Source organism: Bactrocera neohumeralis, chromosome 5, assembly GCF_024586455.1.
Source record: "Bactrocera neohumeralis isolate Rockhampton chromosome 5, APGP_CSIRO_Bneo_wtdbg2-racon-allhic-juicebox.fasta_v2, whole genome shotgun sequence".
NCBI classification, from domain to species: domain Eukaryota; kingdom Metazoa; phylum Arthropoda; class Insecta; order Diptera; family Tephritidae; genus Bactrocera; species Bactrocera neohumeralis.
This window is the reverse complement of record NC_065922.1, coordinates 15,755,115-15,827,203: the sequence shown is the minus strand read 5'-3', so window position 1 is coordinate 15,827,203 and position 72,089 is coordinate 15,755,115. Positions and strand designations below refer to the sequence as shown.

General features: G+C 36.3%; 2 protein-coding genes and 4 non-coding genes across 6 annotated transcripts; 3 read left to right on the top strand and 3 right to left on the bottom strand.

Annotated features, from left to right (window-relative positions):
- The first annotated feature begins 9,422 nt into the window (after window positions 1–9,422).
- On the top strand, window positions 9,423–9,494 carry Trnaa-ugc (transfer RNA alanine (anticodon UGC)). The gene has a single exon. It is a non-coding gene; the product is annotated as a tRNA-Ala (tRNA).
- Window positions 9,495–10,084: 590 nt separating this feature from the next.
- Trnaa-ugc (transfer RNA alanine (anticodon UGC)) lies at window positions 10,085–10,156 on the bottom strand. Its single transcript has one exon. It is a non-coding gene; the product is annotated as a tRNA-Ala (tRNA).
- A 7,206-nt stretch (window positions 10,157–17,362) lies between these two features.
- On the top strand, window positions 17,363–17,434 carry Trnaa-ugc (transfer RNA alanine (anticodon UGC)). Its single transcript has one exon. It is a non-coding gene; the product is annotated as a tRNA-Ala (tRNA).
- Window positions 17,435–20,041: 2,607 nt separating this feature from the next.
- LOC126760558 (tigger transposable element-derived protein 1-like) lies at window positions 20,042–22,320 on the bottom strand. Its single transcript, XM_050476270.1, has 2 exons — window positions 22,039–22,320; window positions 20,042–21,975 (listed from the first exon to the last, which is right to left on the bottom strand). The coding sequence occupies exon 2, from the start codon at window positions 21,723–21,725 to the stop codon at window positions 20,208–20,210; it is 1,518 nt and encodes a 505-aa protein (XP_050332227.1). The 5' UTR covers window positions 21,726–21,975; window positions 22,039–22,320; the 3' UTR covers window positions 20,042–20,207.
- Window positions 22,321–32,934: 10,614 nt separating this feature from the next.
- On the bottom strand, window positions 32,935–33,006 carry Trnaa-ugc (transfer RNA alanine (anticodon UGC)). Its single transcript has one exon. It is a non-coding gene; the product is annotated as a tRNA-Ala (tRNA).
- A 30,468-nt stretch (window positions 33,007–63,474) lies between these two features.
- Window positions 63,475–66,504, top strand: LOC126758262 (uncharacterized). The gene is made up of 2 exons (XM_050472425.1): window positions 63,475–63,741; window positions 65,697–66,504. The coding sequence occupies exons 1-2, from the start codon at window positions 63,475–63,477 to the stop codon at window positions 66,486–66,488; spliced, it is 1,059 nt and encodes a 352-aa protein (XP_050328382.1). The 3' UTR covers window positions 66,489–66,504.
- Window positions 66,505–72,089: the final 5,585 nt, after the last annotated feature.

Sequence of the window (72,089 nt, the reverse complement as noted above, 5' to 3'; positions counted from 1 at the left end):
GAGAGCCGCGCTATATTAACCGTCTCATCCGGCTGAAGGCTGGACGTTCGCATGAATAATGTTAAAAAGTCTCACCATCTTGTGCGCATGCTCTGCATGCCTCCGAATGCACTTTTCCCAATTTCTCAAGGTGGGAACTTAAGTGTAGATGACCTGTGATGGCCTACAATCTTACTTAGTTCCTTCTTTCCTGGAAATAGCAGAGTTTTGGTACGTCCACAATGAAACCGATCCAAAAGAAACTTTATGGTATGTCCTGTGTTGCGAGTGCTTCATGACCTGAGCTGTTCCTCTAAGATCCATTTCTTCAAACAACCCTTAAGGTAGCTGAATGGTCTGGGGCAGCTTAAGGAAATTGTTTACCAGTTGACTCCGAACGGGCTAGCCCGTAGTTAATTCAGCTAGCCAATGAGGTCATACACAACTACCGTCTCTTCCGTCGATATCAAGTGTTCGCAACTACATCAACCGAGTCATTCAAACGTTATGAACTATACTGGATATCTATGCACTCATGACCGCACGCAGTATCGCAAGCACATTGCAGTTGGCAGCAGTGTTAATGTGCCACGTATGCCACATTACCGTCAAGATCATTTACACGCTACGCTTAAGCCGAAAATGTCAGATCACACAAACTAAGCGCAGCGATCTACAAGTATTTCGTAAGCGACGAGAATGGCTTAGCAAATGTGGCATGCCGAAATGCCACTAATCTTGCACGCTGCCGCTACTTCCTGCTTGATAACACATAAACGAGCGCAAGCCACAGCAAAACGACGTACGATATGTCGATCGTGTTATAAACGCTTTTGGCCCTTACGCAGACGCAATGGCAAAGGCCAACATTCGCGCTTCAGCCATCATATCAAATGTAACAGCGCGCAGCATCGCTGCTGACGATTCGTTGCAGTCGCAATTATGATTGATCGGCGCGCCGAGTTCAGAGGTCAATTGCTGCAGAGCATGCGGCACCAACTGCCGGCGATCGCTATGCACACGGCATGTATGTGTATGTGCTTGCAACAAGGTATTTTAACTAGAATTTCAGCGGAGCCGCTGCTCGTGTTCTCATGCGCTCATGACTGCTTCATATCAGTACCTTCGTGCAACACATCCGTTGCGCTGCAATTATTGCAATCGATACGTAAAGGCAATAAATTTTGCTCATATTACGTCGAGTGCAGGTTCTCTCTCTGCTAAATGCCTGTTGCATGCTGCCGGCTGCCGGCTGCTTCAGCGCTTATTGGCAACTTTACACTTTCAAGCTGGCGAAATTATATTTGAGTTTTGCGGCCATCCAGCAGCCCAGTGGGGCATTGGTAGCGGCCAAGCGCTGGTTGTTGCACGTTGCAGGCCTTTCAGCCGCTCGCCGCAATCAATCGAGATCGCAATCGACGACTTTTAATACTTTGATTCCCATTGCTCATTTTCTTGCTTGTTTTTATTGCTTTTATTGTTGTTTTTCTTAACGTTATTTTAAGCCAACATTGCGTTGCACCAGTAGCCGCGGCGGTGGCAGTGTCAGTGGCTGGCAACAGGCGGCAGCAACGGCTACCAAATTGGTATAGCACCGTTTGCTGGGCTTTTGTTTTTGTATGGGCTCAGTTCGTCCTCATCCAGGGGGCACATCAAGATGTTAACTTGCGAAAAAACTGCCGAGCAACAGTTGTTGTGATTGCTTTTGTTGTTGCCGTTGTTGCCACTGCTGCCACGCTCATTCAATCGTGATCGATTACCGATCCAGTGTTGTTTTTATTGCTTTTGTTTGTGCTTTTATTGCTGCTCCTGAAATTCTGTTGTGTTTTGCTCGCTTTTCATTTTTGGGCTCGCGATTTGGATTCGATATGCGGCGACAGATTCGTTACAGCGCAATCGTGTTGCCAACTGCCTGAAAGGACAACAAAAATCAAATGTTAATTGTTGTTGTATTTATGCTATATGGTAGGCGGTGCAGAATTTGATTTGGGTTCACAAGAACTTTATGAAGTACCGTTATTTTTAACCGGTGTGTGTGATTCCCCCGCAGTTGACAGGTGCGGACGCGAAGACACAAGTCCAATAGCTTTGATCGATGGTGTCTTTTAAGACAAATGTTTCATAAATTTGCTTTCCTGGTAGCGACCTTTTTCTGAAGTCACAAATGAAGCTAGAAGCTATACGTATGACTACAAATAAGCGCGTCATTTGCCCCAAATATCTTCAACTCGCAGTATTACGGAGCTCTACGTGGATGTAAAAAGAAACCATAAACTTTGATTGATCGATGTATATTTTCTAACTGAGCGGAGCTCTGCCGGTGGAAAGTCAATTCAATATCCTGGTTAAAATCTGAACTGAGTCACATGTAACTTCGTTATATGACCGACAAACTTTAAGCCCATCTGGAATCAAATTTATGATGCCTAAACCTTCAGAATGTTGAAAAAGGCTTTCGGTGATAATTATTGTCTTAAGCAAGTGTTTTTGATTGGTACAAATTATTCAAAGATGGTCGAAAACGCGTTGACGATGAACTACGTCCAGCCATCAACATCAACTGGTGATCAACACGTCAATTAAATAAAGGAATTGGTGCTGGAGAATCGACGATTAACAGTCAGAGATCTTAGTGGCATCGATGCAATATCGGAAGGATCAGTGAAACCCATTTTGAAATATTATTTGTGCCTAAGAAAGATGAAAGCACGATTGGTGGCATCGATGGAATATCAGAAGGATCAGTGAAAACCATTTTGAAAAATTATTTGTGCCTATGAAAAGTGAAGCACGATTGGTTCCAAAATCCCGGAAACAGACGAGCGGCCGAATATTGTGGCAAAGCTGACCCGAAGCCGAAAAGACCACATCAAAGCAGGTCAAAAATCAAGGTTATGTTGACAGTTTTCTTCGATTATCGCGTTGTGGTGCACTCCGAATTCCTTCCGATCGGCCGCAACCACCGTATTCATCTGATTTAGCTCTGTGTGACTTCTGAATACTCAGCAAACTCGGCAAACTCAAACGACCGTTCCAGGGAAACTCTTTTGAGTCAATTGAAGACATCAAAGGTGCATCGCTTCGAAGGTTATTCCGGAAATTGACTTTAATAACTGTTTAGGGTCTCCCGGAGCTCCAGGAACATACTTCACTATTATTCTTTATCCAATTTAAGGTTAGATACTATAAATTGAACACTTTAAGCCTTCGACAAGTCCAGATTCCTTTTCCTCTATCAGTCGAAAAGATCGACAATTGAACGACTATCAATCGTTCCACCAAATGGAGTCACCGAGCCGTTTAGATCTTTTCTAGTGAGGGAAGCACCGAAGGTCGGAACGTTAATCTGTTAAATCTAATATGCTGCCAACTCATGTAAATGTCTCCCACCGGAACCATCGGAATAAGTATTACTTCTTGAGAAAGAACAAGACATTTAAGCTCCTCTATGGTACGGATTAACTGAGGTTCCTAATCTGTGGACAGTTGTCTATTTATCAACCATCAAGACCGACCCACATATGCTGCCAAAGTTTCCACCGTACAACTAACACCGAATGTAGATTTTAACTTATCCCTTTTGTAAGAACTTTGGAGCTTGGATAAAGAAACTCGTGAATATCCTTAAATAAGAACTGAATCATCTAATTTAATAGGTATCGGAACACTAAACCTCTGTTCAACGGAGTATAGATGCAAATTTTAACTGCGGACTAAAAGCTGGCCTTCGAAAGATCTTGCTATTCCAAAATTTCTATCCAGAATGCGGCATTTTGGCTGACCTGCTCCTTCTTATAAAAGAAAAGATGCTTAACTGTCCTTACGCCTCATGTTGACCAAAGCGCGTTGACTTCGCTCATCTCACGCTCTGAGGCATTTTCATTACCGAAACGGCGAAAATCGTTCGATTACTGCGAAGCCGAGTAAAATCAAAATAAAAAAACAACAAAGCTACAACTTGCAACAGCCACGTACATACACACTTCATACACCATAACCATTGTTGTTGTTGCTGCTGCTTCTGTTGATCTTGCTGCCGCTGTCATCTGCTGCACCGCCGCTGTTTACACGGAATTTGTACTGATTGCTGCTAGTCATGCCTGATTTGTTGATTCACCATTTTCGATTAGACTTTGCGGACCCAAACAGACACCAATACATACTCAGCGACGCTCAGGTGTTTGCATGTGGTGTGGTTTGCATGTGGTTGTTGTTTGCTTGTGTAGGTCTGTGTGTGAATTCGCTTGCAACCATCTTTCCTTTGAAATGAAATGCATTTTTCTAAATTGGCGTTTAATTGGTGTCGAGCTTTTCTTCAAAGAATTATTCGTGTCGCTTTGCTGTAGCTTCTGGTGGTCGATCACTTGATCATTGGTTTGACAGTTGCTGCTGCGTTGAATTTGAATTTGTCGCTTCGCTTCAGAAGCTCACCGAATTGCTTTATTTTTCATTTTCTACTCAGCACAACGCTCCATCTGCGATTGATCTCGCATCTGCGAAATAGAAAGTCATTGAACTTCAAGTGATTGCAGTGTGTAGACATTTTTTAGTACTTTAGGATAAGTTCAAGATCTTTTTGGCCCATAAAGAACGAAAGATGACAAGAGTTGATTAAATGGCTTCTGTTGCTGATGACTTCGAGAAACAAATGCGCGCTGATCTCTCTATATATAACGATTTGTTTCCTTTTCTATATCCGACAAATGGAAAATCCTTTAAATTCATATGATATCGCTTTCCTAAAAGCGTCTCAACCGCAGAGACTTGAATATTGCACCTATTTATGCGAAACCGATCTAAGCTTTCATCCTCAACATAATTTCTACAACCTCAAGATCATCTCAGGACAGATGATATATCAAAGAGCAGTGTTCATGGCAAAGATAGCACGAGGTTAATACTTCATCACCTACCCAAGGGTAAATCAAATTCTAACCGAATTCAGGTCTTTATTGACACTATAAACAAAGATTAGCCGATATTTAGGTTAGGTTAGCTTAATCTGGTAGGCCAACAAACCACGCATAGACCAGTTTTGGTCTTGTGCGATACCAAATGCGATCCCATAGGAGTAGTCATCCTTTAGGATGCCTGCGCGTGAGGCGAATTTTAACAGTCTCTTCGACCTCAATCCATACGATACCTCTTAGATACTTACAGCGTAGCCTTGCCAATGCGAAACAAGTGCACAATAGATGCTCCATTGGTTCCCTGGTGCCCAGCTCTAGACATTTCCTGCAGTCTTCTCGATCTGTCAACCTCGTCCTGCGGGCGTGCGTCGCCACCAGACAGTGACGAGTGATGATTTATGGTCGTCATAATCGTCCTCTCAGATCAACAATTGAGCATCTAGTGGAAAAATTTTAATTCACAAGCACAGTACAAAATGTTCCAATGTCAGGGAGATAAAGAAGTGCCTCTAGTGTCGACAATATTGCATCAATTAAGGAAGACTCACATCAGTCTCTCGCAGGTCGTTCTCAAGCGTTGGGCATCTGTGACGTCGTTGTGGCGAAATTTGCGAAAAGATCTTGGCCTACATCCTTACAAGATCAAATTGACGCCTGACCCCGTTTGACCACCAGAATCGTCGTATGTTCGTGAATTGAGCTGAGCAACAACTGGAAAATGATTCGGATTTTCATCGAGAAATCATCTTCAGCGATGAAGCTCATTTCTGGCTGAATGGCTTCGTCAGGCAGCAATCCACACGTACTCTATGAGTCACCATTGCATCTCGAAAAAATTACGGTTCGGTGCGGTTTATGGGACGGCGGCGTCCTTAGGCCGTACTTCTTTCTTGATGATCAAAACCGGCATGTTACTGTGTTAGTAAATTTTGTTTTTGGACTTTGATTCAGCGAACAGGCGTCCGCGCCGCGTTTATTTGTCACGCACTAGGCTGAAACTTACATACATACTTAATACCAAATCGCTTCGCATTGGCCATTTAACCTGAGCAGCAAACGTGCGCGGGTGTCTCGAACGCCGCACCAACCGAAAGCTGCGCCGTAAATCGCTCACGATCGCGCACTACGCCAGCAGTCTTGATACCTTAAATCAGCCACATATACGCTGATATGTACGTGTGTGTGTATGTGTACTTAGCTAACAGCAGCTGCAGCTTTGGCTTGCGGCTGTCAGCAAGTAGATAATAATCGCGCACATGTGAGCGCTGATGGGCCGCGGCCGTAGCTGGCAGGCGCGTATGATTGCGATAGGCGGCGATGTGTATGAAACGAACAAGCTTAGGTTGGGAGTGTAATCGCGCGGTGCAACTATCGACATGAAATTGATCGCAGTTGTCGAGGGAACACTTATGGCTATGGCACATGCGGCACGTATGTGGGTGCTGTGGAGGCGCTTGGCGCGCTGGCGCAACTTAACGAGATAGCAGCGCGCGTCTTTCGTTGTCTGAACAGCTGAGCGCCCGCGCTGACTTAATCTTATCTGCGTGAGTTGCTTTCTTTCGCGCTGGCCAGCGCTGACGGACGCGCGCCTAAACAACAAAATTATCGCGCTGATAGCATGTTGCAAGCGAGTGCGCGCGCAAAATTTTTTTTTTTTTGTTTTTTTGTTTCATTTAAGCTGCTTAGCAAATATATTAAAACGGCAGTCAATAGGCAAGTTGGCGCAGCGGTTGTTGTTGTTTTTGTTATTATTTTTTTTTTGTACTTTTTCTGTTACTGACTCCCAGCCAACGTGGTTCGAGGCAAGCAATCATGTCAAAACTTTACCCATTTGTGGGAATTATTTGCCGCTGTTGTTTTTATTGTTGCCTAAGCGGCGCGCTGCATGACTACTGGCGTACTATGCATTATTGTTGTTATTGTTGCGTCATGAACACAGCAGCGTGTTGACGTGTTAAGTGCCCTAAAATGCCCAGCTCCACACACCAGCCCAGCCAGATATGAGAAAAATAATGAAAGAAAATACCAAAACACGAAAAAAAAACAAATTCTAACAATCAACAACAGCAACAATTTACGTGGCGTTGCAGTGCACCTCGTAATTTTGGTATTTTATTAAAACGTTTTTAAACTAGAAAATTGCGCGCGCCATCCGAAAAGGTGGCATAAATTGTCATGCACCGCAGCCGCGCTCTTCCGCCGCCGCTCCACGGCAGGCACGCGAAGTGCGAAGGTGTTGAAAGGTTGTTGCCACAAATGTACACACCCACACACAGGCGCGCACACTTTGACCGACCGACGGGTGTTTGGAGCTTGGTATATGCGACCAGCCAGTGGACACTATGATTTCTGGCAGTCGTGAGGCACGAAAAACGAATTGAACGCCTCAACTAGGCATACACTCGCCACAAAGGAAATCGGCATACTTTCGTGCTTACACTTACACTTATGTACTTACCTGCTCGCATAAATCGCGCCTGATAATTTGTAATTTTCAGCTGATTTTGCATTTTTCACAAATTTCCCCAAGCGCCCATCGGCTGTGCTGCAAATATGCCTGCTTTGTGGCAATCTGTTGGGTTGCGGCTCTGAGGTAGTCCAAAAATTTGAATGGCTAATTGAATTGTATGATTTAGGTTTGTGTCTTCGTCGTATTCTCGCCTCCATTGAAGCTTGCAGTTATCTTGCTAGAAATGAATAGATCACCGATTAGAAGAGGATTGACTATGACAGTGTAAGGTTGGTGAAAAGACTTTAGTGCTCGCTGTTCGGTTTTCAGTAGGCCTTCTAAGTTTAAGTTAAATATTACTGATGTCAGTGGCACACATATTTTCCAACCCTCAACTGAATGGGCTCCGAGAAATGTCTAAATTTTATACGCCATTTCAATTAGTCTTATGGAAGGTAATTTTTAAGGATTATCCAGTCGCCAGGATACGAAAGACTCCAAGCTGCCCAGAATATGCGATGAAACTTCTTCTTCTTTACTGGTTATTTGCTCAATTTCAGACCTTTTAATCCTCTAACTGTCGAGCTGAAGTTGAAGATGACTAGCTCGCACAAACTTACCGCTGCACTATAGCTCTTTCAGCTGTCTCAACAGTTCAAAAGTTTTTAATGTATAGTATATAGCCCAACTCTATATATCTTCTTCTTCTTTACTGACGTAGATACTGCTTACGCAATTAAAGCCGAGTTTATAACAGTCGTTTATTCTTTTCGCTATTTGGCGTCATTTCGGAATAGCCAGGTCCTTCTCCACCTTATCTCTCCAACAGAGTAGAGGTATTCCTCTTGCTCTGCTTCCACTTACGGGTACTGAATCAAAAACCTTCAAAGCTGGAGTGGTCTTTTCCATCCGGACAATATGAACCAGCCAACGCAGCCGCTGTCTCTCGATTCGGACTCCGCACCATATAGCATTTGGCTTCTCTCCATTTCGCCAAAGCCGCATTAAATCAAAACTTGACTAAGCCGGATTTCCCCTAATTCGTTCGTTAGTTAATCAGATTAACACCTTACTTGTAATAGTTGAGTTAATGTATGGCAGTCTACTCTTCAACTTGTTTTCTTTGGCTATAACACTGCATTTGACAGCATACAATGCGAAAGTATTTGGGAAGCGCATACATCTAGAGGAAATCCTGAGAAGCTTATAGCTTTAGTCTAACATAGAAGATCTACTGAACTACTTGCGCTTAGCAAAGTTCATCTTGCCGCAATCGTAGCGGACACACGACACTCCAATACACATTTAAGCGGTAAGGCTAAAAACTTGACGGACGGAAATTCTCAAAGCTGAGGTGGAAACAAAAATCAATCTATTTATGTCCTACCTTGTCTGTGGACAGCTTTACGAATGTGAAACCTGTCTTGTAACCGACCACTTAACTGATAAGATTCAGAGCTTTGTTTACAGATTGCTAAGGTCTATCCTCAATGTGTGGTGACCTAACGTTATCAGCAATGACATATGTATATAAAAATGTTAATTTGGAACCCAAGACTTACTATATCAAATTGAGAAAATAGAGATGGATGGGTCACACACTGAAAAAATGTGCTACAGAAGTTTGCCGAGAAGCTATGAATTTGAATGCCCGAGTCGTAAGAGAGACCGTCCTAAGGCCACGTGGAAGTGATCATTACAAAAAAAAATTTATGATATGCGAAAAATCATGAAACGAACTATGGATACTACTACAAAAAAACTGAACTTGACAATGGCTTGGGTTTGCGTAACGGTATTGTTCTTTACATAGCACATAATTTTGTTCATCTATATATTTTTTGTCAGTGTAAAATAATTGCTTTAACCAATAAATTTGTTTATTACTTCGGAAACCAAAGTCAAAACAAAAATTTGTCGAGAAAATAAAAAAATAAGAAAGTTTGGTATGCTCTTAAGTAAATAAATAAAACTATTAAAACTCAAAAACAATAAATATTTTAGTGCAAAAATATTGCTACACTTTCTAAAGAGACTTTCTACGAGTGTGAAAGGGTGTTTATTTGGAGCGGGCTCGGTGTGAAGGGGATGTAGCTCAGTGGTAGAGCGTTCGCTTTGCATGTGAAAGGCCCCGGGTTCAATCCCCGGCATCTCCAAGCTGTTACTTTTTGTTATTTATTTTCTTTTTATTACCTGGTGTTAGTTTTGCTTTTAGTGTCTTTATTTGCACTGTTTCGCCTTTCCAATTATAAATGAGGGCAACACTTGTTTGTTTGCAACTCTGTACATATTTTTATATTTATTTATATTTATGTATATTTGCATATTTTACACAAAATAGCCAGATAAGCACAAAATAAGTAATGAATATATTATTTACAGTTTTATTTCATTATTTGATGTATTATAGAGTTCATTATAAACAACCACGAATTTTTATATATTATATACATACATACACATACATATGTATGTATGTATATACCTATATACCAGTGGTGCGCACGCCTCAATACTACTACATTTTACGTTTGCGCTGCACAAACATTGCTATAGATTTTCGTACGTACCTAGCGTACGTGTATATATTTTTCGCAGTAGCAGAATTATCAGTCAAACACGCGTGTTTGGATTTTTATTGCGTTGAGCGCCACTGCTATATACACCAGTATATGTATATTATTATTTAGTTATTAGTTGTATAAGAACTAAGAAAATTTTTTCTAAAATATTGGAAGCTTACTTCTGGAGATGCCGGGGATTGAACCCGGGGCCTTTCACATGCAAAGCGAACGCTCTACCACTGAGCTACATCCCCTCCACAAATAGTAAATATCTACTAGGGACTGATTTACCTTCACACCTGTACCCAAAGCCCTTCCAACTACCTACTAAGCTTAGTTCTGTCGAACTATATCTTCTCTGACTTGACTTACCTACTTCAACACCATTTAGTACTGAAGCAACAAGTCTAAAACTTAGTACTTATGTACGAGTATTTAAGTATATACATACATATATCTTATATAACGGGTGATCCAAGTAGAGGTACTTTTTTCAATAGCCGTTTTTTGACAGATCACGCGTGATTCGTGTCAAGCTGTCATGTCATTTTTGACCAGTATGGTTTAGCATTTCATCGTGGAAAGACTTACGCGTTTACAAATCATTCAACTTTATTCGAAAATTTACGTTCTGTAAAGAATGTGTTTCGAGCACTTCGCTCAACTTATGGACTACATAATCGGCCGACCTAGCGTACTATTCGCAACACCATCACCTATCTGGAGACCCAGCATTCATTATTGGATAATTTTCAACCGAATAGACCACGTCCAGCACGCAGTGAAGAAAATATAGCAGCCTTAGCTGGAACTGTAGGCAAAACCGTGGAGAGTCGACTCGGCGCCGTTCGCAGCAATTTGCACTGTCATATGGAACGCATTTATAGCCGAGATCATAAATTGAAAGCGAACAAAATGCGGCTTGTACAAGAACTGAAGCCGCTCGACCTTCCCAAGCGACATCGCTTCGCTCTATGGGTTCTTCAAAAGTTACAAGAAGATTCGACGTTTTCGAGCCTAATTGTGTTCATCGATGAGGTCTATTTCTAGCTCAATGGATATATGTATAAATGAGCAAAATTGCCGCATTTTGGATGAAGAACAAAGTTAAGATATTCGAAAAAAGCCATTTCATCAAAAAAAAAAAGGTTTGGTATGGTTTGTAGGCCGGTGGAATCATCGGTCCATATTCTTCAGAAATGATGCCGGTGAGATCGTAACCGTCGATGGCGATCGATAACGGTCATTGGAACCATTGGAGCCGACTATTTGATGCCTGAAATTGAAGCTCGTGATCTCAGCGATATTTGGTTTCAACACGACGGCGCCACTTCCCACACATCGCATCAATCAATGGATTTATTGAGGGAACACTTCAGTGAGCTGATAATTTTGGGCCAGTCGATTGGTCGCCAAGATCGTGTGATATAGCACCATTGACCTTTTTCCACCATTGAACTGTGGGGATATGTAAAGTCTGAAATCTATGCGGACAATCCCGCTTTGATTCAGGCCTTGGAGCAAAACATCACTCGTAGCATTCGCAAATTACCAGCCGAAACGCTGGAACACGTCATCGAAAATCTAACTCAAGGCATAGTCAAGGATTTGGGACGTAGCCGCGGTCCACGGATGAAGGAGATAATTTTCCAAAAATAAATAGCAAAGAATATTATTTCGAATGATAATAAACATTCCCCATTAAATTTAAAGTTTCTGTGTTTTTTCTTTAAAAAAATAGTGAACCTCGAAATGGATCACCCTTTATATACATATATACATCTAATATACATAGATATGCAAGGATGTGGTTGTATAAATATATTTAACGCCAGCAAACAACTTTATTAAAACAATCACTAAACCAGCGATTTGTACGCTTGTCAAGCACTAAATACCTTCAAGCACTTTAAGCGCCTTCTTCGCAGCTTATTGCCATTGTTTTTGTTACTTTTGTTTTGGTGTTTTTTTTTGTAAATTTTTGCAATACTACATGTCAATGAATGCACGGCTGCCGGCAAGAAGATCGTGACTCTTCCCACTCCTCAATGGACTCGCAGACGACATTGTGTGCTGCGCAGGCGCGCAAGTGACTTTACTAGATACTGCAAATATATTCATATTTCTAAAATTTTTTGTGTAAAAAAACATTAAGATAATGGGTGGTACGAAAGATGACCTTTTTTACTGCTCCTTTATACTTATATCTTTTTGTTATATCACGAATAGGGTATATTAAGTTTGCCACGAAGCTTAGAAGATCCCGAAGCAAACGTCAGAGATCATATAAATTTTGCACATGTTCTTTTCTCATCAAGAAGCTGCTAATTTGTTGGAACTGTTGTTGTCAGACGCCAAAGTGGTACAAACTGAACGATCCAACTTAAGTCCTTGTAAGGAAAACTTTTTTATTTGACAAGGTATCTTCACGAAATTTGCTACATATTATTTTCTAGGGTAACGGTATAACCTACGAAGACATTGTGCTGACCGGGCTACTATAGCATATAGTTGCCATACAAACTGACCTATCAAATTTAAGTCCTGGTATGGAAAACTTTTTTATTTGACGAAGTATCTTCACGAAATTTAACACAGATTATTTTCTAGAGCAATGGTATAATCTACGAAGAAACTGTGCTGATCGAACTAATATAGCATATAGCTGTCATACAAACTAAACGATAAAAGTCAAGTTCTAGTATAGAAAACTTTTTCATTTGACAAGTTATCTTGGCGAAATTTGGTACAGATTATTTTCTAAAGTAAATGTAAAATCTGCGAAGAATTTGCGTAGATCGGACTAATATAGCATATAGCTGCCATACAAGCTGACCGATCCAACTTAAGTCCTTGTAGGGAAAATTTTTTTATTTGGCATGGTATCTTCACGAACAGGTTATTGTCCAAGGCAACGGTACAACTAATTGAGCAAAATCAAGATCTTAAGTGAATGGTTTTTCTTATTTTTTAACTTTTAGCGCTTTGGTGTCACCCTGTGCACGTACATTTGCACTTCGAGGTGGATTTCAGCGCGCGCATATTTAACATTCGCATAAATTTTAAACGATTCTCAAACAGCGGCACACAACTGTGCATTGTGTAGCGCTTATCAGTTGTGTTGTTGCATGGAAAAAGCAAAAACAAAAATAAATAAATAAGACTAAGAATTACTTCGTCTACAAATTTGTATAGAAGCGCTCTTCTTGCAAATAAATTGTTTAATATTTTTCTCTTTTCAGCGGCGACTACATATTAACATATCATTTAAAATTCATATAAGAACACATGTTAAGCGAGCCGCGCCAAGCCGACCCACAAGCTCGTGGCGCATGCGTACGCGCCGTGTGTAGACACAAGTGCTTGGCGTTGCGTTTTGTGGCAGCTGGAGGCGCATGCGCCACAGAACAAGAGGCGGATTGTTGCATATGATGATGATGATATTGCAACAACAAGCCAAACATATGAATGTATATATATATGTACATATGTGTACATAGATATAATCATCGATAGCTCTTGGTGCTTTATGGAAATCTGTGGAACACACCTTTTGTTTCGCCAAGAAACAAAAAGGTGGCATGTATGTATGAATGTACCATATGTATGTATGTTTGTATGTATGTGCAACCTAAACCGCGCGCCACCGCAGCAGTTGATAATCAGCAGTCGCGCTTGCACTGTGCCACAAGTGACAGTAGTTGCAGCCACCACAACCTTCAACAAGCTACTTTGCATATGTGCAGCACCTTTTAGTTGCGATTATTGTTGTTTTTATTATTGTTGTTGTCGCCAGCTTAGTGTCAACCAAAGTAGCCAACACTCAATATTGTTGTTGTTGTTGCCACATGTTGCTTGCATTATTGACACAATGAAGATGTTAGCTGGCTGCTCCACCAATGACAACAAAGCGTTTACAATGCCAACAATGAACTCAAAAACAACAACAACAATAGCATTTGCACAGCAGCGGCACATCAGCAGCGCAGAGTTGCAATAAATTTGTAAACAAAAGTGTTTAATTTATGGCAACGATTTGTTTTTGTTGGCGAATAATCAGCGGTGTGTTTACGGCTACGTCTGTGTATGTTTAAGTGTACTTATGTGCAAGCTTATGTAACTCATTGTGTTGTTGCTTCTTACACAATTATTTGTGTTGTTGTCCAGTTTATGGTGTCATATTGTTGTTGCCATCAAAAATATATGAAATAGAAGGGTGTTGCATATTAGTGAACATCTTTTGCCAAATGTGGCAAAATGATCGACTGATGATGTAATTGTCTGGGAGGTTTTAATCTTAACAGAAAACAACAAAAAACGTTAAATTTGGCTCCACCGAAGCTAGGAAAATAAAAGTTTCCTTTCAAGTACTTAATTCAGATCGTTCAGTTTGTATAGCAGCGATATGCTATAGTAAGCCGATCTCAATAATTTCTTTGGAGATTGTACACAGTTGAATTGGAAAATATTCTGTATCAAATTTCGTAAAGATATCTCGTCAAATAAAATAGTTTTCCCTACAAGGACTTTAGTTTGATCGGCCAGTTTGTATAGCAGCTATATGCTATAGTGGTCCAATATCGGTGGTTCAGACAATTGAGCAGCTTCTGTGTGAGAAAGGGATTAGTGCAAATTTTCAAATAGATCTCAAAAACTTAGAGACTACTTCGCGTATTTACAAACAGTATCGTCTAAATAGTCTTAGCTGGACTTAGCTCGTCACGTTGATCATTTATGTATTGGTTGTCAAAAAAGTCTTGCGGTATTTTCGCTAGTTGGCGCTGAAAGCGTGTAGTTCTAGTTTTATTCGTCGCCTCGGGTCATGCTATACTTTTTTGGAAAGCTCATTTCACGCGCTAACACCTGTTTGATTGATTGTCGTTTCTTTTAAGTCGTTCGTGAGTTATAGCGCCGCAAACATGGAGCAAAATAAAGAGCAATTCAGCATATTTTACAGTACTACTACGAAAAGGGCAAAAAAGCATCTCAAGCCGCCAATAAAACTTGTACAGTTTATGGACCCGATACAGTTTCCATTTCCACCGCACAACGATGGTTTCACCGTTTTCGTTCTGGTGTAGAGGAGGTCGAAGATGCGCCACGCTCCGGAAGGCCTGTCGTCGAAAATTGCGTAAACCGTGCCAGATATGTAGGACTAGTCAATAGGTCAAATATGTCAAAATCCGAACTGCCTTTGAAACACCTTATCTCTTATTGATACCGTTCATGCTTTTCTAACATACCATACCATTTTTTATGGACGACATCAAAGTAATTTTTAATACAATTGTGCCGACGTCTTTTCCAATCCCCAACACAGTTGTTAAAGTAAATTTCCGGAATAGCCTTCAATGCGCTGAGCAATTCACGTTTTATGGCTTTAATTGACTCAAACCGGTTTCTCCGCAGCGATGGTTTACATTTTCTGAACAACCAGAAGTCACATGGAGCTAAATCAGGCGAATACAGTGGTTGTGACAAGATACTGGTTGAAAATTTGGCGAAAAACTCACGAAAAATCAATGCAGTATGCGACGGTGCATTCACCCGGTACAAAAATCAAGAGTTGTCGGCCCATAATTCCGGTCTCTTTTTACGAATAGCTTCGCGCAAACGACGCATAACACTCAAATAGTATTCCTTGTTGACAGTTTGGCCGGTCGGAAGGAATCAGAGTGCACTAGACCTCGATAAACGAGTAAAACTGTCAACACAACCTTGATATTTGACCAGCTTTGACGTGGTGTTTTCGGCTTCGACTCACCGTTGCCACGGTATTCGGACGATTAATCGTCTGTTTCCATGTATTAAGCATCCAAAAGTCATCGCAAGTAATAAGACTTTTCATGTCGTCCTTACAGTCGGAAAGTATTGTTTCACAGACGTTAACGCGACGGTCTTTTTTCGAAAAAAATTAGTGATTTGGGCACCAATCGTGTCTCAATTTTCTTAGGGCCAAATAATCTTTCAAAATGGTTTTCACTGATCCTTTCGATATTTCAACGATGCCAGTAAGATCTATGATTCTTAATCGTCGATTCTCAAGAACCGACTCCGTTATTTTATTAACGTGTTGATCATCAGTTGATGTTGATAACCATCTTGGACGTGGTTCATCGTCAATTTGTTCTCGACGCTCTTTGAAAAATTTGTACTAATCAAAAACACTTGCTCGCTACAAGCAATTTGCAGAGAAGGCTTTTTTCAATATTCTGAATATTCTGGCATTAGAAATTAAATTCCGTATACAAAATTTAATGGAAGTTCTTTGTTGCATAATTTCACTCATCGTAAAAATCGCCGAATGCACTTTATTGTCAGCATCTCTTGGGAATTTTCGCTGGATTAAACAACATTACTTTTCTTTGTTGTAGTGTGAAACATCAAAATCTTTTGGTAGCCTCTGTATTAGTTCTGGTTTGAAGAGAGATTTCTAATATATTATTTTTCATCGAGAGAAATACTATACACCGCCATTCTGCTCAGTTTAAAGCAACATTCGATGGCCTTCGGCGTTCTGTAATTGATTTCAAGACAAATTGTGTTTTCTTTTTCCTTACTGATTACAAAATGTTATGAATACTTGGACTGCTTCCTGATTTCGATAACTTGTTATATTCCATACTATCCTTATTCAACGCCAAACTAAATTTCATTGCTTCTTTACGTAATCAACAGAAGTCTAGCTGTCCATCTGGCAACTATCCATTGGCTAGGCTTAAAGTTTTGCTAAGATTCATTAAAAACTACATATTTTGCTTTTAAAATGGGGTATTTGCGAATATATAAGGTCAGATTAGCCAGGGTATTGAAACAGTGGCTTATTAGTAGAATAAAAACTTCCACAAAACGGTATCCTCGTTCTCTTCTGAAATGCTTTTGTGCTATTAAACTTTGAGTAAACCTACAAGATTTGTCAAGCGACCTGATACATTGGGTTATTTGTTCTCAAATACACCACAATAGCGGGAATGAGAATAGGAAAAACTAAATAGCTTACATCGATTAAAATTGTTGACCACGTGATTTTATAGATCGCAGACAGAAACTGCCTCATGTTAAGTAGTAATATTATTCTTGTATATTCTCCGAGCGAGTCTGCACTTAAATTTTTCTGGATGGAACTTGATGGAGTCGCGACGCTTGATCTTGTACCTAAGTCACACAAACAATCTGTTTGAGTGTTGCTAACTGGATCCATAGCCAAAGTCATACAAGATAGAGCTAACAGTTCCACATTCAACTCACAGCTTATCATAAACTGACATTAAATTTAAAGTAGTCTAGTGCTTACACACTAATATGAACTTCAACAAAAATAGCTGAAATATTGTAAAAACACTTAAATCAATAGAAGAGGCAAATAAAAACAATTACAACTAATTTCACGTCCATAGTTGATCCAAATATTTATTCGCCGAATGTTAGCCGTTACTTTTTTGGCTAACTGTAAATATGGTGGGGATGTAGCTCAGTGGTAGAGCGTTCGCTTTGCATGTGAAAGGCCCCGGGTTCAATCCCCGGCATCTCCAGTCGGTTGAAAAACAGGCAGATTTTTTATTAAAGTGGAAAAAAAACAGCTAATATATACATACATACATATGTATTATTGATCAAATAAAATTCGATTATTGGATGATAAAAGTATTTACGTCAATATCTACTTCGAAATAGTTTAAAATTACATATTTTTTCATTTTCGTCACAATAATCTATCAAAATAATTAATAGAGTTCGTTGTTGTAAAATTGGCAACTAGAAATCACGCTGTTAGCTTACATAACCGTATGGAAACATGTTTTTAGTTAACAGCATGACAAGTGGCTATATATATGTATGTTTGTGTGCGTGTGTGCCGACACATGGCAATCACATCTTTGATGTTGCGTTATAACAGCAAAGTGGCAGCACTAAATACGCGCCTGAAAGTATGCTATCATAGTCTGCAGAATAAATACAACGATGAAATAACAGTACAGGGTGTTGCTGATAATAGAAAATACTTAAAACTAAATAATATATCAAATTTTTATTCTATTAACACAAATATTTATTGTGAAGATATACATCAGAAGGAAACGTGGAGGATGGAGCCATGTGTAGAAGTTCGCGCACGTGATGGAAGTTCTCTAAGCAACTCACGATTTCCGGTCTTAGACAGGTATTCTCTGGGTAGCCAAATCTGTTTGAAGGCGAGCTAATGTGAGAAGACAAAACTTCCTTCCCCACAGTTGTGCGACAAAAACGCCCCCAATGAAAAGCAAACAACAGCCTCGTATGACATTTCCTACAGTGGTTATGTAAGGGAGCGCAAATTCGGTGTGGGAGAGAGACTCCGTCGCCGGGTCCTGCCATTCACCCCGGTGGATGAACGTCTAGCCACAACCCGAATCAAAGCGAACTTCTTCAATATATCGTTGAATTACACCCACGCCCCGACGGAAGAAAAGGACGATGTGGCAAAGGATGCCTTCTATGAGCGCTTGGAGCGCACCTATGCGAACTGCCCCCGCCACGAAGTCAAAATCGTGCTTGGCGATTTTGACGCCAGGGTGGGCAAAGTAGGTATCTTTGGCACAACGGTCGGTAAATTCAGTCTCCTCGATGAAACATTCCCAAATGGGTTCAGGCCGATCGAATATGGCGGGAGCCGAAATATGGTTATCTGTAGTAGTAGATTCCAGCATATGAAAGTTTATCAAGCTACTTGGCTGTCTCCGGATCGATCATGTTGTGATACTTGGAAGACACGTCACAAACATAAGGAACTCGGAATACGGGACTGTGAGACGGCAAACGATTGGTTTTCGGATAAGGCAAGACAACAGCTGGTACGATGAAGAGTGCCGTGTCGCAATGGAGAGAATTCAGATTGCCAACCTCGCAACGTTGCAAGCGACCACAACGCTTTCGGGATAGGATAGATGGCGAGAGTTGAAGAGGAAATTGAGGCGATGCAAAAAAAGCAAAAACGTGGGTACGAAAAGCTTAACAAGCTGGCCGATAGAAAAAATTATCGAAAAATCTACGAAAAAATGCGTCAATTAATAGAAGGTTTCAAGACGAGCATACTCTTGTAGAACCCCCAGAGGTGTCCTAGGGACTGATGCCCAGAGCATCCTGAAATTATCCTGAAAACATAACACCAGTAGATGTCGAACCTGATTCCCCAATCGATGACGATAGAGCAGACGTTCCATTGCCCGACCATGAAAAAGTTCAAATAGCATTTATCCGTCTGAAGAACAACAAAGGGGATATTTTCAATATATTTTCGTAGAGATGTCTAAGAACATATTTTTCAGAGTACTTAGCGAACAGAGTAGTTTTGTTTTGAAGCACCCTAAACATGTTTAGATGATTAAGGTCATTATTATCACTTTTGTTAATGATTTCATCAAAATCTGACCCAAGAACTGACACTGGTCTAATTTGATGAGTCCAAAAGCTTAGTTATAACTTCAAAAGCCAAACATTTCCACTGTAAGAATATTAGAAAAGAACCGATTGAACTTTGACTGAAATTCTAAATCATTCATATTTTTCTTAAAAGACTAAAGCTTCACGCATGTCAGCTATATTTCTGTGATAATATCCTAAAATTTTTAATTTTGAGCATAATCAGTTCTAGACATCTTAGTATGAAGTACGTAAAGCAATTCAACAGATCTCAGAAAACACCGAAATAGACTTAAAATCACTCAGCCAAAATTCAATTTAGACAAATTGCAGACAAAAGTATTTCTTCCTGGCAACACAGCTCTGTACGAATATATAGCTTCTTCGAAAATTCATATAATGGTCTACATTTGTTATTAATAAATTGTAGATTGTAAGGAAAAAAAAATAGTTGAAGATAGTTTTGGTGTGAACTTTCTTGTATAACTCATCATCTCATTTTCCTTCAACCGAGAAGTCTTGTTAGAATATCAATAATTATGGAATCAACTTGATCTTGGGATAGCTTTTTATAAAATTTACATTCTGTTTTTACACGATAGAATGGTTCCCGAGAAATTCGTGTAAAAAAAAATCGTGTAAAAAAAGATACTGGCCAAGTACAAAAATAATAGATTGGTTCTAGACCTCAAAAAATAAGTTAAAATTAGACTAAATAATATAAAAAAAATATTGTTGTAGTTATTTTAAGAATTTATTTTCGTTTTAATTTATTAAATAAACTAAATTATAATAAAATAAATTAAAATTTAGATTTCATAAAAAAAATAATATCAGAAATTCATTGCCAAAAAACTTAAATAACATAAAGTACAACCATAAGAAAAATTTAAACATTAAACAATTTTATTTATTGTCACTGTCTGATAATAAACGTAAACGTTTGCGAAAGACTACAATATCACTGCCATCACTGGAATGATTTTGTTGATCATTATCATTTCTAGCCGACTGTGTTGGGACATCAGTAGATTTTTGAACGAAATCAGTTATCTTAGATTGAGTTTTATTTCGCGTTAACCCATTATAAACTTCCCTGTAAGATGCCATTAATGATTTCAGTTCACGTTGAAATTTGGCAGCTCGTTCCTCGTCATGATCATGTTGTTCAAAATGACTACCTAATTTTGTAGCGAGATCAAGACCTTCTTTAATTAGAGATGCTTTCAAAATTGGACGATCTCTTTCGTCACTGTCACTATGTTCTTTATCATAACGAGTCTCAAGGGTGAATTCGATAATTTCATTTTCGCTCAAGCTTTCATCTACCAACAATTCTTCTACATCTGCTAACGATAGGTCATCGAATCCATCCCCACCGATTGCATTGGCCATTGTTATTATATCAGCAAGTTCAGCGTTATTATCGATAACAGGATCTTTGCATTTTACGCATTCTGGCCAAATATTTTTCCAACACGAGTTCAAAGTTGATGGCTTTAATAAATCTAACGCGATCTTGACTTGATTAATGCAGTCCATTATAGAAAATTTTTTCCATTCATCTATGACTGATGATTCCTCATAATTATCAAGTTTTTCTACAACATAATGAAATGAACTTCTTATGTAATACGTTTTAAACGTAGCAATTATCCCCTGGTCTAGTGGCTGTATAAGGGAAGTGGTATTAGGCGGCAAAAAACAAAATTGTACGTTTGGGTGCTCCAAAACTGGATGGCCTGGTGCATTGTCTAGAATCAAAAGAACTTTAAATTCGAGACATTTTTCTTTCATGTAGCGCCTAACTTCTGGGATGAAGTGCTTCTGAAACCACTCTGTGAAAATTGCACTGGTTACCCAAGCCTTTTTGTTCGCCATCCAGTGTACAGGCAATTTATTGAAATCTACACTTTTCATGGAACGTGGTCTTAAGGCACGATGTACTAGGAGTGGCTTAAGAATACGTTCTCCTGAAGCATTGGAACAAAACAACAACGTAATACGGTCCTTTGCTACTTTAAAACCACCGGCTGTTTTCTGCGATTTTGCTACATAAGTTCTTCTAGGCATTCTCTTCCAAAAAAGGCCGCTTTCATCTAAATTCCAAACTTGGTCTGGAGTATATTCTCCATCTTCAATAATTTTTTTTAGTTTTTCGGGAAATTCTTTAGCAGCCAATTCATCAGCGGATGCAGTTTCTCCCTTAATTTTTATATTGTGGAGAGCGTGTCTTTTTAAAAAACCAGTCATCCAACCAGTACTTGCGGAAAATGCATGTTGTTTTGACTGAGATGATGTATCTGGATCAATTTCCTGGATACGTTTATAGATTCTTAATGCTGTCTGCTTGATAGCAAGTCCGTCTACTGGTATTCTCTTTTGGGATTTGTCTTCTATCCAGATTACCAAAGCTTTTTCCATTTTCTCTTTAACAACATCCCTTACATACGATGATGACTTTGCACTTAATTTTGTTCCAGAACATACTGATGCTCTAATTGCCGTTTCATTTTTTTAATTGTTCTTACAGTAGCTTCATGGATTCCGAAATTATTTCCCACAACCGTTGCGCCTTGTCCCGTTGCAAGTTGATCTAAAATTTTGATTTTGGTATCTAAGCTGATCGCTTTCCTCATTTTTAATGCAGGAGAATTATGTAACATGGGTATGGCTACCAAAATATATTTTATTAATCAAAAATGCAAAAATCTAAAATTAAATATTTGAAACTAACCTGTTATTGGTCTACCAAAATTATATGAGCTTCTACTTTATTTTACTTAGCACTTGTTAAAAATCAGCAAAAACTAACGATCTTTCAATTATAATTGTCAAATAGGAACTAAATTGTGTGTACAATACATTATGTACGTTTTTACTTTTTCAATAATTCGGGGAATCCCGCATTTCCAGAAATTACACAGAAATTAAACAGAAATTACGCATACATAGACATAACTCAGAATACACACCAGAATTATTTTAAGTAGAAAAAAATTCATTGAAAAAAAACGTGTTAAATCCAATAATTCATGTAAAAAAAATTTTGTAATTTTGTTGTTTTTTTATTCGTGTTATTTCAAATTCGTGTCGTGTAAAAATAGAAATATTTTTTTTTTCGTATTTACTCGTGTTATTTCAAATTCGTGTAAAAATAAATTGAGATAAAATATTTATACGTTGTTTGAAAACTCATTGAAGGAAAAATTTTTGAAAATATCCAACCATTTTTTGGTTTACTTTATACCTTTTAAAATAAGAGACTCTATATGATTCTTACCCTTTTTAAAAATTGCAAATAATCTAAACCAAGCTGTTCAGCTGTTGTCAGTTTGAGTTCCAGTATGAATAAGCGCACTGATATTAATAATTTCCAATAATTAGACTATAACGCTCCTAAAACCTTACTAAAGCATTTTAAATAAGAGAGATCTACAGCCAGAGATGGAGAGCTGCTTAACTCATCTCTCATTAAAAGTAAGAGAGCAACTGCTAATCGTCAAAACCACCTGAACTTTGACAGTTGACAGAGTTCAGGAAGTTTTGACGTTTGGTAATTGGAAAGTGATGGCAAGATTGAAATCCCTACAAAAAATATGTAAATGAAGGGATTTGTTGTCTTGTTGGAAACAATAAAAACGACATCAGATGACCATTCCTTAACTTACTCAATCCAGTAAATTCCTTCTAAAACTTTTCTGTTTTATCCAACTACCCTAGCATACACTTAAGTGCTTTTTAAGTATTTCTAGGTGTCTTCTTGAGCAACTAACGCCTTGAACCTGTTGTTCTCAAGTACAGTTGTGCTGTTTGTGACAAAAGCGGTAGCCATAATTAGCCGATTCTGCGAGCAAGTTCCTATCAAATGTGACGAATCGCTGAATAAGCAAGTAATTACTTGGACAAAATAAATGCAGCTTAAGCACATCGTGTTACCAGATCGCAAACACGTACGTACATATGTATGTTAATATGCTAACTTTGCGCAGTAGCGAAAAAAGGAATTAAGAAGTGAATTTTTGCCATTTTTTGCTCCTTTAGTTTACTAACCATAACCAATGTTTTGATATGGCATAACCGTTAATATATAACCTGACACTTACACTTTTTGCTAGCTCCTGCTCTTTTGTCTGATCGTTATTGCATAATGTACAGTGGGACTGTTTAGTATTGTAATTGCATCGAAAGTTGAAAGTTATTGTAAGACTTCGATTTTTTCGAAATTTCCTTTAAAATCTTAATTTCTTTAAGAAGATGTTGAAATCTTTGTTTTTAAAATTCTGGAGATTGGATTCCTCATTATAAAATCTTCATTTGAAAACTTCGATAACATATTAAAGTTATTCTCCTACTATTAATAATTTATAACTGAAATAATTTTCGTAAGTTTTTTTCTGCATTTTTCTGTTTTCTTAACACAACAGTTTAATTTCTCGAGATGTATATTTAAAAAAAAAATCATCTAAACTCCAACAACTACTCCTTCACCAAACAAGTTTTTTAAGACACTCTCACTTGCGAAAATTTGAGCCAAAATTTATGCTGCCTCTTGCCAAATGCTGGCAGATTTTATTTATTTTTCTGTCATACCAAAAATATGTTGGGTCTGCATAAGAGTCGCGATAAAGTCGCTTAATTATTCTGCATAATTTTTTAACGAGCTTGAAAAAAAAAATATTTAAAAAATGCTGCGTTGCTATCATAAATTTGGATTTTTTTTCAAGAAAATTTGCACGCGATGCGAAATGAAATGAAAGTGAAACTAGAAAATGATAAAAAATACTGTCAAAACACTTGAACTATTTTTATTGCATAAAATTAAGACTAACCAAAAACAAAAACAAAAGGCAGAATCTTGTTATGTAAATGGAACTGCCTCCGAATTTTATACTATTTTCAGCTGTATTGCATTTAAATATCGTTTTATGGCATTTTTTGATAGGAGCACCATAACTTTGAGAAGTCAAAAGATAGGGATCTAGACTATTTACTATTCTCTAGAGATTTTCAACTTCAAATAATAATTTGTTAAAAATAAGTTGACAGTTTCTAAATTATTAAGTAAATTGATTATTTTAATTAACATAAGTATGTGGACCTTTGAAGAACGATATATTTTGTAGATAGTCAAACTTCCACAATTCCGAGTGACCATTTAATAGGAGCGCAACATGCTTATTTCAAAGGCAAGTCAGTGGATACTGCCCTGCACTCCATCGTGTCATGGCTTGAGAAAGCCATTAGGGTTAAGGAATTCGCTGATGGAGATATAGAGGGAGCTTTCATCAACGTCCTTCCGGAAGCAGTAGTAACTGCTCTGGATGGTCTTGTAGTTGAATCAAACCTCAAACACTTTATTTTCAGTCCTCTCTTCGACAGAATGTTTGAAAGGGGCGAAATGTGAGTAGGGGAATACCACAAGGTGGAGTTCCGTTTCCTCTTCAATGGATCCTGGTGGTTGACAACCTGCTTAAAAAACTTGAAGATCGTGGTGGTAAACGATCTCGTCATCAACCCAAATAAGACTGAAATAGTTTTATTTACTAAAAGCTACAAGATCCCGGTGGCACCGCTGCCGCAAATGGAAGCGCTCATTTTGGATAGGAAGCTTTCATGGGAGACAAATATTGAAGAGAGAGCAAAAAAGGCATCGATTGCCTTATACTGCTGTAGAGGAGCCATTGGGGAAAGGTGGGGTCTCTCACCGAGACTGGTCTTATGGCTCTACGACACCATAGTCGACAAATATTGCCCGTAAACATCGTCGGAAGGTGTATGCCTGAGATAGTTGCCATCGGACTCACAGAGTCTAGGTTCCTAAAAGCACACGTGTCTAAATTCTCACTTTGACTTCCTACCGGATCACTGGATCATGGAGTCGCCAAACCGAACTCACTCAGGAGCTCTCTATCAAATCCAGCTTTAGACTTCCTGACTATTGCAGTCTCTTCCAGGCCGAGGTTGCAGCCATTAAGGTAGTAGTAGATTTACTGCTCCGGAGTGCAGCCTCCTTCAGAGAAGTGACCATCTACTCAGATAACAGAGTGACGCTACTAGCCTTGAACTCTTTAAGTGCGTTCAACGCTGGTCAAAAAGCGCTATCAATAGCAACGTGTGTCTTTGTGTTAAGACTGGTATGGCCGCAGGTCACAACCCAAAAATAGGTTTGTCAAACTCACTCCCTAAAGAGTAACGGCAAGTAAGCAAGCTCCATTTCAACCATTCTTAGCCATTGATGCGGTTTGAAAGCTAATTTAACAGATGTCAGCTAATTATCAGAATTGTCATTGACATTTATATAAAAATAAAATAATTTATAATTAAATTAACTTAAGTGAGTTACCTAAAGTAATATCAAAAATAATTACGCAGATGTGCCGTTAAGTTCGTCTTTGGTAATTGCAAAAATTAAAGGCAAAAATAATAAAAATAATAATTGCTCAGATAAACTTGACCTTCAGCAAAAACATGTGGTCACATACATACATATAACTATGTGTACATATGTACATAAACATATGTATAATCACTATGTAAATGCCCGTACTTAGCAATGCGTCGACTGCGTTGGCTGCGTTAATGGCATCATGCGCTTGAAGTGTGCGTAGAAGCGTAAAAGTAAATAAACTAATAAAAAAGACAAATGAAATGCGAAAAATGTCATAGAAAAACGGAAAGGTAAAAAAAGTAAATAACTTCCAAAAATCACACAGTGTGAAAACACAAATAAAAACGCATAATAAATAATAATAATAAAATAATAACAACAAAAAAGCAAATAGTTCAAATTAGACTTAAAAAACGAAAATAAAATTCAAATTCAAGTGCAAACTAAAGAAGTAAACAAAATAATTATAAATAAAGTAGTTTTGTGTGAATGTAAATATGTTTGCTATATGCTCATAATAATGATGTTAATTAGGTTAGGTTGAATAGCTGCAAAGTTGGTGTTATTAAGTCTTGACATACTACTAACAAGTAAGAAAAGCAAATAGGTGAAGAAGGAAGGAAGTCAAATAATATTTTTTTTTTATTTTAATTATATCTATTGGAAGTCAAATGAAATATTTCTTAAGGTAGTAGTCTGGTAACTTGGGTTCAAACAATCGAAATTTTTTTTGCTTAATTTGAAAGTACAATGTCTTGAGAATATACTGTGAAAATTTCAGACAGAAATTCGAAATATTTCGGGAGTTATAACGAGTTTCCTAGAGCCCTCAGAGTCCTCTCTCTCGGAGTTCTTGAACTTTAAACGCGTTTTTTTCAAAACATTGTTTTTCTGGTTGGCTCGGGCCCTAACGCTTTTTTCACTGAACCGATTGCTTTCAAATTTTAACAGGCTGTTCTACACACTTATCGTCACTCGTACACTCGCCGGTACTAACGAGAATTTTTTTCATTCTTAACTTTTTATATTACAACCCTTTCTTTGCTAAAATAAAAGGACTTTTTTCAAAGTCCGCCATTTTGTTATTTAGTTTAGTAGTTCCGACCAGAACGACATGTCTATAGATTAAGAATGGGGGGTGGGGGCCACCCACGTGCATTTTTTTTTGAGGTGCCAACTTCGAGTGACAATAATAATAGTAATAAAGTATTAAATTTTTGTAAATGTAAATAAAAACACTCTAAATATTCAAGATAATTCATTTTTATTTTCCTATAAAAAACCACCCTCCAAAGAAGTCATAAAAATAGGCATAAGTTACCAGACTATTACCTTAACAAATCGACTTGAAACCCTTGGAATTGGTCTATGTCTTAGATAAGAGAAAGTTCCCTCCTTAAAGAAATATTTTAAAACTGGAGAACCTTTTGCCGTGACATTACCAGTGTTGCTTGTAAATTCTGTAAATTTACAAATCAGCGATCCAAAGATTAAAGATCCAAAATTTTTAACCGAAAATTTCCCTCGATAATGATATCGAGTAGTTTTCAGAGAATGTAAATAAAAATGTCTTTCTTTCGACAGATTTCAGTAATTTTGAAAATGTTTCACATTTTGTGACTATTAGATGAAATATAGACTACACAGGTCTACAGCGATACTTGTAAAGCCCAATCATTTTGATGACGGTAGATTCGGTAGAGCCCTTTTACTAAGTTCTAATTACAGACAAGTTTTCATACGTCCTTTTTATGTATACAAGTGTTTTTGTGTGAAGGTTTAGGACTTTTATAGATTAATGTTTTTATTATTAGAACTGTTTTCAACTAGAACTCAATCTTTTTTTATTTATGGGCAAGTTTAGTAAAGCCTGGTATATGGTATATCCAACAATTTCTCAGTAAAAAGGATAATGTTGAAATAAGAGTACCTTCTGCATACGATACGATCAATTCGCGAAAAGCTGTTTTTATTTTTTTGCAATTAAGACATGTTCAGGTGCGAACACTGTATAAGAAACGTTTTGAAGCAGCCGTTCTAACAAAGCAACCTAAGAGAAAATTATTTTCAAACGAGTTGTAAATTTGAGAAGAGGTGTTATGAGCATTATGGACAAACTAGAAATGTTGATAACAAGCCAGGAAGAGGAAGGAATCACGTGACATATAAAAGTGTGAACACAGCTATTATTAAGTTTTTTTAAGAAACCAATGCTCAGTCTGAGAGAAGCTAAACAAATTTCGTTTAAAAAGAGATTAGACTAAATACAATAAGGGACAGATTCCAGAGATGTGTCATCAAATGTAGCAGTACTATCATGAAATCCCTATTTTCAAAAACTTACCTTGAAAAATCAAGCAAACTCAAACCGCTTTGAAAAAGATTGCTTTGGATGTAGAAGAACATTAACCGTGATGGGAACAATGTAGTATTTACAGTTCAGTCAACTTTTGTATTGTTCAACCGCTTGAGGCGTGTTTGGTCAAAAAGAGGAAAATGAGGAAATGAGTGTTAAGCACTCCTGGAGGCCGCTTCCTGTGGAATATCGATCAAGTATTAAATAAATGCCAGCTTTAACCAAATGATGTATTTTTTGTAATTAAAACATTTTCTCAATACACACTTTGGAAAACGACAAGGTTATTTTTCGAACGCATTTTACTCGAACAAGTCCCTCAGTTTTTGAGATATTGATCTAAAAGTCCTTTTCTCCTTACAATGCTGCTCATTTGTCGCCACCGCTGATATCTGTCTGGCATATAATGGGTTTTTCAATAAGAGCGCTATAAATTTTTATATAAAACAGAAACGGGTTGAGATATTAATAAAATTCTTTATTCCTGTGAAATTACAATCGATACAATTTTGTATGGAACTCAACTTCTTTTGCATGGCCACCACAGACACGCTTGCAGAAGTCCAAACGCTGCACCCAATTTTCGACGCTTTTTAAGAATAAATCGGCCGATACTGTTGCAATTTCACGTTCGATATTCGTACGAAATTCATCAATCATCGCCGGCTTGTTGGCATAGACCATAGACTTGACGTAGCCCCACAGGAAATAATCTAACGGCGACAAATCGCACGACCGAGCCGGCCAATTGACTGGGCCATTTCGTGAGATAATACGATCACCAAATTTGGTTTTCAATAAATCGATTCTGACGTTCGTTGTGTGGCTTGCGGCGCCGTCCTGTTGGGGCCACATATTGTCCAAGTACATATCATCCAATTCGGCCGAAAAATATTCGGTTATCTTTGAAAGGTAGCGATTCCTATTCACAGTAACGCGCCGGTCTTGATCATCACGGAAGAAGTACGGCCTAATGGCACCGCCGGCCCATAATCCGCACCAAACCATAATTTTTTCGGGATGCAACGGTGACTCTTGGAATAGGTGGGGATTGCTGCATGACAAATAACGCATATTTTGCTTATTGACGAAGCCATTCAGCCAGAAATGAGCCTCATCGCTGAAGATGATTTTTCGATGAAAATCCAGATCATTTTCAAGTTGTTGCTCGGCCGAATTCACGAACATACGACGACTCTGGTAGTCAAGCGGCTTCAGTTCTTGCGTCAATTTGATCTTGTGAAGATGTAGGCTAAGATCTTTTCGCAAAATCCGCCACAACGATGTCACAGAGATGCCCAACGCTTGAGAACGACGTGTGAGAGACTGATTTGGTGCTTCCTCAATTGATGCGCCAGCGGCAGCAATATTCTCGACACTATGGGCACTTCTTTGTCTCACTGTCACAGGAATATTTTGTACTGTGCCTGTGGATTCACATTTTCCACTAGAGGCTCAGTTGTTGATCTGACTCGGAATTTTAGTATAAAATCTTAATGATTTGGACTCGTTTTTGGATCGTTGAAAAACGTCAAAAGAGCGGGGAAACATTTGGCGTCGTTTAGTGTACCTATCGGTCTACTTCGACACAACAAAAATTTGAAGTTTTTTTTAACGGCTAGCAGGTATATTAAAAAATTAAAACCGAAGCTCCACAAACCATTTATGAATCGAAAGTGACATCAGGCACGTACCGGAAAAGAGCTAGCAGTGTTTTGTCTTTTAGTTTTACCGCTTCAGAAAATATATGAAAAGGTTGTTGAATATTAAGAATAATCATAAAACATTTTTTAATAGAAAACGTAATCCCTGACGAAACACGTGACGCGGCGACGCAGCCAAAAATGAAAAGTTTTATTATTTAAAAATTTGCAAAAAAAAAACAAACAAAAGACAGCAAACATGAAATCTAACAGCTGCTGAAATAAACTAAAAGTCAACAATGCATTACCGTTAAGTAGATAGCAGCATATGCACCAACATACCTAGCATATACCTGTACATACATTCATATATTAATCTGTATGCCAGTGGGCCAGTGGAGCTGCCCAAAGCTGCTTAAAGTCGTCAACGACTTCTCGATGGACCCAAAGTTGGCAGCTAAACAACTTATTCAATGATCACACACATAAATAAATATGCGAATATATTTACACATGTGTTTGTGTGTGTATAGGTGCAGGTGCATGTGTGCTTTTAAGCTGTCATAACGCAATGCAAACACTCGGCGATGATCATTTTACGCTCATTTGTTGACTTTTCATATGCGCTTGCGATACACACACACACACACACACACACACACACACATACACAATTTTTGCGCATAAATAATTTCGAATAGTTTTGTTAAGCATATTTATTGCATTTAAAACTACCGTCTCTAAAATAAACAATACATTCAAAAGCATAAAATTCGCAATATCTTTTCTTCTTCTTCTTCCTATACATTTTTATCTGAACACTGTCAATTGTTTGTTGAAAAAATGGCACAAAATTTGGCATTGCATTTGAAAATGAAATGAAGTTGGGTGCGTTTTCAATAGGTAACGGCATACCAATACATACAGACATACACATATACACGGATTTTTCTACAGTTTTTCTGCAAATCATCTGGCAGGGCCGAGTTACGGCTTGAATATGACATTTCCGCATAGCAAAAACACTTATTTTTCTTACACATATTTGGCTACATAATTATCTGGGTGTTAGTTGGATAATAAAACACGGTTTTTGTGAGGTTTTCATTTAGCATAGTGGGCTTAATGGTTCGATAGCGTTCAAAATTTTAGCAAATAAAAGAAAAAAATATTATTTTCGAAATCATGTATTTCTTATTTCTTCTCATCACCATAGAGACGAATTTTAAATAACTTCATTGCTTTGAAAAAAATATAATCTTAAATAGAGTCTAAAGCAGACTCATTGGTAAACAGGAAAAATTTTAAATTAAGATTTCAGACTCCTTCTCGGAGAACTGTGGGAAGCCATTGATTTCCGGAAAAGGCAAAAGAACAGCTGGTACGATGAGGAGTGTCGTGTCGCAGTGATGAGAAAACAGACTGTGCACGTTACAATCGACCAAAACACGTGCGGAATGGTATAGATACCCTGAGTTGAAGAGGCAAGCGAGACGCATTTGCAGGCAAAAAAAGAGAGAGGCCGAAATACGAGAGTACGAAGAGCTTGACAAGTTGGCCTACAGGCATAATGCTTGCGAGTTCCACGAAAAAGTACGGCAACTAACAGAAGGTTTCAAAACCGGAGAACCCACTGCTCTAGTGACTGATCATACTGAATCAAAATATGTCACCGGGAGACGACTCCCCAATTGATGACGATGGAGCAGACTTTCCATTGCCCGCCCATGAAGAAGTACGAATAGCAATTACCCGTCTGAGGAACAACACAGCGACGGGGGCCGATGGATTGTCAGCCGACCTTTTCAAATATTGTCGGCCTAATCCATAAAAAAGGAAACCTCACAATCTGCGCCAACTCCCGTGGGATAAGACTCCTCAATATCGCATTTAAGGTTCTATCGAGCGCAAAAGATGATCGACACACACCAACTTTCGTCGTTCTCAAAGCTGCTTTTGACAGCACGAAAAAAAAGCTGATCGCTATGTCTGAATTTGGTATCCCAAACTGAACTAATACGGCTGTGTAAACTGACTTTGAGAAATACCAAAAGCTCTCTCTGAGCCGTTCGATACCAAACGAGGTTTCGAACAAAGCGACTCCCTATTGTACGGCCTCTTCAATCTACTGTTGGAGAAAATAATTCGAGCTGCAGATCTGAACAGAGAAGATGCAATCTTCTATAAGACACTACTGGCGTATGCTGATGATATTGATATCATTGGCCTTAACAACCGCGCTGTTAGTTCAGCTTTCTTCAAACTGTATAAGGAAGCGAAGCAAATGGGTCAAACAAACAGTCGTTGCATTCACGACTTGGCTCCCACGTTACTCTTTATAGTCATAACTTCGAAGTCATAGATAATTTCGTTTATGTTGGATCCAGCGTTAATACCAACAACAACACTAGCCTCGACATCTAACGCAGAATAACTTTTGCCAGCACGTGCTACTTCGGACTGAGTAGGCTGTAGATAGAAGTAAAATCCTCTCTCGACGAACAAAGACCAAACTCTACAAGTCACTCATCATCCCCATCCTGCTATATGATGCAGAGCCATAGACGATGACAACATGCGATGAGACGACTTTACGAGTTTTCGAGAGAAAGGTTCTGCGAAAGATTTATGGTCATTTAGAAAGATGAAGTGGAGAAAACCTTGCCTTTGAATTGGTGTTTGGTCGTGAAAAGAGGAAACAGCTGACGCGTAAATGAGAACTCTGTCAAAACACTTATATATCTTATACACTTTAGTTGCTTTAAAGTTTAAAATAAATTGTAATATTAATCAAGCGATCAAGCTTCAGTAGATAACTTCAAATCATCTCTATTTACTTATCTTTAGAATTAAAATGTAAATAATAAAAAATTTAGACATGTTTCTTTCTCTTATGGCAGAGAAGTTTTAGTCCGACACTTTGATGCCGAAATGGTAGTGGTTCCGGGCATGAGATATATTGCAGTCGTAGTGTCCACAATGATGTTCAGAAAAGACTCCAAGTGTGCAAGAAATCGCTCTCCCTCTCCACCTCTTTCTCTTCTTCATTTACTACTTATGTAGGAAATTAAAAAACACTTCATCCGCAGCGCTCTCTACTAAAAAGAAGAAGATACTTTTATAATTTTGGAAGATGATTACTATAATATTTGAAATAATAAAATTTTGCTACTCTAACCTCAAGTTTGTAAATCGAAAGAGTTCTGTAAACTAATAAAACGCTGAGACAAAAATAAATTCGACTGGAGATGCCGGGGATTGAACCCGGGGCCTTTCACATGCAAAGCGAACGCTCTACCACTGAGCTACATCCCCTCACAACTATACATCGCCGAGTAACTGTACCGACATGCTGTCAGATAAGCCCTTATCAAATTGCCAATGTTAAGCAAGTAAACTCAAAAAGGCAGTAGATTATGTAATGCAATGTTTGCAATGTGAACGAACTGTATTGAAATTCACGACTCGTTTTCCCACCCATTTAGCACATTTTACGTTTTTTGCATTTAAAGCACAATTAATTGATTCGAATGCGAAGACAAATTGTCACCAATATTCTCTGACAGTCGCCATTATTGCTTGTAGTGTCATTACGTTTTCAACACACTAACGGTTTTACTTTCGACGTGTTTTAAATGCGAAAAATATTTTGAAAATCAAATGCATTAAATTAAATTATCTCATTAATAAGGCAGATGAAAGACAATGCGGGATAGCCATGAAAGTATGTGAATGAAATTTTAATATAAATACATACAAACATACAAACATATGTGTGGGAGTACATAGTGCAGAGTGAGTAATGGTGCAATTCTTCCACCAATAAGATTTAACATAATAAATTGCTGATAAAAACGTTTACGAAATTACCGGTTACGTCTCATGGAAATCTGATGAAATTAATTAAATTACAATTAAGATAATGAAATTTTGAAAAATTGGATTCCGAAAAATAAATGACTTTATCATAACTTAAACAGTTGTGAATCGAACGAAAAATTGGCATAAGTCTCATAAACAATATGCAGAATTCCTTGACTGTTTGGATATGCTAGTGAATGTGTTATATACCAGTTATCTGTTAGATCGTTTACCAAAATTTGACTGGTACTTTTGCTGATTGTCAAATCGCAAAGGAACAGAAATCTTCTGCAAAACCTTTCTCTCGAAAACTCGTAATGCCGACACATCAGATGTTGTCATCTCTGTACCATATAGCAGAACAAGAATAATGAGTGACTTATAGAGTTTTATTTTTGTTCGTCGAGAGAGGACTTTACTTCTCAATCGCCTACTCAACTTGAAGTGGCACCTGTTGGCAAAAGTTATTCTGCGTTGGATTTCGAGGCTGACGTTGCTGTTAATACTGATTCCAAGATAGACGAAATTATCTACGACTTCGACGTTAAGACTGTCAACATTGACAACAGGCGATATTTAGTTTTACCTTCGTTAACGACCAGACCCATTTGCTTCGCAGAACTAACAACACGGTTGTTATGGCAAATGATATCGATGTCATCGGCGAACGCTGGTAGTTGTACACTCCGCTAAACGATTGTACTTTCTCTATTCATTTCGGTAAATCCAATTATTTTGTCCTACATGTCCTGCAGCAGATTGAAGAATTCGCACGATAGTTAGTCATCTTGTCGAAACATTGCTTGATATCGAACGGCTTGGAGAGGTCCTTTCCAAACCTGACGGAGCTTTTGGTATTGCTCAACGCCAGTTTACAAAGCCGTATTAGTTTTGCGGAGATACGAAATTCAAATATAGCGCCATAGAGCCAGCTCCTTTTCTTGCTGTCAAAAGTAGCTTTAAAATCAACGAAGAAGTGTCGTGTGTCGATCCTCTTTCCACGGATCTTGAGGGGCGCATTGTGAATATCTGGTCAGTTGTAGATTTTCCAGGCATAAAGCCACACTGACAGGGTCTAATTAGTTTGTTGACGGTCGACTTTAATTTTTCACACAATACGCTATCTATCAAGCAAGGATCTGCGGATCATGCGATGTTGAGGAGGCTTATCTTACGGTAGTTGGCGCAGATTAAGAAGTCTTCACTTTTGTGGATTGGGCAGAGCACACTTAAATTCTAATCATCGGGAATGCTTTGGTCCGACCATATTCTACAAAGAAGCCGTATTTGAATAGCTCCTCTGCCAATTCATCTCTCCGCCGCTTTGTTCTTTAATCGGGTAATTGCTTCTTCATGGTCGGGCAATGGAACGTCTGCTTCATCGTCATCGATTGGAGAATCGTGTTCAACATCTCTGGTATTAAGCTTTCACTGCCATTCAGTGGACTGGAGAAGTATTCCCTCCATAATTTCAGTATGATCTGGGCATAAGTCATTAGATCATCTCCGGGTTTCTACAAGAGCATGCTCCGATCTTGAAAGGTTCTGTTAGTCGCCGCATCTTTTCGTAGAATTTTAGAGTATTACCTCTGTCGGCCAGCTTCTCAAGCTCTTTGTACTCACGCATTTCGGCCTCTCTCTTTTTTTTCTGCAAATGCGTCTCGCTTCCCTCTTCAACTCTCGGTATATATCCAATCCCGCTCGTGTTGTGGTCAATCGACCTCCAATAGATGATTTTGTAATCTGTATTCGTCGTAATATAAGTGAGATCAGGCACACCAAGTTCCATTATAAAAGTAAAACTCCTTACTAATTCAAAAATTCTCAAACAGTTTTGTAATTTCTTGGTGCAGTATTGTGAAAGTGAAAAAACGACGAATTTTATAATTTTCCTTTCATAATATTTGGTCTATTCCGTTCCGGTAATTTTGATGTCATAGACTACCCTGATTTGGAAGGTCAATTGTCTAAAATATCGTTAAAATAAGGGAAATCATAGAGAGCTATGGTTGACGTAGTAATGTTCTAACATTGAACATAAAATCATTTGTAATCATTAAAATAATATTGAGTATAAAAAGAAGCTCGATATATGGGTGTAACAAAAGGTGAATGGCAAAAAAATCGATCCATTTCTGAAGCGGGTTCTTACTGGTGAGTAAACGTGGGACACTTTCGACAACGTCAAGTGAAAAAGGTCGTTATCAAATTACGGTTAGCCAGCGCTAACGTTACCCAAGCCAGAGTTGAAGGCCAGAAAGCTTTTGCTTCATATTAGGTTAACGGACAATAACTTACTATAAGCTGCTCTCATAAGGCCAAACCCTTAATGCCGTCAGGAGAAAAAAATCTCCCAAAAGCGGCCAGCTTAGTCCAATATGAAGAGAATTCGGTTTCGGGAGTTTGGTTGAGAGGTTCTTATCCCTTATTATTCTCTCTTCTCCCTTACAGTTTAGACAACTAAGTTTTTATAATCAGTTCCTGCGTATTATGGATTGTTGGTGAAAAACTCCCCTCGAGAGAAGCTTTTGAAAGTTGATTCTCCTATCATTTGCGAATAGGGACGAGGGTTGCTATGGGAGTGACAATATGAAATTATCTTCAAAATAGTAACAATTTATCGAACAAAATGGTGCATAAATCGGATCATTCTGATTATGCGAAAGAAAAACGTTCATTGACAAATAGCAGGAGTTTCTCGTTTCTATTTGAGGCAAACCATATAATGGGAAGCGGATCCGTCTTGTCCTACTTCGTGTTATACGGCTTTATCTCGGACATAAGGAAGAAACAACTTTTATTATAATCAAGACTTTTAAACAATCAAAATATTTACTTTTTTTATTTGAGTAACTAAAGTAAATTATTTCTTGTAATGCCAACAAGATTTGCTCAATTAATACTACGTTTCTTTACTGTCTTTGTTTCGCACAAAATTCTCCGAACGCAAACGCTCGTGTTGTTTGACTTTTACTATAACGAAGAGCTAAAAAAATTAATAAAATAAATGTAATCGCATCAAATAAACTAAAATTTATGTGCAATAAAAACAATAACAGCAACCAACTAACAAGCCAACTTGCTCGAGTTAATCTTATCTGCGTGTCTATGAGACGCTTGAGAAGCGAATTGCGTAAAGCTCTTGAATCCCTGCAAGACGGAGGTAACAGATTGCACAAACACATTGAAACATTTTCAGCTGTTCACTAACACTGTTACATTTTCTGGAATTTCCAATTGAATGGGAGATTACGTAAGTAAGATAGAGCAGAACTATCGACATTCTAAACATATTGTAATGTTAACTTGCTAGAAAAGGAAAGACGAATACCCAATTTTTCAAGAAGAAGAAAAAGAAAAGCGCAGTTTATTTTGGATTTTAAAGAGGTAAGTTTGTTACATGATAATTTAATATTTTATAATTAATTTCTATTATATATATATATATATATATTTTTTAATTTCTTTTTTTTGTAGAGAAATCGAAAAAGCTTCACAAGGAGAAAAAGGTAAGCATTGTGAATTGAATGTTGTGTGTCTAAATAAACATTTTAATATTACTGGAATCATTTGAAGAATTCAAATATATTGCGTACAACAAACAAATAAGGGAGTAAGTTTTAAATTATTAAAATTAAATAGTGCATATTTATTTCAAATATATATCTACATACATATATATGTATATACATACATACAAAAATTGAAATGAATTTACAATTATAATTGTGTCGACTTTAGAATACCGTCCCAGGATTTCGGGAATAAAATGGGTATGGTCGGATAGAGGAGGTTCTTCAGATCAATATTGCATCCTTTAGTTGATGTGAAATAAATATAATTCAACAATAAGTTTAATATTAAGAAAATGTACACGAATTAGTGAAGTGCTAGTGAACATAAAAAGCGAAATATAAGTGCAAAATTAATTTTAAATCGAAAAATACGTTCTTCAAATAGTCGTAATTTTCAGTTTTAAACGCAAATATCTCGAATATTCCCGCGAGTATAACTATATATATTCTTGAACTGGATAACCTCCTCTATAACTAAAAATGTTCATTTTTTCGTCCAAGATATTTGTTCGTATGCAGAATATCTAAAATTGCTTAAAATAAAATAGTATTTGCTTTATAAAAATACATTTATGTTTTTCAGATATAATCCAGAAGTTGGATGCCATTCTGATCTCACTGCAATTGAAAAGTCCCTAACAGACAAAGTAAAAACGTTTACATTGACAAATTAACACAGAAGCTTTTTTATATTTTAATTTTCTAGATTTGAAGGAGGTGCAAACCAAAGTTTAAATGCCGCGTCATAGCGGCAAAGACGCACCATTTTTCACCGGTGATTTGGAGGACGAGTTACGTACTTTATCTCCCATATCATCGGAAGAGCAAGAAGCAAGATTTTTAGTTAAATTATTAGTTCTAAGTTGTAAACATTAGTTTTACAAATATTAGTTTTAAGTTGTATAAATTAGTTTTAAGTTGCATATATTAGTTTTAAGTTGTATATATTAGTTCTAAGTTGAAGTTTCTTATTTTACTTTAACAAGAATTTTTAGCAAATAATTTTTATACTGAAATCTTTTATTATTTTTCTGCCGAAAGCAAATAATAGGCATATTACTTATATTTATTATATTTAACTAAATATCTGAAACGAGATTAAAAAAAAAAACTGAAATTTAAAATAATTGAAATTGCTAGTGTTGATCTTGTTACCTTTTCTATAACGAAGAGTTAAAAAATTAATAAAATAAATTAATCACATTAAGCTATGCGCTAACAAAAGAATTTGTTACCCGTAAATAAAGAACTAACAAATGCATGTATTCTGTTAACCAAGCCAATATTTGCCATTGGTTAGAGCGAGTTAACCTTGATCTAGCTATGTGTCTTTTTTTCCCACTCTCTGAACAACAGTAACAAATATTTTAACGAATGCAAAAGTGAACAATAACAAGTCACTTACACGTTTGCTAACAGCTCCCGTTGAATGACACGTTCACGCATACACACAAACATTTTTCAAATAGGCCGCACTAAGCCAAGCCTACCGCTGTACTGCTTACCACACCGTTAATAAGTAGTTGTTGTTGTTGCTTGGTTGATTAATGCACTGCCGAGCCTGGGTGTGAATTTGTTTGTTGACTGCTCAAATGTGGCTACAACAAAAGCAAAATTATGAGAAAAGAAAATACAACAAAAAAGTAGTGGAAAAGAAAAACAAAAACAACAACAAAAAATAAGAGAAAATATACTACAACAGCAGTAGCAATAAAAAGTATGAAAAACATAATACAACAAGAACAACAAAACCCATAGAAATATACAACAACATAAAAACAACAACAAAAAATAAAAAAACTATGTATCTAAAAATAAAAAATTAAAGAAATATACAACATCAAGAAATACAAAAGCAACAACATAAGAAACATAATACAACAACAACAACAATACGAAAGGCAAAATACAAACACAACAACAATTGGGCTGCGAAAATAAAAACGAAAGAAATATACAACAACAACATGAGGAACATAATACAACAAAAACAACAATTTGAGACAACTAAATACAACAAAAACAACAATTTGAGACAACTAAATATAACAACAAAAACAGTTGCAGTGCGAATCAAAAAAATACAACAACAACAAATGACAAGCAACACAAATATGTATGTACCTATAAATCCAAAAAAATATACAACATCAAAAAACAACAACAACTACTGCTGTAAATGCAAATCAAGAGAATTCACTGCAACAACCAAAGCTAAAACACCTAAGATCACTAACAACAACAATGAAACCACAGCTGAAAAATCCAAAAATATACAACAACAACAAAAAATTGTGTTCAACCCAAAAACAATGCTTTAAAAGCTTGCTGAATGTACACAAACATTAGAAAAACAGCTAATTTGTCAGCTTGTCGTTCGCAGCTGAAGAGCAACCGAACGGATAAGCGTGTCATTCTGACACTTGAGCCGCTTTATTATGTAGATATGTAATAGATGACGACAACTGACAGAGCTTGATTGGGTGCAAGCATGAGCAGGCAAGTAAACTATTTCAAAGCAACAAGAAACAAAAAAATAAAACAAAATAAAATAAAATAATAATATTTGAACAAAAAAACAACAACAAAAGTTTTAAAAAATATTTGGAATATAAATCACTGCTTCTTTAGCACTTCACGCTGTGACGAAACAATTGAAGCGCGCTTTAGAGGTCACCAAGCAGTGCGATCAAAGCGATCTTTAGTGTTACGTATAAAATGAGAAAACATAATCTCAACATAATATACTTATATATATACTTTAATGTGAATTAATTAGAATTATAAAAATAGTTTTTTTTTTAGTTTTATTCATCTAGTTTATGTGCTTAAAAATTACTCAACTATTTCTAAGCTCATTCTGCAAAAAGATTTATGTTTTCCTTCACGCAGAAAATTATTGTCAATTTCAGTTAAATTTCTTAAAGCTTTATGGCCGCATTTATCAATTGTCAGCCTTACGGTCATTTGTCGAAACATTGCGTGTCAAACTTGAGTGGTTCTTTCGGTGGACTCCATTGACTATACGCTTTGCGACGCACTTTTCATTGCCCACTTAAAATGTCATTATGTGTCCGCGCAATCACTTTAAGTCAAGCTTCAAAGGCTTTTCGCTTCGCTGCTTTAAATTCTAACGCATTAAAATTGTAATTAGTTTTTGCGCATAAAACAACAACAATAAGAATGTACTTGGTTTTTTAGAATAATTTTTTATAGGGTGTTCTGAAGCAAATTTAAAGATTTTTACGCCGGAAACTAACAGCTGTTTGTAACACCTAAAACTAAACTAATCTCCAAGTTTTAGAGCTTCACCACAAGTTATAACCCTGAAGTAAGGCAAATTTGTTCCAAGTTGGGCAACGGGCTCTCAGAGGGTGGTTTTAGTGGCCTGTTTGACACATGCCATTGACGAAAGCTTTATTGATTCTGAGGAAGTTTCCCATGCCGGCACTATTTTAAATAGCCTTTTTTGACAGATTGATAGAGTCGTGCCAAGGTGCCATAGTATTTTTGATCAGTATTGTTTGGCATTTCATCATGGAAAGGCTTACGTCTGAAAAACATTTACAATTCGTTCAACTTTATTACGAAAATTCACGTTATGTAAGGAATGTGTTTCGCGCTCTTCGCTCAACTCGCAAAACTTCACGGATAGACCGTCTGAATATTTGAAAGAGGTAATCTCCAAAAAACAGATGACAAAGAATGTTATTTCGAAAAAATAAACATTCCCCATTATATCTGAAGTTTTGTGTTTTTTCTTTCAAAAATTAGAGAACCCCGAAATGGATAACCCTTTGTAATGTAAGTAAGTGACAATTTGCGAGTTATCACTTAAATTAAAAAATAATTAATTTTGACTTTGCCGATTTGACAAGTTGTCTACAAAAGCTCAAGAATGGTAACTAACGTGTTTTCAAGTAGTTTATGTGATGAATTATAATCTCGTTGGAAGTAAATGAAATGTGAAATACGAAACATAATTGAGGCCGGAAATATTAATATGTAGTGCTAACGTGAATTTGAGGGATCTTTGAAAGACCTGACAAGCTGTTACTAGAGATATAATTGAGACTACAATGAGACGTTTTCAGTATCCATGCGTAGAAGAATATTGGCACTTTGAAGTGATGATTTATTATTACCAAATGTTCTACAGGGTTTTAAACCTAATGGCAATTGGATGGAACATGTTCAAATTCTTTTCAATTTTGATATTTTTATTTCGTTAAGCCACGGTATATATTATAAATAATGCGGACTATAAACGTCCAGATCGGTTAGCGAATAATTTTGAAGAAGAAGATAAAAATTGGATTTCTCATCAGACGTTACAATTCCACAAATTAAGAAACTCCAATAGGTTTAGCGGTCACATACACGGATTCATTCATAAGGCAATACTATAATGACTGAAATTTAAATTTAACACATAGCCCTACTGGTCCTTAGAGGTTCAGTTTGGTTTGAGGTAAAGTATTCAGCATACAGCACATCAACGCCATCGTCTCTCTCAGGTCAACTTCTCTGCAATGTATGCATCGTCGTTACTTGTACCCGTTACTGATCTCATGTAATGGCAGTAGGTTGGGATTTGTCAAGAGGCTAACAGCCGTCCGGCAGTCCTTTCGACACCGAATGAGTAGGAAGCATGCAACACATGATCTTGGCTATTTTGCAAGTACTTAAGGCATTTATAGCCTTTACCCATGCTATGATGGCAGGCACTAACCGGGCTGCTTCCAAACTGTTAAAGATTGCGTTATTGGAGACATTGTTGAATACTCCACTTATGTAAGGATAGACAACCAGAACATATTCTTATGTTCTGGTGCTCTTTCTATATTTAGGGCTAGCGAATGAAGTGCCGTCTCCATTAATGTACTCTTTGTATAGGTCTTATGTGCTTTCCAAATGTGGGCCCATAAAAGCTTGTCTTTAGAAAGAACGAGGTTAAACTTATTGCTCTGTATTATTTCGAATAATGAGATCAGGTAAGAAACCAGCGCTTTTGAAACACTCTACATCATGACTGGAAAAATATCGTTCTTACCAGAGGTCTTATACGGTTCGAAACCGTTGATTTCCCAAAGTATTTTGTTCTGTGTTATGATATCTGTAGAGACGTACTCTACGCCATCTCTTAAAGGCTGGAAATATATAGCGTCTGTACATTCTAAAAAATGCGTGATGGCCATCAGCCAATGATTTCTCACTGCTTCCAGCCCACTCTCCACATCTTTTGCGTAACTGAAATAAAAATCCAACATTTATTTGTTTAACCGATGAAATATAGTATTCTCTAGTACCGCTATTAATCTATTGGTATGATATTAATACTTCCTTTCGACTTGTCTTAACATGGTATAGTAATGGTAATGGTTCAAAATTGTTGATTTGTGTTCGAAATCTTCTGTGAGCATCGAAATCGGGCTGATAATTGCGCTGTTACCAAAATCTATTCGGTTACAAAATACATATATCATAATTTTTATCCCGTTTCTTCCCTCTTTTTAATTTTTCTGTAACTGACCTGACCTTTTTGGTCAAATTCTGTGTTGTTCCAACAGCTTATGCAAAAAATATCTTTAATTTTTCGAAATTTATATATGCACTACTTTGCTTGCCAAATTGTATCTCGAAAAAGATGTTCATCGAACTAAATAGCTTGTTCACCTTGCACATAAGTTTCTGCTATTGAGCGGTCAGTTACCTTAATCAAACCAAAGTAGTACTATAAATAAAATTAATATCTCTAAAATTCTATAAAAATTTTATTTCCAATGTGTTTGTATATAACTCAATAATTGAGTCGTTGTTGACATTTAAAATCTTCAAAATGTGTTTTAACAAAGCGTTAATTGATAAATTGGGCTTTACGATGCGGTGGCAGCAACCGCAAAATTGCAAAATAAAATTTCGACATCTGTAATTGTGAGATAGCAAAAAGCCACTTTCACATAAAAGCAACAGCGAAAAAAGTATTAAAAACTAGATATTTCTAAAATTAAAGCACCGAAAAAATACTCGAAACCTTTTTTTCGTTCTCGAACAAAAGTCGCACTACAACAATAGATAAAAAAAAAGTGTCTTTAATTTTAAAATAATATCGAGGTAAACAAACGTCATGCATAAATTTAGAATTCCGTGCGTGATTTGCAGATTACCCAATAGTTCTCCAGAATGGTATGCAAATGATCAAAACAAAATTTCAGCGCGTTGCGAAGACTGGCAAATGATGCAAGTTTTTGAATAGATATTTGTTGGTGCCTCTGTGCCATCAAACACGATGTCACTGATTCACCTGCAGACCACAAACTAGTTCTGGAGAAAAGGCTAGAATAAAACCGGAAATCCAGCTGTCTGTAGCATGCAAATCACCAAAATCACAAACAAACAATGGTGAAAAAACAACAAAGAACCGCATTGTTAAGAATTTATACATAGAAGCTCACAAGGAGAATTAAAAGAATATAATCGAAAAGCTAACAAAAGCAGCAATAAAATAATAAAATGGCAAAAGAATGCAAAATTAAGAATGCAAACTAACTGATGGAAAGATTTTTAGAACAAAATCTAAAATTTTTGGAATAAAAATTTATTAGATTTTATTTATAATTTTTTTATTTAAAAATAAATTTTATGATATATTTTATGAAATATATTTTTTTAATATATTCATAATTTTCATTCAGCCATGTCCAATTGGGCCTCTCGGCTGGAATTTATTCGATTCACTTGCTCGAAATAATTTTTTAACCCTAATGGGATACATTTATATTTAGGGCTAAGGAATTCGCTGTTGGGTCTTCCTTAATATAGAGGCAGCGTTGAATAAAGTTCTACCGGGAGCAGTCGTAAGTGCTCTGGACAGTCTTGGGGTTGTATCAAACCTCAAACACTTAATTTGTAGTCTTCTGTGAGACATAGTGATTGAAACGGAATGGGGAAACACACTTACTCGACGAAATGTGAGTAGGGGAACCCCACAAAGTGGAGTTCTCTCTTCTCTTCTTATGAATCCTGGTTGTTAACGATCTGCTTAAAAAACGTGAAACTCTACAAAAGTGAAGTTCTCCCTCCTCTTCTATGAATTCTGGTCGTTAATGACCTACTTAAAAAATTTAAAGAAGCGTGTACCGCTTATGGCCAAAGGAGAGTTTCTGAGTAGTGTTTATGAATTGAATCTCTTAGCGTCGTAACAAATTGGGCAGTCGTAAACGGTCTCGTCATCAACCCAAATAAAACTTAGATGGTTTTATTCACTAGAAGATACCAAATCCTGATGCCTAAAAGAACATTGCTGTAGAGGACCCAAAAAGTGGAGTCTTTCATCGAAAGTAGTCCTCTGGCTCTACGACACTATAGTCAAGCCCATTACGTTCTATGGAGTCTTTATGTGGTGGAGGGCTCTAGAAAAACCACACTTGCAAAGAAACTTGAGAGCGTTCAACGGGCGGCGTGGACATCGCCGAAAGGTGTAAGGATGTGAAAGTTGCCTTCAGATTCAGAGAATCTGGGTTTCTAAAAGAACATGTGTCTGAGCACTCGGAAATCCTCACTCACTTTGACTTCATACCGGATCATGAAGTCGCCAAACGGAACTCTGGCGACTCCTTCTCTACCCTTATATGGGCGAGGGAGTTGTGGGTGGGAAGAAGCCGTTGGAGGAAAAGGGCAGTGAGCTTCTTCACGGATAGGTCAAAGCTTTGGGGGAAAGTTGCTGGAGGGTTTTACTGTCATGAGTTCAGTTTCAAACTTTCTGACTATTGAGACTATTGCAGTGTCTTCCATGCCGAGGATGCAGCTCTTAAGATAACAGCAGATTTACTACTCAGATAGCAGACCGGCGATACCAGCCTTGAACTTCTCAATGCCTAACTTCGCTATCAATAGTATCGAGTGAATTTGTGATAAGACTGGTGTTGGTGTCAGGTCACTGAGGAATCGCAGGAAACTGTAAAGTTGATGAGCTGGCAAGAAAGGCTCCGTAAAGCCGCTATCGTACTGTGTTCTATTACTAGACTACTGAGCTTCGCGGAAGCTTGGCCAGCGCTGAGCCAGCATTGTTACATGCGCTGTCGCAAAAGCCTTTCGGTCTAAGATCGATTGCAAGAGATCTGGGATCTCTTTGCCCTCAGTAAGGCTAGCCTCTTCCTAGTTTTGGAGCTTTGACCGGTTATTGCCCTATTGGCGTCCATACTATAAGGCTGGGAATCTTACCAGACGTCATCTGCAGAAGCCGAAGGAAGAAGTCGAGGTGGAAACAAGTCAATGCTTCTTTCTTGACTGTCCCGCGTTTGGTAAGTCAGAGCTTAAACATTTTGGAGCGCATACCTTCAGACATCCCACCGATGTGGCTATTAAGCCATCTGCTAATTTATAAGTTCGAACACAGAAGATCTTCTTTTCTATGACCTAACAAAGGACTACATGTAGTAGTCCACGTGTAATCTTAGATCAGCCGTCTAACCTAACCTAACCTACATAGCTTTAACTTTGTAATAAAGTCAAATACTTGACTTTTACATAAAATGCATGTCTAAAAAAAGACCATTTATTACTTTTTTCCTCATCTCTTTTCACTTGCATATTCACAGCTCATTACGATGTGAAGAAAAACATATCATTATACAAATTTCGCCAAACCGATTACGCAAATTTCTTTTCCCAAAAGCATCCATACATATGTAATAGCAAACCATTTGTATGTAGGTGTGCTTTCATTACTTCGGTTTCCCATCGATTAGTTTGTGGGCACATTAATTAGTCGATTTGATGAGCCCAACGAAACTGTTAAACCATTTCTGCAGATCCGCCACATAATGAATGCGCAGGCGCGGAGTACAAACATGAATATGTAAAAATCAATAAATGCGGCTGACGTATAAGACCTAATATACATAAGTACATATATACCATTATTTTACAAAAAACTAAAGCTTTGAAGATCAACGTTTGCTTTATAGCTCAATAACTCTCCCGCTGCTTAGTAGATATTTTTATTACAAATGCAAATTAATTTTTTTTATTGTGAAATTTTCCATAAAGTTCTGTCATAATTTATTGATATTTTGGTTTTGAGACAAATCTTTTTATATCCTCGCAACATGTTGCTATAGAGTATATTAACTTTGTTCACAATAATGGTTGTTTATAACTCCTTACATTAATTGAGATATTTTTATATAGAATTATATGTATATATCAAATTGATCCTGACGGTGAGTAGAATTGTTTTCCATATGCTTATTTGCCCTTCCATCCGCCGTGTTTTTGGCTGAAATCTATTTTACTCAAAAGTATGTCAAATCTTCATTAGAAAATACCTCTTTCAATTAAACATTCATACATACATACATATATCGGTATAGGTCATGTAACCACAGGCCATTATTATCTTATTTGTTTCGATTTTCTTTGTCTTAATTCACTGCTTGGTCAAAGATCAAGCCGCTATAGTCAAAAATGCTTTGAGTTGCAAATCAATTAACCCTTAGGTGATCTTAATGCTTCGATGATTGAAAGGCTTGTTATAGTTGTTGAATGCCAACAATTGTTGCTGATAATCACAAAAGCATGTGTGTACATTGTTTTTGAGTTGAATTAAGTGATTTCATTAACAAAACTGTGAATATAATAGCTTACAAATCAGCGATTGCGAATTTCTTATGCGATAGTTTATATAAAATTTGGCAATTGTATGAGGCAAATATCACTAGACGGTTTGTTGAATGAGATAATAACTGTCTATTTATTGTGAAAGATTTTATATATTATATATTTTTAGATTTTCATTGTTCTATCAATAATGCGATTCATTTTTTTGTTCGATGACGCGTTCATATTTGACAACTTTTTCTCTTTTCAAAAAAACTAGAGCTTGTCATCTGATTTCTTGTCCAAATAAATTGCTGAAACAGGTGTTCATCAATAATGTACGTATGGAAGATCCGGCAACCCTTTGATTAAAGTATGTGTGGCCTGAGCTGTCCTGATGTAAGATTCGGCCTTTGACAAAAGTTTCTCATGAGTGCTGCCTTCAAACGGTAACAAACGTCGAATACCCATAAAGCAGCTATATATTATTTACATTAAAACACACAGAAGTCGTTTTGTTTAGGGAGCAATCTGAACTACTATTTCTAAGAGACTAAAACCGGTTTCCGGTAAGCGATTTTTAAAGCGAAGTTCCATAAATCTGAATAATCGGTTCTCTTTGATATAAAGGTAGATCCAAGTAGAGGTACTTTTTTCAATTGCCTTTTTTTACAGATCACGCGTGAGTCGTGTTCAGTTGTCATTTAATTTTTGTTCAGTATTGTTTGCCATTTCATCATGGAAAGGCTTACACATGAGCAACGTTTACAAATCTTTAGTTTAGTACGAAAATTCACGTTCTGTAAAGAATTGGTTTCACGCGCTTCGCTCAACTTATAGTCAACATAATCGGCCTACTGAGCGTACTATTGGCAACTCCATCATCCATCTTGAGACCCAGCGTTCATTATTGGACAATATTCGACCGAATAGACCACGTCGTGAAGGACAGTGAAGAAAATATAGCAGCCGTAGTTGAGATTGTACACGAAGACTGTGAGATTCTATTCGGCCCCGTTCGCAGCAACTCGGACTGACGTACATATGTAACAACTTGGCACATTCTATGTCGAGATTTTAAATTGAAGGCGCACATAATACAGCCTGTGCAAAAACTGAAGCCGATCGACCTTCCCAAGCGACATCGCTTCGCTCTATGGGTTCTTGAAAAGTTTCAAGAAGATCCGACGTTTTCAAACCAAATTGTGTTCAGCGATGAGGCCCATGTCAGCCTCAATGGGTATGTAAAAAATCCAAATTTCCGCATTTGCGACAAAGAATAACATGAGGAGATTCAAGAGCTGTTTCTTATGTTGTTCAGAATAATCCGTAGGAAATTCGGCGCATACTCTATTTAAAGAAAAAATCGACCAGTTCTAATGTAGGAATATATAAATGACCGTGGCCGTCTGTCTGCCTGTCCCTCAGTTTTTAATAAATCGGTCTGAAATTTCGCACAGATTCTTTCCTATTCAAGAAGCTGCTCATTTGTTGGAATTACCCTCCACTCCGTAGATCCATACAAACTGATCAATAAAAATCAAAACCCTGTATGGAAAACTTTCTTATATGACAAGATATTTGAGAGAAAATTTGCACAGATTATTTTCCAAAATCACGAAACAATCTCCGAAAAAAATAATTTAGAACTATATCATATAGTTGCCATGCAAACTGATCGGTCAAAATCCTCTCCTTGTAGGGAGAACTTTTTTTTGCATAGTAACTTCAGTAAATTTGAAATGTACTATTTTCCAAGGCCGCGCAACAAACTCCGAATAACTGTTCAGATCCAACCACTATAGTATACATATAGCTGCCATACAAGCTGGCATACAAGCTGGCCGATCAAAGTCAAGTTCTTGTATGGTATGTTTTGTATTTGTGAAGATATAATATTCCGTGCAGTCGAATTTAACGTTTATTCTTTTTTTCATATACTTGTACTTTCTATTTTATTGAATTTTGACAATCAACAGCAATTTGTCGTAATTTTAAATTAATACTTTTTCTTTTAATCTGCAAAAAAAAAAATCCACAAAAAACATAATGAACTCACGATCAGTTACGAAGATTTTTTTTTTCAGTTTTAGTTGCACTTGCCTCTAATCATTTAAATATTACTTACTACCGATTGAAGAATCCATTTTACTTTTCATGTCATTGATCTGCCACAAAAAACCCATTAAAATCTGGTCATCAATCATTCAACTAATGCTAATGAAGTTGTCTATGCAATTTAACAAGTAAAAAGCAGCTTAGAGTAATTATTATTGAAAATAATGAATGTGATTATAATTTACCGTTAGAGAAAATAAAGAATTAAAAATATTAATAAGTATATAATAAATGTATATAAATTTGTATATATGTATGTATATTTATTGAACAAAGAACTGCCAATTTAAGCCCAACCTACAATAGTGGTCTCACATACGTTACACAACAATTACGTGGATCTTATTATCTTGATTCATAAAATTATATAAAACAGTCGATATATTTATTGTTTTCTTTGTTAATAAATCAAAAACTGAACTTTCGAACTTTTGTTGAATAATATTGAACTGCTGCAACCATTTATGTTTCTTCCATCTCCAAATAGTCTGACTGTAGGTATCATTATTTGACAACTTCCAATCAATAGCTGTCAAAATTAGTTTCCTTTTCAAATAATCTCATTCATATTTAAATATGACAACAAATGATTCATGTTTTATAGCTGTTCAATAGTTTTCGCATAAAATATCTATTATTGAGATCTGCCTTAAACAAATAAAATCATTTGTCCAGCAAGGTTATGTGCTCAACATGATTTGTATTATCAACATGATATGTATGATATGATGTATGTACATATCGAAATATACAATAGTTGGTAAATTTGGAGGTTAAACCCACACAAATTGCAAATACTATTGCTTACTATAAACAGTGGGTTCAAAAATTAATGAAACAGTAAGCATTGTATACAAGATTATATAAATAATAAAATAGTATATATATATATATATGTATATGAGTTTGAAGACTTCAAAATAATCCGTATTACTTAAACTTTCAAATTCATACGGAGCATATTTGGTATTGACTTAGAAGATGATTATTTCCTGAACAACTCCCTAAGGATGACTGAATTTCATACCATATAATGAGAATCTCGTTAGTTCTATTTTCACCAACGGTGTTAAAGTGCACGATCCTGATGACAACAGACGCACAACGAGATATTTTGCGCTGACCAAAAGATTCCTTAAATAATTTTTTTTTGTTGGCTGTGTGGCTTGTAGCGCTGTCCTCTTGGAATCAAAGATCATCCACATCAATATCCTACAATTCAGACATGAAAACGTTGATAATCATGGCTCTTTAGCGTCCCCCTTTGTTTTTTTGCGGGTGAGGGGGTGGATTATGTTTTCTGCGTCATCACAGCAGCGTAATGGTCGCTCACCCAGGAACCACATTTAACAACGACTTAAGGGTGTCGTTACATTTTTCTCATTCAGAGGTTTCCTGCTTTTTCTACGTTGCAAAATTGCTGCGAATTTCTTTATAATTCTCCAGTTTGCTTCTCTCTCCAGTATGACGCTGATTAAACTGTGCGCATTTATTTGGCCAACCAGATCTTCTATGACGGTGCGTTCTCATTTCCATAGCACACATTCAAAGACTGTGTGTTCAGCGTCGTTTTCAGTCGCGTCGTTTTCAGTCGCGTCCTTGTATTGCGACTATTTCCGTTCTGTGGAGGTAGTTTTTGAAGTACCCGTGGCCTTTTCCCCGTCCATGAATTTAGGTATTTTGTTAGTCTGGCCGTCCATCTGCCGCAACTCTCATTCTCCCGTCTTCACTTTCAGTTTGTCATTGTATCTTTCTTTATTTGTTCTATTGCTCTCGTATATTGATACGTAAATAGGACGCTGATTGTCGTCGACATTTGTTGCTTTCTCCTTTTTTGACTGGGGCCCTCTATGTTGGCCATTAGTATGCTAAGTTGGGAGGTGATTTTCGCAGCCTTTCCTGCGGCGTGCTGGATTTGTACCCAGAAGGTTAGTCTGGGATCCAGTCTTAAGCCTAGGTAGTTTACTGCTTTTTGGGGCGCAGATTGACTGTAACATTTTGTTCCATTATTTTCAAGGAATTTCAACATGATTCCATCCATCATTATTAAGGAATTTTAGAACAGTTAACGTCGTCTCAACATAGACAACAAAAAATTTTTGAAAATCCAAATCTGTGACTTTAATCCTTTCATCGCAAGTGCGACACGCTTGATGGTCGTTCGACTTCAATTCTTGAACGAGTTGGATTTTGTAAAACTGAATACCAAGAACCCTCCGCAAAATCTTCCATAAAATGAATGGAGACTCATTCCGGTCTTCTTCAATACACTGCTCCAAAGCAGTAGTAGCGACTTCGGTTGGTGGATATTTCGAGTATGAAACACGTTCTTGCTCGACTCTTTCCGATAAAGCCGATTTTTTTTTCAAATGAGCACGGTAAACAGGTCCTTTGGACAAGCATGATCATGCGAAATCTGATCCCACATCAATGGAGAGCATAATAATTGCCGATGAGACAAGGGCTTTTGAGTTTGACATGCAAACAAGTCAACAATCATCGGAATGGAGTGAAAAAAACGAGCCGAAACCAAAAAAATCACGCCAAACCTCTCAAAAATTAAGGTGATTTTCACAGTTTTTTTTCGATATTTGTGGTTTGGCGCTTTATAAATTTCTTCCAGAGGGCCAGGCGGTCGGTTATGAGTTCTATTTGGCCATATTGAGGCATTCGGTTGCGAAAATCCGTCGAAAACGGCCGGAGTTGTGGAAGAACAATTCATGTATTTTAGATGATGATAATGCACCATCACATCGAGTCGGGATTGTGACCGAATTCAAAGCCAAAAACGCAATGAATACCAGCGATTAACCACCGTATTCAACAGCTTTAGCTTCGTGTGATTTTTCCTTGTTCTTCAAACTGAAATTGCCGCTTCGGGGAACCCGTTTTTAGTCAATAGAAAAGATAAAGCCAAATTCACTCAAGGAGCTGAAGGCCATCCCAAAAAGTGCTTATGAAAAGTGTTTCGAGGACTGAAAATCGTTGACATAAGCATTTTATTTACAACAACAAACAAAAAACAACCGTTTTATAAATGAAATTAAATTTAGTTTTATACTCATAATTCTGAGGAACATTATCCTGTGTTCCTAAAAGTTTTCTCTTACAGCATTCAAACATTGGCTTTCAGCATTTTGATTAAAAATTGTATGCTCTTTGTCCATTCATTTGTTGTAACCACTGTTTTTAAATTATTTCACACAGTAGGCTACATAAAATGATTCAGCGAACGCTGATAGCCATTTATCGAAACAGAAAACAGCTAAAATTTCAAAATATATATTTTATGAATGCTCTGCGATATCGATCTTCTTTATTCGCGTGAACGAAAGGTGCAAACTTGACAGCTGTCAATGAGCAGTAAATCAAATTATTTATTTTTATTGTTTTATTATTTTTCAGGCGTCTGCTTTGGTGTGTTTAATTAGGCATGATTTTTACAAATTCGATTTCGTGATGAGTAATTCTTTCGCAGCAATACAGTTATTCATTTTATTAAGTCAAAAAAATGTTCAGCCGGATTTGACAGGTTCTAAGGGACTTGCCAGTTGCTAACATTCTAATTGTGGCACAATGGGATTTTTTGCTTAGCTGTCAGCAATTTGGTGTCTGCTGAGTGTTGGGAAACAATGTGTTGGCTTTCATGTCATGCTATGCCTTTGCGATGCTTTGCTAAGCCGGCGCTGGAAATTCCCTGCGAATCAGTGTTAAAGGCGGATTTCTGGCGTTGAAAAAAGCATGAATATTAATGGCGATCGCATCACGCTCTTGTTTGGCCTTTGTGATGTCACTTTAATTGCTATCAAAAGTAGTCACCAGGCACACATACACTTACATACATACTTACGTCCATACATACACACAGATTTGCATTTGTTTGCGCATGTTTGCCGGCCACCTTTGCAAGCCTTCGCCTTTCACTTAAGTTCATTATGTAAATTTGTAAACGAATAGTCAGCCATTCGTTTCGAAAGTTCGTGCTGATGTGATTAAAAAGTCATCAATGATTAATTTTGTTGATTTTATTAAGTTCCATTTTTTGCGGCTAATTCAGCCTTATGTTAAGTATTAAGTAAGCGATAAATTTGGTATTTTACTTAAAAGCAAAAATGATAAAAATGTCATTCGCGCCGTGACACGTGGTTTGCTGTTAAGAATAATGTTTCGAAAATTAAATTATTCATGAACATGTACTTAATTGTCGAACATCGTGATTTAAGTATTATTGGATGTTCTGCACGAAACCACTTAGACAACAGTAATTTATTTAGACAAGCATAGATGCCTAAATAAATTTATAAATGACGACAATGGAGTGCAAAAATTACGTTTGCCAATTTTTATGAAACCCTACTTATATAATACTTACCTAACGCCTACTTGCTTCAAGGTGGTTCATGAAAAAATTTATTAAACATTTTAACGAGTGACCCATTTCGAGGTTCCCTACTTTTAAGGAAAAAACACAGAAACTTCAAATTTAATGGGGAATGTTTATTATCATTCCAAATAGCATTAATTGGTATTTGTTGAGATTATCTCTTTCAAATGTTGGCCGGGGCTACGTCCCAGATGGTCTACCCTTGAGTCCAACTTTCGATGACTCGTTCGAGCAATTCGACTGGCAACTAGCGAATGACACTCGCGATTTTTTGCCTGAAACGAAACTGGATTGTCCGCATAAACTTTAGTCTTTACATATACCTACAGGAAAAAGTCTAACAGTGTGATATCACAATATCTTGGTGGCCAATCGACCGGACCAAAACGTGAAATTATCTGCTCACCGAAGTGTTCTCTCAATAAATCCATTGATTGATGCAATGTGTGGGAAGTGGCGCCGTCTTGTTGAAACCAAATGTCGCCGAGATCACGAACTTCAATTTCAGGCTATCAAATAGTCGGTTATCAATGCGCAATCGCCACTGACGGGTACGTTCTCACCGGCATCCTTTTTGAAGAAATATGGACCGATGATTTCACCGTCCCACAGACCACACCAATCCGTTGTTGGATGAAATGACAGCTTTAGCATCTCTTCAAGTTGGTTTTCGTTCCAAATGTGGCAATTTTATTTGTTTACATACCCATTGAGCCAGAAATGGGCCTCAGCGCTGAACAAAATTTGGCTTGAAAACGTCGGATCTTTCTTGGGACTTTTCAAGAGCTCATAGAGCGAAGCGATGTCGTTTGTGAAAGTCGAGCGGCTTCAGTTCTAGCACAGCTGTATTTTATACGTTTCGATTTAAGATCTCGACTCTACGTGTATACTCTCAGCTACGGCTGCTAAATTTTCTTTACTGCGAGCTTTACGTAAAATATTCGGTCGAGTTTTATCCAAAAATGAATGCTGGGTCCCAAGATGGGTGATGTTGTTGCGAATAGTACGCTCAGTAGGCCAATTTTGTTGATCGTAAGTTGAGCGAGGCGCGCGAAAAAAAAATCGATTTTTAAACGTTGTTCAAGCGTAAGTCTTTCCACGATGAAATAATAAACAGTAGTGAACAAATATGTATAACATGACAGCTTGACACGACTAACGCGTGATCTGTCAAAAAAGGCTATTGAGAAAAGTACCTACACTTGGATCACCTTTAATTATAATTTAATTATAGCTCTCCGTCCTAAATAATGTTAAAAACTCCTGTAGTTGGATCAACTATTGTCAAAGCGGCCTGAACCTATCACAAATCTGCTTAGGTGGTTCTGCTATTTAACCTGGATGTCTAAAAGTATGAGAACCAAAGTGTTTTACGAGTAGTCTTGATTCGCCAAAGATGGGAACTTTGAAAAGAAAGTGTTGAGATAATTCTGTCTCATCTTTTTCTAAGCAGCTGACAACTGGTAAAATGTTCAGTTGAACCGCAAGTATACCGATTAGACAGTGTCCACTTAGAACCCTAAAATGATTGAGATATGGACTGTGCTACAGGCAAAGAACTCACTAGACCTCTTTCGATTTACTCTAAGCCGAAAGGACCTTAAAGGGCTGAGACATCCCTTCACTAGTCTTAAGCATACAGTTAGAGAAGTCAAGACTGATATCGCTGCCATATTATCGGTGTAATAGTAACTACTCTGCACCAAGCAACTACTGCTACTTTTATGACAATTACTTCCACTTGGAAAATACTGCAATGGTCAGGGTGCCCAAAACAAAAGTTGGTGGATCGTTCTCGACAGAGTACTTTTATTTGCATATTAAGGGTGTTCGGAATTCTTTTCTTACAAAAATTATCTATGGAATATATATATTAGGGTGTTTTTTTTATTTGAACTATTAATTTTTTTCAGTCCCGTCACAAAATTTCCTTGGAAATACCCTAAAAAAAATTCCCTGAAAATTTTAGACCTTAATATTAACATTAAAAACTGGACCAAGGCCTGTAAAAATTTTCCATAGGAAATATGTACACTACAATCGTGATTTTTTTCTTTAAATTCCTACAGATCAGAGGTATTTTATGGCATCGCTTTGACTTTAGACGCATATTTCTCAGAATTATTCACTCTACAAAAGTGCCCAGTGCAACAAAGTCGTAACTCACACCGGCGAGGTAGTACGGGGCTCTAAACCTGATTTTTCCGTGAAATTCGCATTTTTTTGTACATATCTCGTAAATGACAAGAGCTATAGAAAAAATGTTCATCACAAACTTGTAGGAAATTTTTTTTGCTACAAAAAAGATCCGAGGTCAAAATCGCTATCATTAATACTTCTCAAAATATATTCGACTTTTTAAGTAAGGCTGTATGGAATTTTCATAGCTTTTTTATTACATACCATCTATGAAAATTCTATAAAGCCTTACTTAAAAAGCTGGTTTCAAAATTTAATTTTTAAGTGAATAAATAATTCATATTTAAAGTTTTAACATTTCTTTTCATAAATAAAAAAGTCAAAATTGCATAAGACAGGTTCTAAAACAATCAACAAAACTCAACATTTTTCCATAAAATTTTTCTAAGAAAAATTATCGATCAAAAATGTTTAATTAATTTTTTCAGCCCTAATGTTTATACAAATACAGTAATATTATGTAATTTATACGCTGACTTTTATGCGTGAATATTTATTTATATAAAACGATAATTTAGCCGCCTAACTATGTTTTTTGTTTTGCTTGCCTTATTTGCCTTATAAATATTCAGCAAGCAATATATTTGAAAATATGAATGTTTTATGTGCTCATAAATTATAATCTTGCTAATGGCTAATTCCAGATTCATGCGAAGAGTTTTAAGCCAGATAATGCTAATTGATGGCATAATCATAATTGGCAATTAGTGGACAGTTCGAGACTTATGAAAACCTATAAAATTGTTTTGGAAATTACCTCTGAAAAACCAACCAAACATCGGACCAATGAACCTATTAAAACCCGAAAAATATGGAAGAATTGTTCGCTAAAGCTAAAGCTTTGTACTGAGAAACGCAAATAGGAGTAGAGTATAAACAAACTACTTCAGGCGATGAGCTGTCAGAGGGAAATTACCAATAACTAAAGCATCATTGATAAATACTTGTATTATAGTCCAGGATAAGATAAAAGGAATATAATGGAGATATTGTATAATCGAAAGATTGAAATAGGCACATCGCCAGAAAAGTGGGTTTACTAGAAGTATATGATACTTAAGATACCATAGGATGACTCCCTGATAACTATAGTTAAATAATATAACTCACTTAAGATAACATAGACCTCATGCGATCTACTGAAGTCAATTATGTATTATGTCCTTTAGGACAAAAACTGGACATCTTATCACATTTGGGAATATGTAATGTTTGTCTTGAAAGGCTTATATTATAGTCGGCCAATTTTTTATACTGATTCTCACTTTAGTCTAATAGCCTTGACAGACGGCAGCGTTAATCCGGATTAACTGCCCACTTAATCAGATCCAAATTTGTAGGAGACAGACGGCAGCTATGCGAGTTTGAAACTCTCATAAACAGCTCATTGTCCTTTTTATAATATTTTCAATGAAAATTGATAGAAGATAAACATTACGGTTGTTAGCCGACCAATTTTTACCAAACCATTTTTTATTACAAAAGCATATCAACACATTATTTTTAAAACTGCATCATAACATAGAAGTTTTATTGATATTATATTGAGAATTTGATAAACAGCTGTCAGGGTTGCTTGTATTTCATTCACAATAGATGAAAATTGGCCATTTTTAACAATGTTGCCAACGAAAATCTCACAAACTCCCTAAAATTTTGAAAGTTATTTTTAGATTCAGCAACGGAGTTAGCTGTGGTAACTCCTGAATTAATCCCGAAAAATGCAATTAATCTGGTTTAACGCTGCCGTCTGTCAATGCTATAAGTGAGCAATTTTTACACTTCACTAAATTTCATCCCCTTCAAAGTAATACCCGTGCGATTAAACGCATTCTCACCACTAATCCAATCCTCGAAAGGTTAGATTAGGTTAATCTGGTTGGCCAATAAGCCACGCATAGACCAGTTTTTGTCCTTTGCAATACCAGATGGAATTCAGTTTCTAGCTCCAAGAGAAGTAGTCATCATTTAGGATGCCAGCGCTTGAAGCGAATTTTAACAGGCTCTGCAGTCTCACTACCTACTTATACCGTGGGGACCCCGAGTGCTTACAGTGTAGTCCTACCAATGCGGGGCAAGTTCAAATTGTTTCATTTCCTACAGTATTCTCGATCTGTCAGCCCCAAACCATCAGGCGTGCATCGCCACCACACAGTGCCCAGTTAGTATTCCCATCATGTTCCTAAAGTCTCTTCTATCGAGTGCCAATATGAATTTTGTGTACTTCCGATCTACCGTTTTGCACATGTCTTTTGCAGTTTTACACCCAGGTAGCTCGTTCCATCGGGTTTTGACTTACTTTACCATGCTTCTGTCGAGATTGTCGTATAGAAAATGCATGGGTATCCCAATGTTTATCATATTTTCGGATGTTAGCCTTACACCATTATTGATAATCTCGACCACTATTTCATTGCCCTCGATGCCTTTGTGGCCTGCTACCCTGTAAAAGCGAATTCCTGGCAACGCTTACCACTACTGCACTGCTTCCCAAGGCACTTCTGGCCGATATGCGATACCAGGTTACTGCCTCGCTTGCTGCTTGGCTGTCTACGTAGATGTTGACTCTGGAATTGACTGCAGAAGCTTTAGAGGTCAGCTCCGTGGCTTTCGCAATAGCAAAGATCTCAACTTGCAATATACTGCAGTGGTCCGGCAACTTAGAAGGCTGCCTTATGTCTAACTCTGGACAGCATATTCCCGCACCAACTCCATCGTTCATCTTCGAGCCATCCGCATTTTCCGAACAGTCGGAATAGTTTTTTTTTCGGTATGAACTTCAAGTTTATTCGGTTTTAATGTCCTTAAACATGTCAACACAGCGTCCTCACTAGACCTTTTAAGGTTGTTGAATAGTCATAAGTCGTACGCAGCCGAATCAGAAGAATGCGGTCGTTGCGGAACGATATGAGTTGAGTTTTTGGCAAAAAAGTCGTAAAGAATCAAAGCAGTATGACTTAATGCATTATCAATATGAAGAAACCAAGAGCTTTTCGTCCATTACAGACGAATAGCTAGACGCAAACGACGCATAACGTCGTCTAATATCCTTTGCTGAGAGTTTGGCCCGACGAAAGGAAATCATATACCCCACAACACGATAATTACACCATTCCCCAGATGTAACGGTTTTTAATTCACTTAATGAAACTTTATGTTAGGCGCAGAGGCAGATAAAGATATTTTCTATAAAACCTTCCTTCTGCGACTTCGCTTTAGTTGTCCAAAAAAGGAAAATTATGTGGCCTCAAAGTAACTTCTGGAAAGTGGTCACTTTTGAACTGAATTCCTTTTAATTTTTTTTATTTTTATTTTTGGTTTATAGTGCAATAAGGAACTTTTTAACTTAATTAATTTAAGTTTTTTACTAAAGTGGTGAACATATAAAATTTATTTACCGCTAATGGAACATAATGTGCTCACGTCGATATAAAATAAATCAAATTTGAGCTTGCTAATCAAAAAAACATAAACACACACACACGCATGCAAATGGAAATCCAGTCGGGCAGTCGAAAACCTTAATTGCGAGTACAGCGCTTCGATGCTCAATTAAAGCGATCACATAACAATTACTTATAAACAAATTTTGTCGAAACCAGTTGGTGTTTCTGGTGGACCATATCGATATGTGTGTATGTGTTTGAAGGTGTGTTTGTATGCTTTTATGTCGATTGCTAATTAAATCACTCTAATTTGATACTGTCAATGGATTTGAGCGTTGAGATGCTTCATTCATACAAAAAATAGCGGCGTAGTGATTGTATAGTAGCAACATCAACACACACACACGCACACATGTGTCAATATGCTATGTATTGGCATGAAAAATCCGCGAAAACAAAACCACTGACGTCTTGTAGAACCAAATAATTAACAGTGAAGTATTCGAAGAAGATCTATTCAAGAAACCGGCCAAACTGACAAGTGGTAGGATGAGAGCACAAGCCCCGCCAGCATTGCAAAAGCGCTACGCTACGCATGCGTGCGTATGATTTGCAGGCAGATGAGTGCGGGGGATTTCGCCAACGTCACCGTTGACTAAGATTAGTTAGGCTAACGCCAATAGCTTTTAGTTGTTCATTAGTACACATGTACCTTTGCATATATGAGACATGTGAGATAATAGTATAGTAGTAGTGCTGTCATCTACCACAGTCATCAAAAACACTAATATTGAGCATATTTGTATCGGGTGGTTCACTGAGAGTTTCTTCTTTTGAAATATTGTATGATTATTTTATATGAGCAAGTCTGTCTTTAAATTACCATATGCTAGATTAGGTTAGGTCGTAGGGCTGTTCCAAATCGATGGGCTTGACTTAAAAAGACATTCATCCTTTGTGTTTCTCTTAAATTTCTAAAAGTGCATTAACAGAATCTCATAAATCAACGAAGCGTTTTGAGTTTGCCACAAATTTATTAAGGCAGTTAATATTAATACCAGCTAAATCGCCTACTTCACTGGACTCGCCAAAGATGTGTATGCCGAGATATTTCTAGTCAGTCTGCCAAAAGCCGGGCAGTAGAGTTGAAAGTGACAAGTTGATTCCACCCCAGCTACCTCCATATAACTTTGGTCTGTCACAATGTTTAGCAGTCGAAACCTTTTGGACAGTGTCCCAGTTGAATACCTACAATTGCGGTGAAACTGACTTTGTTAAGAGAGGGTTCAGAGGACTTCTTACGGTTCACTCTGGGACAGAATGCTCAAGTTGAGGTTATTGACCAGCGCCTGCTGAGCTCACTGGAGGTCCATTGGTACAGCGCTAGAATGAAAGAACACATAGGAAACCCATTTTGCAATCGATCGGATGAAATTGGATCGACTTTATAGTTTCGGGCAATTCAGATGTGATCGCTCACCTTTACAAGTCGAATATTGAAATCTTGCTGCTATTACTAATAACATTATAAACATCTTGACTAGTTTAGAACGCACAATCAGCGAATTCATAGCTGGTATGGCCGTTCAGCTATCGAAGGGCGTGCATATCTCTTTGAAAGAAGCTGCACTATGGAGCAAAACATCTAGTTCTAACTAAAACGAAGCAGCAGTCTGCCATAACTGAGAAACGAAAAAATTTGTGGTCGCTAAGAGTCGAAATTTTAATGGGAAGTTTAAAGCGAGTCCTCAGAAATACAGGGGAAAATGTTACATTGATCTATGATGATCATTACGGAGGCAAAACCACCGAATAGTCTACTCAATGCGTGTGTTTGAATGTGTTCCGTTCCGGCAAAGCTCTTTTTAAAATCTAAAATTGATCTTTTTCCAATAAAAGTTTGATAACCGTCTCGTCTATATCAGTTTGGTACAAAGAAGATGTTATTTGGGGTCCATTCATATTTTGGATTGTCATTATAGACCTATAATGCATAATCGAGCAAATACGTTTGTGAGATAAAGCCAGTAATTGTCTCCAAGATCTTAAAATTATATGTATTAAAAGCAAAGAAAACCATAAATGGTTGCAAAGGTGAAAATGGAGGCTGAAAAGTGCTTGCTCAAAGCCATGAATCAGACCATTTGGTTCACCAGAGAGCCTTAACTAAGCACTATTAAATAACACGCCGGACTTAGTAGAACTTTTTTGGAATTTTTCTTTCCTGACAGCTCATTGATTTTTTCAGTGCGAAATATCGAGCACTGTGTAAAATATTTCGTGTAATATACTATCCATTAAGAGAGGTTAGTCTACAATATTACCTTCCTTTAAGTATACCAACCTTAATCAGTTTCTAAAGATGAAATCACAGGGATGAGAACCGTGCATTGATTCCTACCATAAAACCATTTTTTCTTGGCTAAAGTTAGTAGTTTTGTTCTTAATTTAATCTTCAGTAAATTCGGATTTTGGTGGTCTTCCAAGTCCTAGCAAGTTAATCTAGCAACCTTTGATTAAGTAATATTTGAAAGGACATAGGTAGTTCATGGTCATAATCTCATTGCCAGACACAAATAATGTGCGTTGCTTTCCACACTGAAGGAATATTGACTGACATTTTACATGTCTTCAGCAGAAAGACTTCTCAGAGGCTATCTTAGCTTGACTATCTACCTGAAAATATTTCATAAATAAAACAAGAAAGCACTACCAAAAAACATAACACAACACAACATTTTGTTTCTGTTTAAAGTTTTTACGATTAGTTGATTGAATTTTCCCAAAGCAAAGCACTGCATGGACCACCCTGTATTTGGCTTATGTTAGTTCTATTTCGATCATCTGCCAAATATTTTTTTTTGCAATATGTTTATCGTGACTTGTGGTATTTTTAGCTTTATGTTTTTGTTTCGTCTACGCCTTCTCCATCGGCATTCTAAATTAATTAAGAGTCAAACAAAATCAACTGCGACATAATTGCGACCTTTCGCTGTATTCTTAGTTAAATTTTAGAGTTTTTAATTTATTTACAGAAAATAGATATGTTTAAATTAAGTTATTGTTTAAGTAATAATAAACATATGGGTAGCACTAATAAAATAGCGGTTTCTGTTGGGTATAAAAGACTACGGTTTTGTTGAGTCGTAGTGACAGTTCTCACACACAATTCAACGAGTTTAGTACAAACTAAAGTTCCTGGTTTCTTGTGGTCTCTAAAATAAACAAACTCCTCAAAATGGTTGGTGAATTAGTGATACATACGGACATACAAAAATTTAACTATAAATATTCTCAGTTATTTGATAAGTCAGAAGCAGTGCTGTGCTCATGAACCCTTTGGGAGAGTGATCTGTGTTGTGTAACTGTTTTGATTCTGTGTTCTAATTGTTTTTTAATTACTTAATTTTAGTTTACATCATTTAGTGTTTGATTTATTTGGAAAGATAGCGTTGTTTATTCTCTTTTCTAATTTCCCGAAGGAAATGTTTTATACTGATAGCAATCTTTCAGTTTCAAGAGAAATGAGCGCATAGTTCGTAAAATTAATCGATAGTAAAATAGTAGTAATTCGAGTAAAACGGTAAATACTGCTCTTAGCTCCTCTTTCGGTTCTTTATACCGAAGTACTAAATTTGGTTTTTAATCAAGTGATTCCAATTAAAATACATTTCAGTACAAATAACTTCTTAATGAAATTACGTTCAATTAAATATACGTTGCGAGCATTGAAATAGTAGTGCCCATTGGCCAAGAGAGTTTTGCTTTAAATTTTTTTTCTTTTATGAAATTGCCGTCGATCATTATTTTAGATATATTCTCTGAAGTATAACGGTCCTATTACACACAACAATAAGTGTGAAACACTTACCATAACTTATTTAGACCCAATTTTATTGGGTTATCTATTTTTATGGGCGAGCAATAGAATAGTAGTGAACGGTGAGCTGATTGCAAACAGATAATTTTTACTAAAAAAAATTTAATTTTATCAAACAAAAAGTAAGGTTCCTGATCTTTTATTTATTATTGAATGCAAAAAGCAAAAAAAAATATGACTTTGCACCTTTTATTGAGCCGCGGGAAGCACTGTAGTGAAGAAAAACGAGAATGGATTCAATCTGTCATAAACAACGATAAATCCTACAAGGGAGTGGAAAGACTTGTAGGGTGTTATGCCACAACGATTCGCAATGCAATTATTTATGAAAAAAAGACGAAAAAAGGGGGGCAAGATGGATTATTTCTGAGAATTTTACAAGAATAGTTGTAAGATGTGCTAAGAGTCGACCTAGAATGTCAGCTATGGAGATTCGGAATGAACTGAACCTGGCCTACGGTGTTCATACAGTGAGAAGACTTCTACTAGAACATAATTTATATGTCCGCAGTCTTCGAAAAGTACCGTTATTAAAAAAAATCATATAGCAAGTCGTGTTAAATTCGCCAAAGGACACCTGCATTGCCCGATTGAGAAATGGCGCAACATCTTGTGGATAGACGTGTCGAAAGTTGTTCTATACATATCTAAGACGCTCCCCTAATACAGAGTACGACGCCAGATTCACCACAAAAACTTTGAAGCATGGCGGTTTGAATATCATGGTTTGGGCTGTTTTTCTCACAGGCCCAATTTTTTTGTGTAGTCCCAATTCACAAGATGACTGGCATAATGGACCGATACACATACGTAAATATAATGGAGTATATCATGATTCCATTTGCTGAAGAGGACATGCCGCTGAAAAGAATATTTCAGCAGGATAACGACCCGAAGCCACCAGTAGGGTGGTTTCGGGTCAATGAAATTGAGGTCATGGATAGACCAGCTCAATCCCCTGGCCTCAATCCTATTGAAAACCGTTGGGCAGACGTCAAGAAAGCGGTGCGGAAGGATAAACTCAAAAACAACAACGAGTTGTGGACCGTAGTGCAGCAATCATGGCAGACCATACCACTGAAAAGTTGCCACAGTCTCGTAGCTTCTCTGAAGAAGCGATGTATTGCTGTTATCAAAAATCATGGCCATGCTACCAAGTACTAAGATCTCCTATAGACGAAACTTACAAAAATCCTTAAGTATTTTTTAAAAAAAATTTTTAGTACTTTACTACTATTTTACTGCTCCCAACAATTTTCATACATAAACACATTTTTGAAAATAAATATATCTTGCACATATTCAAATCTAAATATTTTTAGTAATAAACATAGCCTGGAAAATATGATCCACTTTAGCATTTCAATATGTTAAAATTGTTTGCCATTTTACATAACTCACAGATACATATATAAAGCTCTAACACCCACTACTATTTCACTGCTCGCAACTATATATATTAATCGGTTATCGATATGTAATCGCTATTCTGATATACTCTCACACTTTTGTAAGATGTTTATGGGTTATCGATTGCATTCGATACTTAATATATATCGAATTACATAAATCGATATTTTGGAAAATTTTATTTTACAAGTTTAAAAAATTTTCGAATTAATTTATCGAAATTCGATAACAATTAATCGATATATTGGAAAATTGTGAAAAAAATTGATTTTTAAACATACATACATATGTCACCAATTAAAATACATTTCAGTACAAATAACTTATTAATGAAATCAAGTTCAATTAAATCTATGTTTTTGTCGATTATCGGTTATCGATATCAAAAATTTGTTCGCTATTGTGTTATATTCTCCATTTTTTGTAAGATGTTGAGGGTTTATCGATGTCATTTGACACTTAAAATTTATCGAATTTCACATATCGATAATTAATAAAAATTAATCGATATTTTTGGAATTTTTTATTTAAGTTAAAAAAGATATCGAATTACATAAATTTATAATCGATAACAATTAACCGATATTTTTGAAAAGTTTCTTTAACATCGTTAAAATTTATGATTATTGTTTGAGTCAAATTTTAAGTTAATTTTAGAATACCAGAAACATGTTTAGAAGTAGAGAAGAAGAGAAAAGTTATCTTTTCCTGGAAAAGTTCGATTCATTATTTAATACACATATGTATGTATGTAGCTGCTTTGGCCACAGATACACTAATTATAATAATCTTCCGATTTTTCGTTACCACTTTTCTGGTACAATTTAATTCCCTTTTACTTCATCAACCCCAGTTCGCTAAGAACAGATCCGTAAAATAGGTTGGAAAAAGTTCCAAATCCAGATCATGCAAGTTTGGCATCGGGCTATTTTTAATTGGAGATACAGAAATTTTGGAGAATGCTGGCGAGTTCATAGTCCTTGACCAGATAGAAGAACGGTTTTGTTCCAACTACGTAAAACCGACTATCGTGGGGAAGCCATTGATTTTTAATGGAAAGTCTCTTTCTTTCGCCCTTCAAACATATACGACGTTCTAATAAGAGTCATGCTTATGGTTTCCCGTTTGATCATTAGATTGCATGAGCATCCCAAAATGTGGATATCATAGCTTTGACAGATATATAGTATATCATAACTGTTCCGTCTTTCCACGCTTTGGATACGGTTAGTTACAAACAGTTCTCTCAGACTACTGACAGTTGAACTACTAAACGAAGAGATGGGATCCTGAGATCAAGCTCAGGCTTATTACAATTCAACGGCACCAAATGGTGTTCATAATCGGTTAATCCTATATATGAATGTATACTTTAAGGGTTCCATCTATCTCAATTGACTTCAATTCATGATCTTCCGAAATCGTTGTGTGGATTTCGATGCTCGTATAGCCTCCTTCATCTTGATCTTAGGGTTTTATTGGTCATGTTGATATTCAGTAGAGCCCGACTTTTCAATTCTGTATACTATCTAAGCAAATAAATCTAAATAACTCGCCTAAAGGTATCTAATTATTGACTAATTCAATTGCAGAAACTCTTACTCGTCGCATTCGCACTAATTGCCAGCGCAGCCGCCGATGTCAGCCATTTGAACCGCGAGTACTTGCCACCTGTACAACCTGGCCATCATGGCGGTAGTGGCAGTTCTCACTACAGCGCTGTTGGTGGTTCCGCCGGTTTTGGTTCAAGCGGCAGTTCCCACTTCGGTGCTATTGGTGGTAGCGCCAGCGTCGGTTCAAGCTCTGGTCCCAGCGCCGGTTCAGTGTCATACAGCAGTCAGCAACACAGCCACGATTACGGACATGGACAACAATCGCAAGCAGTGCACGTCAGTTATGACAGCGCACCAGTAGCACCAGCACCAGAGCCAGAGCAAGAGCCAGAACCCGTAGCTGCTGCACCAGTCGAAGATGACGGCGCCGTCTCTTATGGCTCATACGGTCAGGATGAAGTGCAGCAACAATATGAAGGCGCTGCCGAGGTAGAACAGCAACAAGTGGATGCTGGTGTTAGTGCTGCCAACGATGACGCTGGTGCCGCCTATGGTGGCAGCTACGATCTGAGTAGCCAAGATGCTGGCGTACAATATTTCGACCACAACACCCTGTTGACCGACAGTTATGGCAACAATGTGGGCGCTCACGAATCTCATGTGAGTTTGGCGGCAGCACAAGGTCCCGCTATCCGCTCGCCACAACCTGCATCGTTCGCACCCGCCGCTTCGTATGATGCGGTGCAACAGTATGTGAGTGCTGGTGCCGGTGCCGGCGCTTCGTCTGGCGTGGAGACACAGTATGGCTCCAATGGTGGTTATATCTATTAAATTTAGTTTTTAGAAATATGGAAATTCGAGCTGAAATTTGTAATACGCTAGTTTGTTAAGCGAGTTGAAAAAAATAAAAATAAAAATTATTAAAACAAAGATAAAGAGTTCAAATTATTTTTATGGATAAATTTCAAAATATTATTAATACAAATGTTTATGTCATGAATTTTCAAAAATTATTTTCTTAAATATTTTTTTTCCATTTTTTTTTTTATTAGATTCCAAAATAATTTTATTAAAAATTTTTTAAGTTATAAAAAATAAAGAATATTAAATATTAATTTTTTAACCTTTTTTTTATAAATTTACACAATTTTTTTTCATTATTTTTATTAGATTTTTTTATAAACTTTCAAAATTTTTTCTTTAAAATTTTTTTTTTTTATTTAATTTAAAAAATTTTTTACATATTACTTTTTTAATTTTTTTATTTTTATTATTAAATTTCCAAATATTTTTATATAAATTTTTTGTTATGAATTTTCAAAAACTATTTTCTAAAATATTTTTTTTCCTAATTTTTTTTTATTTCATTCCAAAATATTTTTATTGAAAATTTTTTCTTAAATAATAATTTTTAACTTTTTTCTTATAAATTTCCGAAATGTTTTTTTTAATATTTTTATTAATTTTTTTTTATAAATTTTAAAAATTTTTTTCTTAAATATTTTGTTTCCAATTTTTTTATTAAATTTCGAAATACTTTTATTAAAATTTTTTAAAAAATTTTTCTTAAATATTAATTTTTAACTTTTTTTTTATAAATTTTCAAAATTTTTTTCTAAAATATTTTGTTTAAAATTTTTTTTTAAAAAAAATATTTTTTTTTAATTTTTTTGTTGTAAATTTTCTAAATTTTTTCTTAAATATTTATTAAAAAAAAATTTTTTTTTTATTTAAATTTTAAAAATTATTCTTAAATATTTTTTTTTCAATTTTTCTTTTTTATAAATTTTCAATTTTATTTTTAAATTTTTTTCCAAAAACTATTGTTTCCACTTTCAAGTAGTGAAAGGCTTGATTAATTGAGGTTGACATTCGTGGCATGCTTATTCAACCAGACCAGCTGTACGCAGAGCTCTTCTCGTTTCCTTATCTCCATTGACATGTGCATGCTGCTTTCGGTTTTCGCTTCGCGCTCCAGTGAATGCCAGCCTCGTGACGTTGCTGAGGCGCTCACGCCGGCGCGCATTCTTCAAGTTCACGAACGCCTACCACGTAGCTTATTTGGCGCGTATAAGTGGTGTTACGTCACATTGCGCATGCGCTTGCGCATCAATTATGTTGATAGCCGGTTTTCTGTGAATGTGCGATTACATTCGACTTTGGTCACTTTTTCATTGCGATTCTTTGAATTTTTTCCACTTCATTTACTCAGCTTCTCTACGTTGACGTTTTGCTTGCTTTTGGTTCCACATGCTATGCAACTGGATCGCTTGTCAGGCAGCTGCTCTTCCTTCCCCTACTCTTCCATTGTTCTCTTCATAAATTGGTTGCCATCGTTTATTTATTTTTATTTTTTGTTTTTCTTTTCATTCATCACTTACCTGGCGATCTCAACTTGTTATTATGTAAAATTATGTCTTGGTGTTGTGCCACCGCTGCCACCTTCCCGCTTATTGCACCTTTTTTGTAGCCCCTCACGATGCCAGCGCTCACCTCAGGCGGCACATCTGTCGCCGTTTAACTCTTTCTCGCTGAAATTGGAGTGCAATGGCATTTCCGTTAGCCGTTTTGCAACGGTTTCAAGGCTCCGAAACACTTCAAAACGGCATCAGCAACAACAACACACGCTCATTTTGCTTTGAAGCTGAAATTATTGCCTGTAATTCGCAATGAGTTTATAATAAATTTTTCTGCTCGGCCAAATTATAGGGCCCGAACTAAGCTTACGCGCTGAATTTACGGTATCATTCATCTCCATCTGTCAGTTGCCACCTTTCTGTCATAATTTCAAATTAAACCAAATATATTTACACTAAATGCGGTCATTATAGTCAGAGAGAAAATCACAAAATGGAAAAGAAAAAATGAAAAAAAATAATTTAAAAAAAAATATAAAAAATATTAAATTGTAAATTATGTCTAGTTGTTTGTATCGAAAAGTCTTGTAAGCCAAAAATTAACGGTTGTTTATTTTTTCGCTTTATAACAGCATAACGGTACAACTTCCCATTAATTTTCTTTTGTTTTTTAGCCGATTGTCTTTCAAATCCATGCCTCAATTTCGTTTTGATTAAATCTGTTTTGCTCCCAAAACCTTTACACCGTTATTAAACGCTTTAATCTGGAGCAAAATTTGCAAAACCAAAAAAAATAATATTTTTTTCAATACCTCTTAATGCCGTTACTATTTGTCTCGTTTCCAAATTACATGCATTATTTTGTGGCGCCTGTGTTTTTTGACGAAGGGGCGTGCACTTACACGCCCTCTTTTCAGAAGTCCATAATAAATAGGCTGCTTCCGTCGTTGTACTTTCGAAATCGTGTTCAATTAATTAACGCTAACGGTAAATTGAATGCAGCCGAAGTGTATAATGACTTTATACAAATTGAAAATGGCAAATTTGGATAAAACTTTTGGAAATATGAAGGTATAAATGGAATCGAACCTTACTAGTGAAATTTTGGAAGAGTTTTAGTTTCAATTTGCAATGAAATCGTGTGACGCAACAAAAAACCGTCACACTGAAAGTAAAATCACCCCTTTCTTGATTTTTTGAAATATATCTCAGAACAAACTTAGAGGGTTGCCACCAATTTTAAAATTTAGAAACCAAAAATTTATAAAATAAAGTAAACCTACAATATCCTGATTCCTGTTTTTTTGATATATAACTCAGTAAAAATTTGTAGAGTTGCCACCTTTTTTTAAATTTAGAAACCAAAAATTAATAAAATAAAGTAAACCTGCAGTATACTGATTCCAGATTTTATGTTACATAATTCGGAAAAAAATTATAAGGTTGCCACTTGTTTGAAATTTAGAAACCAGAAATTAATAAAATAAAGTGAACCCTCCTTCCCCTGATTCCTCTTTTTCGGTATATAACTAAAAAAAATAGAGGGCTGCCACCTATTTTAAAATTTAGAAACCAAAAATTAATAAAAAAAGGAAATCTTCAGTATAGGTAAATAAAGTTAATAGTTGAAAATATTTTTTGGAAGAGTTGCCAACTGTATAAAAATTTTAATTCAATAAAATATTGGTATAAAAGAATATTTAAGAAGACTTAAGCTAAGAAAAAAAACTTTGAAAAATTATTGAAAAAAAAACATTATATATATATGACTTAATTTTTACCTAGATTGCTATAAGAAATATTTTTAAGCTGCGTTTCCAATGGTTTGAAAAGTTTTGCGATAGGCATCTAAGGTGTTCAAGTAACATTTAAATAATTAAAATAAATAAATAATGGTCCATTGTTTCAATAATTTTCTAAATGTAAACTTTTCCTATCTCTTTTAGCATAGTTTTGGAAAATTAGCTCCCATTGGGACACTAATGAGTTATTTGAACATGATAACATGAACTATTTTTCTCCACCAATTTTTTCGGCGGATCATAACGTTTATAGTCCTAAAACATATTTGATTGTTTACAAAATATATAAACAGGAACCCTGAATTTGGGATCAGAAAGTGCATATCCCATAACTTCGAAACTTTTTTGGTATATAGCCAGTTAATTTTGCCACTTCCTCTCTTTGAAGAATAAATGGATTTATGGTCAAAGAAAATATTAAGTGCTGATCCCGAAACTTCAAGATCACAAAAACTTTTGGCAAGTAAACAATTCTTTGGAAGAATTTCATTCAAAATTGTGAATCGTAATAATTCAATAATTCTCTTCGGTGTCTTTGAGTTAATCAAGTTTTTCAAAACTAAAAGTAGAATTAAAGCACTATTCCGAACATTTTGATATTTAAAAATAATAATGATTTATGATTAAAAAATTATAATTTTACTCAAAAGTCTTTCTAAAATTTGGCTTGAGTCATAAAACTATTGTTGAGTACTGATTTTAATCCAAATCGACTTAACCTCTTTTTCTATACCACAATATCAATTTTGTGTACGCCTTTTGTTATTGTTATTGTTTACCTGTAGTCATTGTGCCATGATACTCTCGATGGCTTATCAATATCCGCACAAAAGGGAATCGGAATCATTTAACCGAACCGAAATTTTCCACGCAACTATAACCTCCGCGCTTGCGTAAGAGGCGTAGCATGAACGAAAATCCATATCATCAAAGTTTGAAAATACCGCTAAAAACAACTCACCTATCTTAGCTGACTGACCTAGATCGCGCCCCCATACCAGTGGTTAGTGTGTGTGTCTTGCCGATAGCAAAATAATTACTATTATTTCAAATGAAACGGAAACTTAAGGCAAGAAATTAAAAATATTATGCTTCATAACATATCATAACGTGAGGTAAAGACCCAGTAGGAAACTTTTTCAACACTTTTTTTGCAGACCAAGGAATTTGAAATATATTTTTTGGTGAACGTTCTCATAAATATATTTATCGATAAATTCAAGAATATCGCTTAATTTCAAGAGGTGTTTTTAACGAAATGCAATTAAAATCGATTATATCGAAATAAGTGACAAATAACCGATTACTTGTTACAAGTTTTGTTTTATAATAATTAATTAAAATTAAAGTTAAATTTAATGTATCGATTACATTTATCAGGAAATTAAAAAATTTCGCTAAATTATTATAGATTTTATTATAATGAAATTTGAATCGATTATAATAATTATTTTCATCGATAAATTAAAAAATATCGATTAATTTTTAAGAGATTTAAAAAAAATGAAATTAAAACCGATTATAGCGATTTAAATGACAATATATCGATTACTTGTTAGATATTTTCTGATTATGAATTAAATTTGAATTGAATATATCGATTACATATACCTTTGATTTAAAAAATATCGATTTTTAAATAAATGAAATTTGAATCGATTATAATAATTATTTTCATCGATAAACTAAAAAATATCGATTGATTTTTAAAAGATTTCAAAAAAAATGAAATTAAAATCTATTATATGGATTTAAATGACAAAATATCGATTACTTGTTAGATATTTTCTGATTAATAATTAAATTTGAATTGAATATATCGATTACATATATCTTTGATTTGAAAAATATCGATTAATTATTATAGATATTTATAAATAAATAAAATTGAAATCGAATATACAATAATATTTATCGATAAATTAAAAAATATCGATTAATTTCTACAGACATTTTATAGAAATGAAATTAAATCAATTATATCGAGATGAATGACAAAATATCGATTAAATTTATCTGTATAATAAATATATCGATTAATTATTAAAATTTTTTGTTTAAATCAATAAAACTGAAATGGAATATATCGATTAAATTTATCTTTAAATTACGAAATATCGATTAACTGTTATCAATTTTTTTAACGATTAAATCTTAATATTTTTATAAGAATAGTTATCAATTACCAAACTCGTATTTTATGTATTAAAATTGTAATTTGGTTTGATTAAAAATCTCAAAGTGCTCGCTTCCTTGCCTTTTTTGCTATTAAA

Bases quoted from the DNA above. Each gene is read 5' to 3' on its own strand.
- LOC126760558 (XM_050476270.1), bottom strand. From the start codon at position 21,725: ATGGAAAAAGCTTTGGTAATCTGGATAGAAGACAAATCCCAAAAGAGA.
- LOC126758262 (XM_050472425.1), top strand. From the start codon at position 63,475: ATGACTGGCATAATGGACCGATACACATACGTAAATATAATGGAGTAT. The intron at 63,742-65,696 runs GTAGTGCAGCAA...ATTCAATTGCAG, and splicing joins ACAACAACGAGTTGTGGACC to AAACTCTTACTCGTCGCATT.